Source organism: Oncorhynchus keta, chromosome 11, assembly GCF_023373465.1.
Source record: "Oncorhynchus keta strain PuntledgeMale-10-30-2019 chromosome 11, Oket_V2, whole genome shotgun sequence".
Lineage (NCBI taxonomy): Eukaryota > Metazoa > Chordata > Actinopteri > Salmoniformes > Salmonidae > Oncorhynchus > Oncorhynchus keta.
The window spans coordinates 21,501,705-21,573,793 of NC_068431.1; the positions used below are offsets into that span (position 1 = coordinate 21,501,705).

Below are 72,089 nucleotides of genomic sequence, written 5' to 3' on the forward strand. Positions count from 1 at the left end.
CAGTCCAGTTGTTTTTTTTGATAAAGAGCAAATACCTACACATGTGAAGCTTGGTTATGTAAGATACGCTGTAAGAGTTTTTGTTCCCAAACCATTGCATTGTGTAAGAAATGTAAAGGATTTGGCCATGTTTCAAGTGTGTGCAGACGGAAAGAGTATATTGAAGAACGGTGTGTTGAAGGATGACAGTGTTGTAATTGTGGTGGGGATCATGATCCAGAGTTCCTGGAGTGCCCTGTAAGGGTGAAGGAGATTGAGGTGGCAAAAGTGGTCAATCAAATCTCCTATGCTGAGGCTATTAAAATAATTGAGAAAACAAGTGATGCTAGTGAAGATAGGTAGTGGACGTACCACAGACTGTAGTAAATGTGGTGGCAGGTAGCCTAGTGGTTAGAGCACCTAGTGGTTGGAGAGCCTGGTTCCTCTCTAGGTTTCTTCCTAGTGTCATGACGTTGCCCTGTTGGTGAGGTTTATGACTCCCCTTTCCTCTCTCTGCTCTACAGATGTGACTGTTGGAAAGCCCTTTGTTAACACAGAGAGTCTGGTAACATCAAAAGGGTGGGGAACAGAACCATATTTCGGTAATCCAACCAGCTGAAAATATGCGTTGGTACTTAATGAATATGATGTCCGATCAGTTGTCGTCTGAGACATTATTACTGATGATAGGATGACAAACTGTATCTTGGAAAGTCTACACATTCTAGTTCTCAGATTCACATAGAATTGTTGTGCAATTTAAATGTTTAAATATTAAACTATTTGTGAAAAGATTAAATGTAATTTTAGCTCCTAAATGAGAGAATGGTTTTCATTAAGTAAAACCTTTGCTCACCCAAGTGAACAGACATTGGTTGCAAACTATGAAATATGCCCTTCTCTCCCACCACTACATAAGCCCCTTTACGACAATGTAATATTGTGTTCCCAAGGACGTGAGGACTGCTGTCCATACGCTCTTGCTGCTGGTGATTCTCTGATCCACCTCTACGCAGACGACACCATTCTGTATCCTTCTGGCCCCTCTTTCGACACTGTGTTAACTAACCTCCAGACGAGCACCAATGCCATATAATTCTCCTTCCGTGGCCTCCAACTGCTCTTAAATGCAAGTAAAAGTAAATGCATGCTATTCAATCGATCACTGCCCGCACCTGCCCGCCCATCCAGCATCACTACTCTGGACAGCTGACTTAGAATACGTGGACAACTACAAATACCTAGGTGTCTGGTTAGACTGTAAACTCTCCTTCCAGACTCACATTAAGCATCTCCAAACCAAAATTAAATATAGAATCAGTTTCCTATATCGCAACAAAGCATCCTTCACTCATGCTGCCAAACATACGCTCGTAAAACTGACCATCCTACCGATCCTCGACTTTGACGATGTCATCTATAAAATAGCCTCCAACACTTTACTCAACAAATTGGATGCAGTCTATCACAGTGCCATCCGTTTTGTCACCAAAGCCCCATACACTACCCACCACTGCGACCTGTATGCTCTCGTTGGCTGGCCCTCGCTTCATACTCATAACCCACTGGCTACAGGTTACCTACAAGTCTCTACTAGTAAAGCCCCGCCTTATCTCAGCTCACTGGTCACCATAGCAGCACCCACTCGTAGCGCGCTCCAGAAGGTATATCTCACTGTTAACCCCCAAAGCTAATCCCTCCTTTAGTCGCCTTTCCTTCCAGTCCTCTGCTGCCAATGACTGGAACGAACTGCAAAACTCACTGAAGCTGGAGACTCATATCTCCCTCACTAGCTTTAAGCACCAGCTGTCAGAGCAGCTCACAGATCACTGCACCTGTACATAGCCCATCTGTAAACAGCCCATCTATCTACCTCATCCCCATACTGTATTTATTTATCTTGCTCCTTTGCACCCCAGTATCTCTACTTGCACATTAATCTTCTGCACATCTACCATTCCAGTGTTTAATTGCTATATTGTATTTACTTCGCCACCATGGCTTATTTATTGCCTTACCTCCCTTATCTTACCTCATTTGCACTCACTATATATAGACTTTTTTGTTTTATTTTTTTCTACTGTTTTATTGACTGTATGTTTTGTTAATTCCATGTGTAACTCTGTGTTGTTGTATGTGTCAAATTGCTATGCTTTATCTTGGCCAAGTCACAGTTGCAAATGAGAACTTGTTCTCAACTAGCCTACCTGGTTAAATAAAGGTTAAATAAAAAATAAAAACTTGGTTCTGGCCTTTAGGGAGTTTTTCCTAGCCACCGAGCTTCTACACCTGCATTGCTTGCTGTTTGGGGTTTTAGGCTGGGTTTCTGTACAGCACTTTGAGATATCAGCTGATGTAAGAAGGGCTTTATAAATACATTTGATTTGAGCATTGGGCCAGTAACTGAAAAGTTGCTAGATCGAATCCCAGAGCTGACAAGGTAAAACATCTGTCATTCTGTCCCCTGAGCAAGGCAGTTAACCCACTGTTCCCCAGTAGGCCGTCATTAAAAATAAGAATGTGTTCTTAACTGACATGCCTACTTAAATAAATGTAAATAAATGTGTTTGATGCCAGGCAAAAGATGGATTTTGTGGCGTTCATTGCCACAGTTATAAACTGTATGGCAGAAATCTAAGAAACTGGATATTATTGTGGCTGCGGCAGAAAGGTTTTTGCGACTTGCAAGGGGCACTGGAGCTGGAAGACACAGACTCAGGTGCCCCTTGAGCCCGTTTTATTTTAGAATGTATTTTTCAGAAAAGTTGTTTGATTTCGTTTTTTTGTAGTTGTTTTGTTATATTTTTGGTAATCCTGTTTCGATCCTGTACAGTAAGTGGCGGAATGCACATTAAATTGAGAGATCGCCAATATACCATCGAAGAAGAAGAATGCTACAAACCAAAAATACTGTGTAGGCGCGTGTGGTGTCCAGGGCAATGCAAATGCTAATCTAAACAAAGATGGCGGCCTGTGTCATTCGTCGGACCTTGTTGTCCACGGTTAATAAATATAATAGAAAACACGCCATCAGTGTACTAAATGTCGATTTAAACAGTAGACAAACTCCGAATATGACGCGTTTATCATGTAGCTTGTTCAACGTCCAACAGAAACGGTTGATGTCGTCAAGGTAAGTTAGATATTAGCTAGCTAACTCGCTACGGCTGGTTGCTCACGTTTGTTAGCTAACTAATTTAGCCTGACCGACTAGCAGTTAGCTGTAACAGTTGTTACTGTCCTGCGTCTGTGCTAAAACAAAACCACCAAAAGCTGGTTATAGTACCCTTTCATTAATAACATTGTTAGCTAACTAGTTACTTGTTTTTAGTTAGCTAACGTTAGATCGGTAGGTTAACTAGTTAGCTGGTTAACGAACGCAGGTTGTTTTAACTACAGAATCTACTGCACGTCAAGTTCCCAATTACTGTCATTGCATCCTCTTTGTATCATAATAATATTAACTTCGTTAATTACAATACTGGAAACCCGACGTTGCGTGGCATTGGATTCTACTTCGGGTAGAAATTAACGTGTGAATCAGGAAGGTGTCCACTCACGACCTCTACAAGCAGCATGTTAAATACAATTATATTTTAATGTACTTTATCGGTTGTCCGCCCTTTTGGTTGTAAAAAATGTGAGACACTATATCCACAATAAAGTATAATTACGTTTCAAAGCGCTGGTTGTGTTTTCAGATTTCTATCACCTGAAGTATGTGAGGACGAAGAAAATAAATAAATTCAGGACTTGTCCGCATACTTGCCGAGCTCGTGCACGGTTTATGGTTCTTTGCATGAGTCAGGTGATAATAATCGGAATGCACTACCGGCGCCTTTTTATTGTATAATTTTACCTTTTTATTTAACTAGGCATGTCGGTTAAGAATAAATTCTTATTTAGAATGGCGGAACAGTGGGTTAACTGCCTTGTTCAGGGGCAGAACGACAGATTTTTACCTTGTCAGCTCATGGGTTTGATCTAGCAACATTTTGGTTACTGGTCCAACGCTCTAACCACTAGGCTACATATACTTCTCTGTGGATATATTGTCTCATGGCTCCTGCCAAAAGGACCAAAAACCGGTAAAAATGTAAGTGTATTCAACATTCTGGTTTGTGGAGGTCGTGAAAGGAAACTTTCCTGATTCAAATACAAATGTCTGCCAATGTCAACATAAAAAAACTAAAAACTCAAGAAAAGCGTATTGGGCCTCAAGTACCAGAATGCTAACAAAATTAGCACAAACTAATGCTGGAAACAAATGAAAACGAACAAACGAATTACAAAGGCAGGCAAATCCAGCTCATAAAGTTATACAAGCATAACTAGTAGCTACCAAATGTAATTTTCAACCAGTGTGGACATTTACAAGAAAATGTGAATGAGGGAAATTGTGTAAATGAGAAGTTGTGGTACATGCTTTTCTGAAGGAAGAGCAACATATGTACATGGAGCAGAGGGATACTTGTACTAAGCATGGAAAAATGGCAACTGTACAGAACTCATCCAGAGCTCTTTGACTTCTGTCAGAAAGCAGTTATAAGATATCTGATGGCTAACATGTAGTAAGTAGTGGATTGCATACAAGTGTAACTTCCATCACCTCATGTGCGTCGCACAACAGATTCCCGATCCATAATATAGAACGCTATGGACTCTTTTTGCTATTTACAAACAAGCACGTGTCTGGCTCAACTGTTCTGGGGAACTATGGTAAGCTTCATAATGTGACAAGTGAAATGAAGAACGCAATCTGCTTTATCTCCTAACGTTGACTGCAGGTAATAAATTAAAAAGTAGCTAAAAAATATTCAAATTTGTTAACTTCAAATAATTTTGACAGTATTGAAAAACCATCCCGTGGATTTTTCCAAATACCCCTGTATATGGTATACTAATATGCATCAAATTGTTTGCATAGACTGCTTGACAGAAATGGTAGCAGGAGGTGAATGGTGAACTTCTGTTGCACACACATCCACATTATGTTGTGTACCATTTTGCGCAATGACTGTCGGTGTGTTCAAGGTGTAAGGACCTTTGATATACCTTTTTTATAGGGTTGGGATTACGATTGGTCTAATAGTTCTGTAACTAGTATTACAGTACTAATCTCTAATCCAGCCGCCACAACACAGTCATAGACTTGTGGGCCGGATGTAACATTTGACTCTACTGTACTACCCCAGGTGTCACGTCATGTAGTCATTTTAATAGGAAAAAGCGGACCTGATGGAAACTGTCCATTGGTCCTGCGTTTCTCACCTTAGTTCTAGCCTTCCCATCAGCAATGCTGAGTGCAGGCTGAACCAATTTAGAAGACCTACTCACTGATTTCTCAGTGTAACCCGCCACACTCAATCCATAGGCAAAGCGAATGATTTGTGGGCAGACGTTAGAAAATAGGTCATACTAATCTGACTCGGCAGATAGTTGATACCTCAATATTCCATCAAATTTAGTGACCGGTCTAATAGTAAAGTAACACTAGTTACAGTACTATTTCCCTCATCACGCAGCCCCAACACAGTGATACACTGGTGGGCAGTCAAGACATTCCCTACTGTACTGACAGTGTCAAACAGAGGTCATGTCAAACGTCTCTCTCCTTGAAAAAAGAGCAGACCTAATGGGAACCCCGCCCAATAGCCCTGCATCCTTATATCAAGATCTCCCTTCAGCAACGCTGAGTAGACAAAGAGCTAGACGACATGTCTAACAGGTAGAATTTGATAAAGGGAGACGATGATGACCACGACGTCGCTGCACAAATATCCTCTACCTGTGTTCCTCTGAAAAGGACGGTAGACGCTGCTACTACACGGGTGGAGTGGGCTCTTATGCCCTGAGGCAATGGCCACCTTGCCACCTCATAAGCCGTCTCAATGCCTTCGCAAAGCCAATGAGACAGCGGTCTACCAAGTGTACTAGCACCGTGACACCCAAACAGCTGAGGCGTCGACCTAATCATCGCCGTGCTCTGCACTTAGCACGCCATGGTGCGCACCGGGCACAGGCGAAGCCTCTCTCTCTGCTCTGTGTGGAGGAGGAGAAGGCCCACAGCTTAACGGTCCTTGACCTATATGAGCTCTTGATAACCTTCGGCATTAATGCCGGATTAGGACGTAACACTGCTCTGTTCAGATCACCATTAATGGCAAGGCAGTCGGGTCTCGTCAAAAGAGCACACAAATCACTGATGCGCTTGGCCGTAGTCAAAGCAAGCAACAGTGCCGTCGTAACTTTTGCCCAAAGTAACTTGCCTGTTACTCAGGCCCAAAAGCTAGGATATGCATGTACTTGGTAACATTGGATAGAAAATACTCTGAAGTTTCTGAACTGTTAAAATAATGTCTGTGAATATAACAGTACTGATATGGCAGGCGAAAACCCGAGGACAATCCATCCAGGAAGTGGATTTTTTTTGACGTGAGTGGTTTTTCCATTGTAATTGGTAAGGGCCCAGATTGCAGTTCCTATGGCTTCCACTAGATGTCAACCGTCTTTAGACATGGTTTCAGGCTTGTTTTCTGAAAAACGACATAGAAAAATACCTTTTGGTTAGGGGACTGGGGAAGCATGCCGTACTGGATTGCGTCACTGTGCGCGCCCTTCGTTCTTTTTCCTTTCTTTTGAATACTCTGTCCGGTTTAAATATGATTGATTATTTAGATAATTGACACTTTGAGGATTAGTTATAAACATCTTTTTGACATGTTTCAATGCACTTTACCGGTACTATTAGGGTGTATTTGTCTGCATGTTTTGATCGCCTTTGAGCCAGTGGATTACTGAACAAAACGCGCCAACAAAACTGAGTTTTGGGGATATAAAGAAGGACTTTATTGAACAAAAGGACAATTTATGTTCCTGGGACCCTTGTGATTGCAACCAAATGATCTTCAAAGGTAAGTGATTTATTTTATTGCTATTTCTGACTTTCATGACAGCTCTGCTTGGTTGGAAAATGTTTGTATGCTTTTGTAAACGGGGCACTGTCCTCAAATAATCGCATGTTATGCTTTCGCCATAAAGCCTTTTTGAAATCTGACAAAGCGGCTGGATTAACAAGTTCATATTTTAACCGATGTATAACACTTGAATTTTCATGAATGTTTATTACTATTTCTGTCGTTTGAATTTGGCGCTCTGCAATTTCACCGGATGTTGTCGAGGTGGGTCGCTAGCGGCACGCCTGCGCCAAAGAGGTTATAATTAAACTTCTTTAGGGGGATTTGATTGTGGCTCGAACGGCGTCTCGCAGAGCGCCTCGAGTACCAAAGTTAAATCCCACTGGGGCAGCATGGCTCTAGGCATTGGCCTAAGTCGCTGCGTTTTCAATAGAAACCGTTTCACTAGAGGGTGACAAGACGGTGTCTCTGCCAAACCCTCATGACAAGCTGAAATCGCTGCCGTGAACACATTAATGGTGGTGGGTGAGCGCTGCTTGTCAAACATGAACTGTAGAGCGAGTTTATTTTGTGAAAAAGTCTATTGGAATCCATTCTTTACTCGACAAACATGTTGGCTCCTCAATAGCACGAAAGTGCTGTTTGAATGAATGCTTACGAGCCTGCTGCTGCCTACCACCGCTCAGCCAGACTGCTATATCAAATCATAGTCTTTATAATATAATAAGCACAAAAATACGAAACTTTGGTGATTTAATATGGTCGAATCCGGAAACTATCATTTCAAAAACAAAACGTTTATTTTAGTAAATTACGGAACTGTTTGGTATTTTATCTAACGGGTGGCATCCCTAAGTCTAAATATTCTTGTTACATTGCACAACCTTCAATGTTATGTCATAATTGCGTAAAATTTTGGAAAATTAGTTTGCAATGAGCCAGGCAGCCCAAACTGTTGCATATACCCTGACTCTGCGTGCAATGAACGCAAGAGAAATTACATTTCACCTGGTTAATATTGCCTGCTAAACTGGATTAGTAGTTATAACTAGTGATTATGATTGTTTTTTATGAGAAGTTTAATGCTAGCTAGCAATTTACCTTGGCTTCTACTGCATTCGCGTAACAGGCAGGCTATTCGTGGAGTGCAATGGTTAGAGCGTTGGACTAGTTAACTGTACGGTTGCAAGATTGGAACCCCTGAGCTGACAAGGTGAAAATCTGTAGTTCTGCACCTGAACAAGGCAGTTAACCCCACCGTTTCTAGGCTGTCATTGAAAATAAGAATGTGTTCTTAACTGACTTGCCTAGTTCAATAAAGGTATGAAAAAAGGGAAATCGGCACCCAAAAATACTCGATTTCCGATTGTTATGAAAACTTGAAATCGGCCCTATTTAATCGGTCGACCTCTAGTATAAACCAGGTCTACTGGGTAATCCACTGTGTGCTACATCTATTCAATTATGGCATTCTACGATTTGTGTTCATTTGCATCACTGTTAATTACATACTTTTATTTTGAAGGCTAACTGCAAAGTCCACTATTGTGGCTAATCCTTAATGTAGCTAGCTTCACATTAGATGGGTCCAACCACCATTCTTCAAATAAGAACTGTCTTGTGAATTAGGTTTATTTTACTCGATGACAACTATCTGCATAGTTAGTCATTTTGCTTTGTTTTTGGGGAAGAACATTTGTAACGGAACAGCTAGCTAGCTTTTTTTATGACCAGCACTGTAGATGCGCAAAACAGCAATACCAGCATCATAGCATACGTATCGTTGTGACATGAAATATGAGTGATGGTGTAATAAATATGTAAAAAATGTATGAACGCATTAAATTGATGTGCAGTCATATTCAGGTCCTGATTGGTCAACAAGCTTATTTGACACGTCAAAGGGAAAGGGGGATACCTAGTCAGTGTTATTTGACATGTCTTTTTTGACACGCAAAGACGCGTTCCAAAGCCATGAGTGTACAAAACATCAGGAACACCTGCTCTTTCCATGAGACTGACCAGGTGGAAGCTATGATCCCTTATTGATGTCACTTGTTAAATCCACTTCAATCAGCGCAGATGAAGGATTTTTCAGCCTTGCGACATGGACTGTGTTTGTGTGCCATTCGAAGGGTGAATGGGCAAGACGTGCCTTTTTGAACGTGGTATGGTAGTAGGTGCCAGGAGCACAGGTTTGTGTTAAGAACTGCGTTGCTGCCGGGTTTTTCACGCTCAACAGTTTCCCGTGTGTCTCATGAATGGTCCACCACCTAAAGGACAACCAGCCAACAACACCACTGGAAGCATTGGAGTCAACATGGGTAAGCATCCCTGTGGAATGCTTTCGACACCTTGTAGAGACCATGCCCCGATGAATTGTGGCTGTTCTGAGGGCAAAAGGGGGTGCAACTCAATATTAGGAAGGAGTTCCTAATGTTTTGTTCACTAGGTGTATGTGCAAGTCCGGTAGATAGAAAGTTTAGGCAACACTGATGAAATGAGACAATGATTGACACACTATTACAGTTTTCCACTGTTGATGGGAGCCCAAAAGTTAGGCCACACCAGTAACCTTGTCAATGCAATAAGGTGTGAGCTTCTTTGGACCAATGCCAGTACCTTGAAAGCAAGCAGTTTTTTTTTTTCTTGGATCATTGTGTCAGGGCAGCAATACACACACATACCATCTCTAGTCACCTTTAGTCTTCAGGTTTACGTAACCACTCAGAACACAAATATAAACGCAACATGTAAAGTGTTGGTTTCATGGGCTGAAATTAAAGATCTCTGAAATGTGTCTGCATCCCTGTCAGTGAGCATTTCTCCTTTGCCAATACAAACATCCACTTGACAGGTGTGGTGTTTTTTACATTTTTATTTCACCTTTATTTTACCAGGTAGGCAAGTTGAGAACAAGTTCTCATTTACAATTGCGACCTGGCCAAGATAAAGCAAAGCAGTTCGACACATACAACAACACAGAGTTACACGGAGTAAAAACAAACATACAATAGAAAAACAAGTCTATATACAATGTGAGCAAATGAGGTGAGATAAGGTAGGTAAAGGCAAAAAAAAAGGGCATGGTGGCGAATTAAATACAATATAGCAAGTAAAACACTGGAATGGTAGATTTGCAGTGGAAGAATGTGCAAAGTAGAGAGATAATGGGGTGCAAAATAAATACAGTAGGTGGAGAGGTAGTTGTTTGGGCTAAATTATAGATGGGCTATGTACAGGTGCAGTAGCCTGTGAGCTGCTCTCACAGCTGGTGCTTAAAGCTAGTGAGGGAGATAAGTGTTTCCAGTTTCAGAGATTTTTGCAGTTCGTTCCAGTCATTGGCAGCAGAGAACTGGAAGCTGGGAGGTGTTCTTATTCTCCATTGACTTTACAGTGTCCCAGGACTTTTGAGTTTGTTGCAGGAAGCACATTTCTGCTTGATAAACTAGCATTGGCTTTTCTAACTGCCTGTGTATATTGGTTTCTAGCTTCCCTGAAAAGCTGCATGTCACGGGGGCTGTTCGATGGTAATGCGGAACGCCATAGAATGTTTTTGTTGGTTAAGGGCAGTCAGGTCTGGAGAGAACTAAGGGAAAAATCTGTTCCTGGTTCTACATTTCTTGAATGGGGCATGCTTATTTAAGATGGCGAGGAAGGTATTTAAAAAAAATATCCAGGCATCCTCTACTGACGGGATGAGATCAATATCCTTCCAGGATACCCCGGCCAGGTCGATTAGAAAGGCCTGCTCGCTGAAGTGTTTCAGGGAGCGTTTGACAGTGATGAGTGGAGGTCGTTTGACCGATGACCCATTACGGATGCAGGCAATGAGGAAGTGATCGCTGAGATCTTGGTTGAAAACAGTAGAGGTGAATTTAGAGGGCAAGTTGGTTAGGATGATACCGTGTTTACGGCTTTGGGGTGGTACCTGGTAGGTTCATTGATAATTTGTGTGAGATTGAGGGCATCAAGCTTAGATTGTAGGATGGCTGGGGTGTTAATTTATGGTATTGCATGGGACGCTTGCATCCCACTTGGGAAAAATGCAGCGACGCAAATTCAAATAATGATATAAAATCAAACATTCATTAATTCACACATGTAAGATACTCAATTAAAGCTACACAACGTTGTGAATCCAGCCAACATGTCAGATTTTAAACAGCTTTTCGGAGAAAGCATTAAGAAGCTATTATCTGATGATGGCACAATGTCAATAAAGAGGGAAGCATATTTCAAACCTGCAGGCGCAACACAAAACGCTGAAATAAAATATAAAACATGCATTACCTTTGACGAGCTTCTTTTGTTGGCATTCCAATATATCCCATAAACATCACAATTGGTCCTTATTTTTTTTATTAATTCTGTTTATGTATTTTTAAACATTAATAATCGATCAAATTGTAGATGGGGCATTCTGTATTCAAAACAGCAAGTAAACAAACCATGCTCCTTTTTACGTCTTGCGCAACTCTCAATAGTGTAACGTTGTTCCAGGATGTGCTTCTTCTTCGTTGCACAAATGAATAACCTCAACCAAATTCCAAAGACTGGTGACATCCAGTGGAAGTGGTAGGAACTGAAAAATAGTTCCTATCAAATATCCCTTGGCAAAGACAACTGAGGGAGCAGTCAGAGGCAAAAAAAAAAATCTGAACAGTTAGTCCTCTGGGTTTTGCCTGCTACATAAATTCTGTTATACTCACAGACATGATTCAAACCGCTTTAGAAACCTTCGGTTTTCTATCCACATCTACTAATAATATGCATATCTTATATTCCTGGCATGAGTAGCAGGAAGTTGAAATTGGGCACGCTATTTATCCAAAAGTGAAAATGCTGCCCTCTATACCTTAAGGTTAAGCATGTTCCAGTTTAGGTCGCCTAGCAGCACGAGCTCTGAAGATAGATGGGGAGGCAATCAGTTCACATATGGTGTCCAGAGCACAGCTGGGGGCAGAGGGGGGTCTTTAGCAGACTTCTTTTTTAGAGCGATGGATTTTTAAAAGTAGAAGTTCAAATTGTTTGGGTACATACCTGGATAATAGGACAGAACTCTGCAGGCTATCTCTGCAGTAGATTGCAACAATGCTCAATTTGGCTGTTCTATCTTGTCTGAAAATGTTGTAGTTAGGGATGAAGATTTCAGGGCCTGCATTACAGTTCAAGGGCCTGCATTAAACACAGACCTGACTAAAATAATGGATTTGTAATGAGTATATCAAATTGATTTATTATACTATATGCAGCGAGTATTCCTGGAGATGCTAAATGTGTTAATTAACGGTCAATTACGGTGAGACTGGCAGTCTTTTTGCATGACAATAACCGGCTGACAAAATGTAATGTCTGCCTCAGCCCTACTTGAGTCTACTTATTTTATTGTTCTCCACTGGTCCAACTAGGTATATGATAGTGTGACAATGTCTGTTGGTTTTAGTGTCATGATCCCCTATGCAATGAACAAATCACGCCTGCAATTAAGACACTGTCAACAACTTGATCACTAATTGGCTGAGGGAGTTACATGGATAACTTTGGAAGGACAAGTCATGACACAAGTCAGTGTCTGTCTTAACTTGTTCTTCTCCTAATGTCTTGATTTGCTTTGTCCTACAGGCCAGAGGGGAAGGTGCTGGAGACAGTAGGAGTGTTTGAGGCTCCCAAACAGCAGGGGAAATATGAAACAGGACAGGTGAAAGGGTCTCCAACCACAACTCCATATTTCACTCCACATTAGAGACTAACAATTTTACATGGGGGTTCCCCAGGGATCTGCCTTAGGACCATAGCAATACAATTACAAATTATATAGCTAATTCAATTTTTATGATAAGCAAAATACTGTGCCAACCTGGCAGGGTTTTCTATTTAATCAACTGTTATACTCACTGCCAAGCTATTCCACACACAGCCTTAAGTTTGTCTGCCTCTCTCCCCAGTTATTCTTGCACAGTGTGTTTGGCTACAGAGGGATCGTGCTCTTCCCCTGGCACGCCCGCCTCTATGACCGCGACGTCATTCCTGCGACGGAGAGGTGATGACACCACCTCACACGGTCACCCATGTCTCCGCAACACCTGTCTGCTTAGCGTGCTTTCCACTGTCTGGAATACCACCCTATTCCCTATATAGAGCACTACTTTTGTAGTCCACTAGACCTATATAATGAGTAGGGTGCTATATCCGATGTAGCCATAAGAACCAAACATGTCACAGGCAGTTTGTAATGGAAATGGATTGGAGTTATGTTTTTGTTTGGAAGTGGTCTAGCTCTCGTTGATTGGTTATTCTTCATTGACACCTTTCCTCTGCTTGCTTTCTGCCCCCAGCAAGCCTACGGAACCCCCTGGGGCACACCGGTCCAAAGAGGTGAAAGGGAAAACTCACACATACTATCAGGTTCTGATAGACACCAGGGACTGTCCCCACATTGTGAGTATCTGACCAAAAGGCTGTCAACTACCTACACTGGTACTCTGACTTGGTTCTGCATTGTCTGTTTGGGCTGGGAATTGCCAGGGACCTCATGATGTGATATTATCGTTCTATATGTATTGTGACTCAATATTTTGATTTGGTGTTCCAAACATATTGCTCACTACATGTCCGCTGCAGAGAGACGAGGGAGCATGAGAAAACAAGTTTTTATCAGTCGGGTAAATTAAAGTGCTGTAAACACGTTTGCTTACTATTTAAAGAGCTAGAGAACAAGCTATATAATTTTTAAAAATACTTTCATTTTGGCCCAGGTACACCTGACTAGTGCAAACAATACTACCTATATTTTTTTTCTCTTATCGATACTTGGAATCTCAAATCAATTTCATAGCAAAATAATATTGAGATGTGACGAGATTCCCCACATCACTATTGTCTATATCACACACAGCAAAATTATGGTAACTTTCCCAAAACTCCTAGGTTTTCCACAAACCCTGGTTCTTCTGATTTTGCAACCCTAATTGTCTCCTTATAAATGGTCTGTGTCGGTCAGTCTCAAAGATCACAGACTGAGGCGGTGACGTTTCTGGCCAATCACGATGACAGCAGGGCGCTTTATGCCATTCCAGGTGAGTCAGATGTATTTTAAGTGTTGCTAATACATAGTTACTGTTGCACAAAGGAATTAATGCACTGAGCTAACTCTCGTTCTCACTCTCTCAGGGCTGGACTATGTGAGTCATGAAGACATCCTGCCCTACAACTCCACAGACCAGGTCCCCATTCAGCATGAGCTGTTTGAGCGTTTCCTCCAGTTCAATGCCTCCAAAGGTACTACAAACCAAAAGGCTTTTTGAGTGTATTCAGTCAGTTAGCCAGTAAACGTAATGCGTATGTATGAATGAGAACTTGTTGGCAGGTAAATCCCAAAATTTCAAATGTGACTGTTGCGCTGTGACACGTTCTCCAGTTCCCCCATTCATACCACGGGACACGCTGCAGGCGTGGCAGGAGAAGAACCACCCGTGGCTGGAGCTGTCGGACGTGCACCGCGAGACCACTGAGAACATCCGCGTTACTGTTATTCCCTTCTACATGGGCATGAGGGTACGCCCCACACCACACCACTTCTCTAAGGGAATAAAGAATCAGGGACATGTTTTGTGGAAGAAATTTAATGAATAGAGCTGACGTGATTCCCTTTCTAGATGTCAGAGGCATGTTGTTCTACATAACATACAGTGAGCTCCAAAAGTATTGGGACAGTTAATTTTTTGTTTTGGCTCTTCTCCAGCACTTTGAATTTGAAATGATGTGATGACTATGAGATTAAAGTGAATACTTTTTAGGGTATTTTAATCCATATCAGGTCAACTGTTTAGAAATTACAACTATTTTTGTACATAGTGCCCCCATTTTAGGGGAACAAATTAATTGGAACAAATTCACTTGTGTGTATTAAAGTAGTAACAAGTTTAGTATTTGGTCCCATATTCCTTGATTACATCAAGCTTGTGACTCTACAAACTTGTTGGCTGCATTGGTTTATTTTGGGTGTTTCAGATTATTTTGTTCCCAATAGAAGTTAATGGTACATAACATTGTCATTTTGGAGCCACCTTTATTGTAAATAAGAATACAATATTTATATGCTACCATGATTACGAATACTACTGAATGAATGATGAGTGAGAAAGACCATGTACAAAAAGGCCTGTAATTTCTTAACTGTTCACCCGATATGGATGAAAATACCCCCAAATTAAGGCTGACAGTCTGCACTTTAACCTCGACGTCATTGTATAATTTGGCGTACAGTCAAAACAACGTGTAACTGTCCCAATACTTTTAGAGCTCACTGTATTTCTATCTGGTTCCACAACTCTGCCCTGCTGAATGTGCTCCAGTCATGATTAGAACCTGTTTGTACTTTTGATTATGTATGTCATTTTCTCTGTCAGGAAGCCCAGAATTCCCACGTATATTGGGTAAGTCAAAGAAGCTGCCACTGATGACTGTAGCCTAGCGGCTGTTGTTACTGTGTGCTAGCAAACTGTCAGATATGAGGAAACAATTATATTCACTTCAGTCCATTTCATGGTGTTCTTTAGGCTAAAAACTGATATTTGTGTGTTGCTGTCATTATTTTCTAGAATCTCAATCTAGCTACAATTTTAGCCATACAAGCTAGCTTCCCATTCCCATAGAAACCGCCGATTGTGCCGACGTACCTGCATACTACTGTAGTCAGTGTGCATCCAAAATGCCATGCTATTCTTTTTGGAGTGCACTACTTTGACCAGAACCTCATGGGCCCTGGTAAAAAGTAGTGCACTACATAGGAAATAGGGTGGCATTTCAGACGCACCCAGATGGGTTTCCGTTGGCTCACTGCTCTGTGTGTGTGTGTGTGTCAGTGGCGGTACTGTATCCGTCTGGAGAACATGGGGGAGGAGGTGGTGCAACTAAGGGAGAGACACTGGAGGATCTTCAGCCTCTCAGGCACCCTGGAGACGGTCCGTGGCAGAGGAGTGGTGGGACGGGTGAGTCTCTGCTGCTTTCAATTCATCTTTCCTGATTCCTCACATCCTCTCCTTTTCAAAATCTATTGGAGAAGGTCAAAAAAAGTGTGGTGAAGACTTTTCTACCAAATGATACCCCCTCACTGTGTGTAGGAGCCAGTGTTGTCCGAAGAGCAGCCTGCCTTCCAGTACAGCAGTCACGTCTCACTGCAGGCACCCAGCGGGCACATGTGGTGAGTCTTGCAAAGAAACGCACACACTCACTGTGAAACACCTGCCCATTGTCAAAAAGTAGACACTTTGTACCAGCAGAACACGTATGGCAGAATGTCACACAAGTGGTGACCATGTTTTGTTCCTCCTGGTCCAAGTAACCTACTATGATGGCAGGGTTTATTTCCACCCTAATATGAATACTAGCCTAATCAACATACTAGACAATATGTGCCATATAGCTAACATCACGCAGAATTGTAAAATGGTTCATTAGGTGCCAAACAGAAGAAAAATGTACTGAAAGTACCTCAACTTTCACCCTATCTGGACTATGCAATGCCAGATTCCCCCAAAGTTACCCGAATTCTGCAAACCTAGTAGAGGCTAGTATGGTTGAGCTTTAGCAGCATGTAGTTCGGACTCTTGCCTTTATGGAAACTGACATTGGCTACTGCATTGTGTGTGTGTGTGTGTGTGTGTGTGTGTGTGTGAGAGAGCTATCTCTCTTTTCAATCATCCTAATATGGAATTTCAAGTATGGGTCTGAGCTCCAATGAACAAACACAGTTTGTTTGTGGTTAATATGCTCTGCAAACTTCCTCAAGTTTTCTGACTTGTGATATCGGGCAATTTATTTACCTAATTTGGCCAGGTTTGCCCACTCTGTGCCAGGTTTGTTGTATTAGTTGATGAGGGGGACTGTGTGTGTGTGTGTGTGTGTGTGTGTGTGTGTGTGTGTGTGTGTGTGTGTGTGTGTGTGTGTGTGTGTGTGTGTGTGTGTGTGTGTGTGTGTGTGTGTGTGTGTAAGTAAATTGGTATGTTTGTGTAGCATACTGTAGAAGCATGGATATTGTCAGTGGAAACAGTAGTAGTAAAATGACCCTAGTCATAGTAGAAGCTGAAGTAGGCTAATTGTAGGAGCAGTTGAAGTAGAATACTTGGGAAGCTAGTAGTAAAAAATGAGTCATAGCAGTACTACTGTAGGACTCTGGACTGGGCAGCGGCTGGGCAGGGCAGAAGGGGCTCGGACTCTGACGGTGCCTGTCGTTGTCTTTTGACCCCTGCAGGGGTTCCTATCGGCTCGAGAGGCCCAACGGCACCTTCTTCGACGTGCGCATCCCTCCCTTTTCCCTCGAAAGCAAGAAAGACGATACACCCAACGGCTTCCTGCCCGGCCCTTTCACCTCACTGGCCTGAGTCGAGCCATGCCATCCTCCAAAGTGCCCCACTGCTCCACTCACATCACCCTCTTCAAAGCCTGCCCCTGTCCTGCTCACCACCCATTCTCTTCTCCACATAGGCTGTACCACCTAATCAACAACTGTAGCCCCTCCTGCCCACACAAATGCACTAGGCTCTTGGATCGATGTCAAGACTAAGTCATTGGGAAGTGTGAATGCGACTATGCCAAACCTTGCAGAGAGCCCTGTGGAGCTAAGCATTGTGCACATACCCGGGGACTATCTTGTCTGCACTACATCTACAGTGGCACTTCAATAGTGACCTTTGCTTTGGTAGCACATGGCAGTGTGGTCAAGACAGGTGCAGTCTGTGGTTCTCTAATGAAAAGTAGTCTACCCAACATTTAGTCAGACGAGTCAATACTCTTAAATTGCTTCCTTTTCTCCTCCAGTCTCCTGCCAATTCAGTACAACTCCTATGGCTTAAAGAGCTAGGTTTCTGCCATCCTGTTTTTCACCAGTCTTATGCAGGGCAGGCTCAGCAGTGGATGAGGAAAGGAAACCATCAGACTATTCTGACTTTTGCATCTATTCCAGAATGATAAGACTTTTAGACACTTGAAACCATTAGGCCTAATACTGTTAGACTATTTTTAACTAGGCCAGTGCCGGTTTGACTGTGAAAAGGACAAACCGAGTAGAAGCTCAGGCTGAGAGGAACACAAATATGGTATTCAGTATCCTACTGAGCGACCCGTTCTGTTTTTGGATAATCTCTTTACATTTCCAATGGTACGTTAGTTTAAAAGAAAATGTTATTTGAGTCTGTGCTCTGACACGTTTCCCCAGACATTTTAAGCCCATTTCTCGCCAAGCCATAGTGAATCAATAAGTATCACTCATTGTGAATGAAACTCTATCTATTATGTTTTGTCGGTCAACAACATACTGTGTGTGTACACAAATGAAGAGCAGTTGACTGTTTGCAATGAGGAACATAAGTATAGTGTTTTATTTGAACATCATAGCACCTATAATAGTCTGTTGCTTAACATCTTCCTAAACACCGCTCATAGTAGAGACCTACTCCCAAAAAGAACCGAGGTGACTACATAATCTGTGTTTTCTACTCCCTATCAGTGCTGTACTTATCAGGACCTCAACCCTCTAACACAGAGGCAGCAAAGCTGTGACGTAGTACATGGCTACTAGTTATAATCATGCTGCTTTGTTTATCACATGAGCTGTTAAAGGGGAAGTTCAGTATTTTACAACTTAATGTTAAATGGTTCCTCACCCTGAAAGTATGCTGCATGACCCTATCGCTTCCATTTTTGGGTTGTCTGTTTAAAGAATTCAACCAGGGATTATAGTTTCTCCTGGGCCAGAGACTACTTTCAAGATCTAACATTAAGTTGTAAAATATTGTACATCCCCTTTTAATGATGGAATCCGCATTAGGGGTAACAGCCCACTGTCTGCCCCAGCACCTTTTTTTGTTTTGTTGATGAAACGGAGGTGAGGTGCGTCAAACTGTTTGTTCATTTGTAGTAACTTTTTTGTTGTAATATCTAAAATGAACGTGGCAGATTCACTATTAAGGATTCCTGCTTTAATTTGTGCTGCTATGATATGATCACAGCTGATTCACTGCTGATCAAATAGCCAGTCACTAATCATAGATGCTCAATTACTAGATTGTTCAATCAATGGCAGACATTTGAAGTTGTTGTCAATGTGTTACTGTATATCTAGTAATTTCATGGTGATTTAAGTATTCATGCTTGTCTTTTTGGCACTTTCCTGTTTCTCCAGTAAAGGCAAGGCACTGCCACACCGTGATCACAACTGAGGTCACACGTGTATATTTCTTAATGTTAATTTATACTTTAGTGTGTGTGTGTATATATAAAAATTTTATGTGACGGAATCAGTTTTGTATAGCATTAATGTGGCTGAAGTGACACTGATTAGTCAATGCATTTGAATGGAAATGTCACATTTGTGTGAATGTGACTGGCTAAATGAATCAGTGACTGGATTTGTGGACTTCAGTTTGGGAATCCTAAATAAACGCTTCTGTGAATCATTGAAATGGTTTTGTCTATCACTATGTAAGGGTACTCCCATTTTAATCTGCATGCATTAGGGGCGGACTGGGACCACAAATCGGGGATGTGAGGATGGCACTGTGGCCAAAACAGTTGATAACACTCAACTTTATAATTATTATTTTTATGTTGAATGATCAACAGCATTTTTGACTCAGGATTCACACATGGAAACATGCTTTGTTGGTACTGGCAGAATAGATCCCTTTTAGCTTTTCAGTGAGATGTTTACTGTCTAAGTCTGAAAGACTAGCCAGCATGCTGTGGCTGTGCTAGATACTGTATTTCTGTGGCTAGCGGCAACAGTGGTACAGGCTACTACAGTCTAGTACAGGGATGGGCAATTCCAGTCCTCAAGAGGGCCTGATTGGTGTCAGTTTTGTCCCAGCTAACACACCTGACTCCAATAATCACCTAATCATGATCTTCAGTTTAGAATGAAATGTGCAATCAGCTGTGTTTGCTAGCGATGGAGGAAAGTGACATCAATCAGGCCCTCGAGGACTGGAGTTACCCACCCTTGGTCTAGTACCTCAGCAAAAATGTTCATAGCACAGGGACTGAAGCCATTTCCCCTGAGTGAGTGGGCAAAAGAGAATGCTCCGCCATATCCTTGTTGAATTTAATTGTTTTTTGAAAATATATATTTTTTTCTGCGCCTGCTGATTTGGTATTTTCCGCCTTCTGCAGGGGGACTTTTACTTGCCAACGGGCTCAGGGCGGCGCCATGTTCGAGGTGGCCATCCCCTCCTTCTCACTGGAGAGCCACGGCCGTAGGGACAGCCCCTACTCCTTCCTCTTCTGAGGGAGGGGGGGAAAGAGAGAGAGAGACTGTCTGCTGGGAGAGACTGACTGCTACATAGGCTGCCAATACTGGCTCCTCTTCTTTATGGTGGAAATGGGTCCAGGCTCAGTGTCCCCCCCCCCCCCACATTTGTATTTTATCTCTTCTCCTCAGGGACTTTATTTATGCTTTCACCTTTAAGGCAATCCTTTATGCATGCAGCCAGAGGTCCGATATTAGACAAGTTACACACCTCACACTGAGGTTGTGTAAAGCTGTTAAAGACATGCGGTGGCACATTGGCGACTAAGTATTTTAATTATTTTGTACCTCACACTTTGGGCTAGATGTCTCAATGTGTAGGTCATCCCTGTATAATCAATGCACAAAATTACTGTCTTACCTCAATTAGCCATGAAATCCTGAGTTTGAAAGAGCTGATCTTTCAGAAAAACATTTTCCCCCATGTGGGCCAGCCCCCTAACAATTTGAGTTCTAGCCAATGAGGTTCAGCCCCTTGCTAATTGAGTGACTGCTAGCAAGATGCACATACAGCCGAGTGTGAGGGAGCAAAGACGACGTGCACATGGTGCCTTCAGAAAGTATTCACACCCCTTGACTTTATTTAACTAGGCAAGTCAGTTTAAAACTTAAAATGACGGCCAAACCCGGATGAAGGCTGGGCCAATTGTGCACCGCCCTATGGGACACCCAATCGCGGCCGGCTGTGATACAGCCTGGATTTGAACCAGGGACTAGTGACGTCTCTTGCCCTGAGATGCAGTGCCTTAAACCGCTGTGCCACTCAGTACAGAGATGGGGTAGTCATTTACACTGAAATTTGTTCAAAGATTTTACTGAGTGACAGTTAATTTAAAGGAAATCAGTCAATTGAAATGAATGCATTAGGCCCTAATCTATGGATTTCACATGACTGGGAATACAGATTGGTTGTGCAAACCCACAGTTCCATCAGCTGTCTGGGTGGCAGGTCTCAGATGATCCTGCTGGTGAAGAAGCCGGATGTGGAGGTCCTGGGCAGGCGTGGTTATTCATGGTCTGCGTTTGTGAGGCCAGTTGGACGTAATGCCAAATTCTCTCAAATGACGGAGGTGGCTTATGGTAGAGAAATTCTGGAAACTGGTCTGGTGGATATTCTTGCTGTCAGCATGCAAATTGCAGATGTGGCATTGTGTTGGGTGACAACTGCACATTTTAGTGTGTTATTGGCCCCAGCACAAGGTGCACCTGTGTAATGATCATGCTGCTTAATCAGCTTCTTGATGTGCAACACCAGTCAGGTGGATGGATTATCTTGGCAACGGAGAAAGGCTCACTAACCGGTATGTAAACGACATTTGAGAGAGAGATGCTTTTTCTGCATATGGAAATTATCTGGGATCTTTTATTTCAGCTCATGAAACATGGGACCAACAATTTTACATGTTGCATTTATATTTTTGTTTAGTATAAAAATTGTGTTAAGCACAGAGTGAGCCTTGTAACTTATCATGTGACTTATTAAGCACATTTTTACTCCTGAACTTATGCAGGCATAACATAACAAGGGTTGAATACTTATTCACTCAAGACATTTCAGCTTTTCATAAAAAAAATATGTAATTCCACTTTGACATTGTGTGTAGGTCAGTGACACAATCTCAATTTTATCAAAAATTCAGTCTGTAAAACAATGTGGAGAAAGTCAAGGGCTGTGACTACTTTCTGAAGACGCTGTCGTTGCTTACCTTATTATACGTTACTACTCACACTTTTTTAAATGATGTTTAGAATTTATGGTTTTCATTTAAAAGATTAATTCCACACTTTTTTTGTTTTAACACTCAAATCACTTCTACATAGCTCTGTTAACTTTCATATATGCTAGATAAATGTATTCTTTTTTTTTTTTTTTTTTTTTTAGCTTTTCAACTATTTTATTTCACTAACTACAATTTTGGACAAGATGAGCACACTTTCAATTTCTTTTCTGTTCCTTCAGTGGGCCTCCTTTACCTCTGTAACCTGCCTCTCTCACTGTGACTACTTGTGCAGTATACTCTCCAACATGTATTTTAACAGTAAAAATATATTTCTTGCTCAGTGATATTAAAGCTGGAGTTCTTAATAGTGAAACTTTCACATCTGCCTGATATTACAACAAAGTTACTGCAAACAGCCATAGACAGTGCAATAGAACACTACTTACTGTATGTAGTGCTGATTTTTAAAAAGTTATTATTACGATGCACGACTCTCCCCAGCTCTGCTTCGTCAACGAAACAATGGCCGTGGGGCGGACAGTGGTGCTGTTTCACCATACTGCGAATTCTATCTTTAAGATGGTTAAGAACCAATTGAAAGAAATCATGGGTTTGAGAACTATAGCTGTTTTAAAATTGTATGTGATGTTTGCAGCATGGGAGTGCATGTGGCTGCATCCTGTTACATGGGAAATTGCCTCTTCACTTTGAATGTCATCAGGGATAATTAATTGACTGTGCTGACAGTCTGTATTAGGTCATAGTTATCTCGGAAACTATTCGGAATCATCCGTGAGCGCTGGCCTCCGGACAACTTTTCGTACATCTGCCCACAAGAAATTAAGAAATAGTCTGAATATTTTAAAGGGACACAATGAGAAAACATGACATGATGTTATCAAGTACCCAGAGCCCTTATAAACTTAACTAGTGTTTTAAATAGACATTTGTTCTTATGACTTGGGTGATATGGGCAGTTTGACTACCCTCCTAGGTTACAGCTTGTAGGGTATGCGACTGGTATTACGAAATACAGTGGGGCAAAAAAGTATTTAGTCAGCCACCAATTGTGCAAGTTCTCCCACTTAAAAGATGGGAGAGGCCTGTAATTTTCATCATAGGTACACTTCAACTATGACAGACAAAATTAGAAAAAGATATCCAGAAAATCACATTGTAGGATTTTTTATGAATTTATTTGCAAATTATGGTGGGAAATAAGTATTTGGTCAATAACAAAAGTTTATCTCAATACTTTGTTTTATACCCTTTGTTGGCAATGACAGAGGTCAAACGTTTTCTGTAAGTCTTCACAAGGTTTTCACACACTGTTGCTGGTATTTTGGCCCATTCCTCCATGCAGATCTCCTCTAGAGCAGTGATGTTTTGGGGCTGTTGCTGGGCAATACGGACTTTCAACTCCCCCCAAAGATTTTCTATGGGGTTGAGATCTGGAGACTGGCTAGGCCACTCCATGACCTTGAAATGCTTCTTACGAAGCCACTCCTTCGTTGCCCGGGCGGTGTGTTTGGGATCATTGTCATGCTGAAAGAACCAGCCACGTTTCATATTCAATGCCTTTGCTGATGGAAGGAGGTTTTCACTCAAAATCTCACGATACATGGCCCCATTCCTTCTTTACACGGATCAGTCGTCCTGGTCCCTTTGCAGAAAAAACAGCCCCAAAGCATGATGTTTCCACCCCCATGCTTCACAGTAGGTATGTTGTTCTTTGGATTCAACTCAGCATTCTTTGTCCTATAAACACGACGAGTTGAGTTTTTACCAAAAAGTTATATTTTGGTTTCATCTGACCATATGACATTCTCCCAATCTTCTTCTGGATCAAATGCTCTCTAGCAAACTTCAGACGGCCCTGGACATGTACTGGCTTAAGCAGGGGGACATGTCTGGCACTGCAGGATTTGAGTCCCTGGCGGCGTAGTGTGTTACTGATGGTAGGCTTTGTTACCTTGGTCCCAGCTCTCTGCAGGTCATTTACTAGGTCCCCCCGTCTGGTTCTGGGATTTTTGCTCACCGTTCTTGTGATCATTGACCCCACGGGGTGAGATCTTGCGTGGAGCCCCAGATCGAGGGAGATTATCAGTGGTCTTGTATGTCTTCCATTTCCTAATAATTGCTCCCACAGTTGATTTCTTCAAACCAAGCTGCTTACCTATTGCAGATTCAGTCTTCCCAGCCTGGTGCAGGTCTACAATTTAGTTTCTGGTGTCCTTTGAGAGCTCTTTGGTCTTGGCCATAGTGGAGTTTGGAGTGTGACTGTTTGAGGTTGTGGACAGGTGTCTTTTATACGGATAGCAAGTTCAAACAGGTGCCATTAATACAGGTAACGAGTGGAGGACAGAGGAGCCTCTTAAAGAAGTTGTTACAGGTCTGTGAGAGCCAGAAATCTTGCTTGTTTGTAGGTGACCAAATACTTATTTTCTACCATAATTTGCAAATTAATTCATTAAAAATCCTACAATATTATTTTCTTCTCATTTTGTCTGTCATAGTTGAAGTGTATTTATTATGATAAATTACAGGCCTCTCATCTTTTTAAGTGGGAGAACTTGCACAATTGGTGGCTGACTAAATACTTTTTTGCCCCACTATGTCTCTATCCACAGAGACAATCTACAGTGTGTGCAGGGTGTATGGGGAGAAAGAGCCTCACCTGGTCGAACAATAGAAACTATATGTGTAAGATTACATTTAAACAACATACTTCAGTAACACTGTAGTCTCCTATAAAGATGTGAAAATATGACTTGGGTACACATGGTTTCTTCAATGGCCCCTTTTTTCGATTTATGAATGACTGTGATAACTGCCACCGGTGGTTCCACAGTGCAAGTATGGATTGGCCTTCAGTTTCATATTATCTATACTGAACAAAAATATTAACGCAACATGACTATTTCTGTATGTCTGTAGCTATCCAAATTTCTAATTTTAAAAGGCTAGTTGATCATTAGAAAACCCTTTTGCAATTGTTAGCACAGCTGAAAACTGTTGTCCTGATTACAGAAGCAATAAAACTGGCCTTATTAAGAATAGTTGAGTATCTGGAGCATCATCATTTGTGGGTTCGATTACAGGCTCAAAATGGTCAGATACAGACTTTCTTCTGAAACTCGTCAGTCTATTCTTGTTCTGAGAAATTAAGGCTATCCATGTGAGAAATTGCCAAGAAACTGAAGATCTCGTACAATGCTGTGTACTACTCCCTTCACAGAACAGCGCAAACTGTCCCTAACCAGAATAGAAAGAGGAGTGGGAGGCCCCGGTGCACAACTGAGCAATAGGACAAGTACATTAGAGTGTCTAGTTTGAGAAACGGATGCCTCAAGTCCTCAACTGGCAGCTTCATTAAAAATAGTACCCGCAAATCACCAGTCTCAACGTCAACAGTGAAGAGGTGACTCTGGGAGTTCCTCTGTCCAGTATCTGTGTTCTTTTGCCCATTTTAATCTTTTATTTTTATTGGCCAGTCTGATATATGGCTTTTTCTTTGCAACTCTGCCTAGAAGGCCAGCAATTGTTTTGTTGCGTCATCAATACACATCAATACACACAATACCCCATAATCACAATGCAAAAACAGGTTTTAGAATATTTTGAAAATGTATCAAAAATAAAAACTATAAACTGAAATACATTTACAAATGTATTCAGACCCTTTACTCAGTACTTTGTTGATGAACATTTGGCAGCGATTACAGCTTTGAGTCTTGGGTGACACTACAAGCTTGGCACACCTTTATCTGGGGAGTTTTTCTCATTCTTCTCTGCAGATCCTCAAGCTCTATCAGGTTGGATGTGGAGCATTGCTTGACAGATATTTTCAGGTCTCTCCAGAGATCAATCGGGTTCAAGTCCAGGCTCTGGCTGGGCCACTATAGGACATTCAGAGACTAGTCCTGAAGCCACTTCTGTGTTGTCCTGTGTGCTTGGGGACGTTGTCCTCTTGGATGGTGAACCTTTGCCCAAGTCTGAGGTCCTGAGCGCTCTGGAGCAGGTTTTCCTCAAGGATCTCTCTGTACTTTGCTCCGTTCACCTTTCCCTCGATCCTGACTAGTCTCCCAGTTCCTGCTGCTGAAAAACATCCCCACAGCAAGATGCTGCCACCACCATGCTTCACAGTAGGGATGGTGCCACGTTTCTTCCAGATGTGATGCTTGGCATTCAGGCCAAAGAGTTCAATCTTGGTTTCATCAGAACAGAGAATCTTGTTTCTCATGGTCTAAGAGTCCTTTAGGTTCCTTTTGGCAAATTCCAAGAGGGCTGTCATGTGCATTTTTCTGAGGAGTGGCTTCCGTCTGGCCATTCTACCATAAAGGCCTGATTGGTGGAGTGATGTAGAGATGGTTGTCCTTCTGGAAAGTTTTCCCATCGCCATAGAAGATCTCTGGAGCTCTGTCAGAGTGACCATCTTGTTCTCACCTCCCTGACCAAGGCCCTTCTCCCACAATTGCTCAGTTTGGCTGGGCAGCCAGCTCTAGGAAGAGTCTTGGTGGTTCCAAAAGCTTTCCATTTAAGAATGATGGAAGCCACTGTTTTCTTGGGGACCTTCAATGCTGCATAAATGTTTTGGTACCCTTCCCCAGATCTGCGCCTCCACACAATCCTGTCTTGGAGCTCTACGGACGATTTCTTCGACATCATGGCTTGGTTTTTGCTCTGACATGCACTGTCAACCATATAGACAGGTGTGTACCATTCCAAATCATGTTCAATCAACTGAATTCACAACAGGTGGACTCCAATGAATGGAAACAGGATGCACAAGCTCAATTTCGAGTCTCATACAAAAGGGTCTGAATACTTGTGTAAAGAAGGTATTACTGTTTTGTGTTTTTTTTTATAAATAAGCAAAATTGTCTAAACCTGTTTTCGATTTATCATTATGGGTTATTGTGTGTAGATTGAGATTTTTTTTAAATTCCATTTTAGAACAAGGCTGTAATGTAACAAAATGTGTAAAAGGGGAAGGGGTCTAAATACTTGCCACGTGCACTGTATGCAAGTTAGAGGGGATCTACAATGTCTGAGAAAGGTCATTTTGTTTGCTAATGTCAAAGTAACGAAAAGAATGGAACATATGCTTTGCTTGTTTATAGGCCTATGCATGGCTTAAGCATAAACATTATGCCAAATGTAACTGCCAATATTTTTATTCCATTTAAGTATGTATATTTTTATATGCACAGTACATTTGTTAAGAATCTGTGACTATCCTATTGGTCTGCTTGTACATTTTACCCCATTGAATTAGTTTCATTAACTCTAGCCAAGAAAGTCAGATTCTTACGAGGTCAAGTTCTCCTGATTCAGTTGGATCTCATGTAGTTTTAGAAGAATGGTCTTTGGTGACATAACAGACCAACTGTATATGAAAACATCAGGATTGTTCATATTTTCTGTACATTTGCATGTCTTAAGCATAAGAATAATAACCATATGATATAACATGGGCGCACACTCACTGGTGATGGGGGGGGTTCATGTCCCCCTCCACATTTGTCTCTCCCAGTTTTATCATTGCAATGTGATACAAGAAGAGACACTGGGTTGTGCTTTTGGACCATTCGGACGCCTCAGAACGGTCGGGTAGGCTGTTTAGTTTTCAGCCGTCTGGATTTAGGACCACGAGGACAGTGCAGAGCGGGCGGACAGGCTGTGTGAAAGGCAAAGCTTCTGGAAGGGTGGCTGGACCAGCACAGGAGAATTGATCAGAGGCAGCTGCTGTCTATATGTTGTGCACTTTGTTTTGTTAAAGCAAGCAGAGCAGAAATTGGCCACTCTTTTGTTGACTGATTATCATCAGTGATGCAGCTGGCAAGTGTTTATTCCCAGTGCTGAGCTATTCGCTAGTGTAACTAACATGTAATGTTAGCTAATGTTTCATCCCCTCTTCACTGAGATTAATACATGAGCTAGCTAGTAGCTAAATTACCTAACAGCCAGTTCAGCTCTAGCCTCTAGCTATGTCAGATAGCGATATGAGGTTATTATTACTAAAAATCTGTTTGTATGGAAATGGTTTTTATCCTTTGCTTTGTCCTGTTTCAACATACGTAAATTAACTTTGATAGCTTTCACCAGTTGATGTGCCGTTAGAGAGAGAGCTGGACAAATGTTGGCTAACGCTAGCTATTATTTTTTGCCTGAATCACACTATACCTGAATCAAACTATGAAACCAGCGGCCAAATGTTTTTTCAGTGCAATGTGAATTTATATTAGTTAGTATAGCAATGTAACGTTATTGATCTGTCAGTAGTTTCCCTAGCTAATTCCCTACTTTTCACTTTTCAAACACAGTAATTAACATCTCTACTGGCTTCACTGTCATGGTGCAGTCAGTACACAACACTATGCTCATCATGTCTAAGCAGGATCAGATGGTGACAGGTGTCCCAGCAGGGACAGACAGCCAGGGAAGACCAGTCTATTGAGCTTGTAACTTTTGCAGTATATTAACAATATCATTGAATAGAAAGAAGTCTGTATTGAAAACATATCTCAGGGGAGATATCTATTTAGGCAGTCCCTAGCTGCTTGGCTGCTCTGCTGTCCTGTGTGTTGTCACTCTGGCCTTGGCCTAACACACCTGAAACCAGTAATGAATGTTTCACTAAGATCCTAAAGCTGAGTAGGGTGTGTTTGGTTGGGGTGCTGCAGGGCGGTGGATCCAGCTATATTGTGTGCAAGTAAAAAGAGCTCAACAGTGATATTAATTATACTGAACAACATGCAACCAGATTTTTTTCAATTGAATTTATTTTGCGCAACAGACATACAAAACGCCCAATGTGGACCCAGAGGATATCACATGACAGTATTCATTATAAGTTAATCAGTCGCTAATTTATGGATTTCAAATGACTAGGCAGGTGCACAGGCATCACCCAGACCCGGCCAATCAAAGTTGTTCCCCACAAAAGGGCTTTATTACAGACAAATACAACATATTGGATTGTGTAGAAATGCAGGAAAGTAGCTTTAGATGGCCAAAAAAAGTCCTCCCCCAGACCCTCGCCAGGTTATGCCCCCCCACTTTAAAAATCAAAGTTGTGCCCCTGTGATATATCAATGGCAGCCAGCATTGGACATAAAGAGATGTGCAGAAAGATAATCAGCCTCTCTGTGGATCCTTTAACCCTTCATGTATTTTTAAAGTCAGCCATGGACAATCTCTTCAAAGAAACCCTCTAGTTGATTAAAATAAGGAGCCTATTGCTTCGGTCCTTGTTTCATTTTCACTTGTTACCTGGTAAATAACCAACAACCATGGATAACCACAAAGGGAATAAGGTAAGGAAACAGTCCATGTCAGCCAGGCGCATCTTTTTAAAGAAACACTATTTCAAGCTGTAGTTGGGTAAATAATTCATTCAAATTTCAAATGTATTTATAAAGCCCTTCTTACATCAGCTGATGTCACAAAGTGCTGTACAGAAACACTAAAACAGCAAGCAATGCAGGTGTAGAAGCACAGTGGCTAGGAAAACCACTCTAGAAAGGCCAGATCCTAGGAATAAACCTTGAGGAACCAGGCTATGAGGGGTGGCCAGTCCTCTTCTGGCTGTGCCAGGTGGAGATTATAACAGAACATGGCCAAGATGTTCAAATGTTCATAGATGACCATCATGGTCAAATTATAATAATCAGTCGTTGTCGAGGGTGCAACAGGTCAGCACCTCAGGAAAAAATGTCAGTTGGCTTTTTATAGCCGATCATTTAGAGTATCTCTACCGCACCTGCTGTCTCTAGAGAGTTGAAAACAGCAGGTCTGAAACAGGTAGCACATCCGGTGAACAGTTCAGGGTTCCATAGCCGCAGGCAGAACAGTTGAAACTGGACAGCAGCACGGCCAGGTGGACTGGGGACAGCAAGGAGTCATCAGGCCAGGTAGTCCTGAGGCATAGTCTTAGGGCTCAGGTCCTCAGAGAGAGAAAGAATTAGAGAGCATACTTAAATTCACACAGGACACCGGATAAGACAGAAGTACTCCAGATATAACAGACTGACCCTAGCCCCCCGACACAATCTACTGCAGCGTAAATACTGGAGGCTGAGATAGGAGGGGTCGGAAGACACTGTGGCCCCATCCGATGATACCCCCGGACAGGGCCAGACAGGCAGGATATAACCCCACCCATTTTGCCAAAGCACAGCCCCCACACCACTAGAGGGATATCTTCAACCACCAACTTACCATCCTGAGACAAGGCCGAGTATAGCCCACAAAGATCTCCGCCACGGCACAACCCAAGGGGGTGGCGCCAACCCAGACAGGAAGATCACTCAAGTGATGCACCCCTCCTAGGGACGGCATGGAAGAGCATCAGTAAGCCAGTGACTCAGCCCCTGTAATAGGGTTAGAGGCAGAGAATCCCAGTGGAGAGAGGGGAACCGGCCAGGCAGAGACAGCAAGGGCGGTTCGTTGCTCCAGTGCCTTTCCATTCACCTTCACACTCCTGGGCCAGACTACACTCAATCATAGGACCTACTGAAGAGATGAGTCTTCAATATTTACGTTTTATTCTGATCACAAGACAATCCAGAAAATTGCAATAAACAGCGCCAAACTCATGCAGAAAACAGAATGTTGTATTCTGGCCTGACCAATCTTTTCAAAGAAAACACCATTTAATTATCTCTATTTGAGCAAAATAAGTAGTTTTGTTGTGATTACCTGGAAATCATGGATAAATTCAGATAAAGAGCGCCAGTCGAATCAAAAAAAAAAAAAAATTGTCACATACACATGGTTAGCAGATGTTAATGTGAGTGTAGCGAAATGCTTGTGCTTCTAGTTCCGACAATGCAGTGATAACCAACAAGTAATCTAACTAACAATTCCAAAACTACTGTCTTATACACAGTGTAAGGGGATAAGGAATATGTACATAAGGATATATAAATGAGTGATGGTACAGAGCAGCATACAGTAGATGGTATCGAGTACAGTATATACATATGAGATGAGTATGTAGACAAAGTAAACAAAGTGGCATAGTTAAAGTGGCTAGTGATACATGTATTACATAAGGATGCAGTCGATGATGTAGAGTACAGTATATACATATGCATATGAGATGAATAATGTAGGGTAAGTAACATTATATAAGGTAGCATTGTTTAAAGTGGCTAGTGATATATTTACATCATTTCCCATCAATTCCCATTATTAAAGTGGCTGGAGTTGGGTCAGTGTCAATGACAGTGTGTTGGCAGCAGCCACTCAATGTTAGTGGTGGCTGTTTAACAGTCTGATGGCCTTGAGATAGAAGCTGTTTTTCAGTCTCTCGGTCCCAGCTTTGATGCACCTGTACTGACCTCGCCTTCTGGATGAGAGCGGGGTGAACAGGCAGTGGTTCGGGTGGTTGATGTCCTTGATGATCTTTATGGCCTTCCTGTAACATCGGGTGGTGTAGGTGTCCTGGAGGGCAGGTAGTTTGCCCCCGGTGATGCGTTGTGCAGACCTCACTACCCTCTGGAGAGCCTTACGGTTGAGGGCGGAGCAGTTGCCGTACCAGGCGGTGATACAGCCCGCCAGGATGCTCTCGATTGTGCATCTGTAGAAGTTTGTGAGTGCTTTTGGTGACAAGCCGAATTTCTTCAGCTTCCTGAGGTTGAAGAGGCGCTGCTGCGCCTTCTTCACGACGCTGTCAGTGTGAGTGGACCAATTCAGTTTGTCTGTGATGTGTATGCCGAGGAACTTAACTTGCTACCCTCTCCACTACTGTTCCATCGATGTGGATAGGGGGGTGTTCCCTCTGCTGTTTCCTGAAGTCCACAATCATCTCCTTAGTTTTGTTGACGTTGAGTGTGAGGTTATTTTCCTGACACCACACTCCGAGGGCCCTCACCTCCTCCCTGTAGGCCGTCTCATCGTTGTTGGTAATCAAGCCTACCACTGTTGTGTCGTCCGCAAACTTGATGATTGAGTTGGAGGCGTGCGTGGCCACGCAGTCGTGGGTGAACAGGGAGTACAGGAGAGGGCTCAGAACGCACCCTTGTGGGGCCCCCGTGTTGAGGATCAGCGGGGAGGAGATGTTGTTGCCTACCCTCACCACCTGGGGGCGGCCCGTCAGGAAGTCCAGTACCCAGTTGCACAGGGCGGGGGCGGGGTCGAGACCCAGGGTCTTGGAGGGGTACTATGGTGAGCTTGGAGGGTACTAGGGTACTATGACGAGCTTGGAGGGTACTATGGTGTTGAATGCCGAGCTGTAGTCGATGAACAGCATTCTCACATAGGTATTCCTCTTGCCCAGGTGGGTTAGGGCAGTGTGCAGTGTGGTTGAGATTGCATCGTCTGTGGACCTATTGGAGTGGGTCTAGGGTGTCAGGTAGGGTGGAGGTGATATTGTCCTTGACTAGTCTCTCAAAGCACTTCATGATGACGGAAGTGAGTGCTACGGGGCGGTAGTCGTTTAGCTCAGTTACCTTAGCTTTCTTGGGAACAGGAACAATGGTGGCCCTCTTGAAGCATGTGGGAACAGCAGACTGGTATAGGGATTGATTGAATATGTCCGTAAACACACCGGCCAGCTGGTCTGCGCATGCTCTGAGGGCGCGGCTGGGGATGCCGTCTGGGCCTGCAGCCTTGCGAGGGTTAACACGTTTAAATGTCTTACTCACCTCGGCTGCAGTGAAGGAGAGACCGCATGTTTTCGTTGCAGGCCGTGTCAGTGGCACTGTATTGTCCTCAAAGCGGGCAAAAAGTTATTTTGTCTGCCTGGGAGCAAGACATCCTGGTCCGTGACTGGGCTGGGTTTCTTCTTGTAGTCCGTGATTGACTGTAGACCCTGCCACATGCCTCTTGTGTCTGAGCCATTGAATTGAGATTCCACTTTGTCTCTGTACTGACGCTTAGCTTGTTTAATAGCCTTGCGGAGGAATAGCTGCATTGTTTATATTCGGACATGTTCCCAGACACCTTGCCCTGATTAAAAGCAGTGGTTTGCGCTTTCAGTTTCACGCGAATGCTGCCATCAATCCACAGTTTCTGGTTTGGGAATGTTTTTATCGTTGCTATGGGAACGACATCTTCAACGCACGTTCTAATGAACTCGCACACCGAATCAGCGTATTCGTCAATATTTTCATCTGACGCAATACGAAACATGTCCCAGTCCACGTGATGGAAGCAGTCTTGGAGTGTAGAGTCAGCTTGGTCTGACCAGCGTTGGACAGACCTCAGCGTGGGAGCCTCTTGTTTTAGCTTCTGCCTGTAGGCAGGGATCAGCAAAATGGAGTCGTGGTCAGCTTTTCCGAAAGGGGGCGGGGCAGGGCCTTATATGCGTCGCGGAAGTTAGAGTAACAATGATCCAAGGTTTTACCACCCCTGGTTGCGCAATCGATATGCTGATAAAATTTAGGGAGTCTTGTTTTCAGATTAGCTTTGTTAAAATCCCCAGCTACAATGAATGCAGCCTCCAGATAAATGGTTTCCAGTTTGCAAAGAGTTAAATAAAGTTCATTCAGAGCCATCGATGTGTCTGCTTGGGGGGGGATATATACGGCTGTGATTATAATCGAAGAGAATTCTCTTGGAAGATAATGCGGTCTACATTTGATTGTGAGGAATTCTAAATCAGGTGAACAGAAGGATTTGAGTTCCTGTATGTTTCCTTCATCACACCATGTCCCGTTAGTCATGAGGCATACGCCCCCGCCACTCTTCTTACCAGAGAGATGTTTGTTTCTGTCGGCGCGATGCGTGGAGAAACCCGTTGGCTGCACCGCATCGGATAGCGTCTTCCCAGTAAGCCATGTTTCCGTGAAGCAGAGAACGTTGCAGTCTGTGATGTCCCTCTGGAATGCCACCCTTGCTCGGATTTCGTCAACCTTGTTGTCAAGAGACTGGACATTGGCAAGAAGAATGCTGGGGAGTGGTGCAAGTTTTTCAGTCAGGCAGAAAAATCGGAATGTTAAGAGTAAAATACGTTTCCCTGGCTGTTGTATGGCTGTTACTTAGAAATACTATAAAAGTACATTAATAGATTACATTCAATGCAATAAACGTTCTTCCAATTTAATCGCATAGTTTACACCGCCCCACCGCGGACCTTTAACAAATAAATATCGGTGTAAAAAAGGTGTCTCGTGGTCTGTTTTGTCAACGAGCTCGTCATATACCAAACACTTGCGGTAACCAGATGATCCCAATAATTTAAGTAGTAAACGATGCCCTTCTCTGTTATGTTCTACTGCGAACTGTCTGTGACTCGATCGTTGTTGTTTCCAGCATAATTTAGCTACACAGAACCATGGCGGACCCACTGTAAAATGAGAGTCTTTTAATCGTATTAAAACGTGATCCAGTTCAACATGTCCAGCTCTACCCACTGGGGCGTGGCTCACTGGGGCGCTCTTTGAAATAAGCGCTCGTGTCTTCGTATTCCACCGGAACGAGTTCACCACACCTGCCTTAGCTTTCAGGAGTGACATTTGAATGACATCTAGTGTCAAATTGTTGAAACGGCATATTCGTCTTCTTATTTTTTTTACTTATCAATAACAACATATTTCGGTCCAGGCGAAATAGCCTGGTATTGTAATATTTAACAAGCAGCCAGCTGAGTTTTGAAGTCAGAGCATGTGAACCTTTGACTGATCAACATTTCTCGACCTTCTCAAAATGGATGGATGTGATGCCCATCATGACATTCCATACCTCAGTGGCAGCCTCTAGCGGACATGCCCCTTCGTGACAAACTACGCCCAGTTAAATCCAGGGGGATGAAGTCAACCTTTACCCCAAGATCCGCCATTTCAGCCCCTGAGTTTCAGGTTGCAAATTACTTCAGATTTAATTTAAAACGCCTTGATAAATAAATTATATAGTTCTGGTTGCAACAATTAATTCTTAAGGGGGGACAGTATTGTTTTGTGGTAGTCGGTTACATTTATATAAATCTAACGGTTTAAAGCGGTATCGATGCCGTGTCTTTTCCCGGAGCGTGTTCTTACAGTGAAACAAAGTTGTATGAGTTGAATCCTAGTTGTGGACAGGGAGAGGCAAGGGGAAGGCCTCGGAGTGGATTTGCAGTAATGGCCGGGAATTTTGATGCGGAGGATCGTGCTAGCTGGTACTGGGGAAGGTTGAGCCGACAGGAGGCGGTTTTCCTCTTGCAGGGTCAGAGACATGGCGTGTTTCTCGTCAGGGACTCTATTACCAGTCCCGGGGACTACGTGCTATCCGTTTCAGAGAACTCAAAAGTATCACATTATATAATCAACAGCATCAGCAACAACCGGCAATCTGGATCAGGTAAGATTAGATACTGTCTCATACTAGCTCGCTAACGTGGGAAAACGCCACTGACCCAGTTCTGTCGGGGGGTTGCTAGCGGTACATAACTACGTCTACGTTTAAGATAATTTAGTTCGGCTGGCTACACCAGACATAGCTAATGTTATTTTGCTAAACAAAATTGAGTATACGTTTGAAAACTGTATTACACTATGAACACTTAGTATCAGTAGCTAGCTATCATTCTTGTTACGGTCGGACTGAAGCTAGCTGTTGGAACGGAAGGCAAACTATGGCTATGCACAGAAACAAGTAACCCCCTAGTTATGTTAACTACTTGACAGTCATGTAGTTTGTCAATTAACTTAAAGTCGTGGTCTGGGCTCGCTAATGAGCTCAAATTTGAACAGTCACCGAGATTTGGAAATACAGTATTTATTTAGGGATTTTGTAGTATGTTTACCTTGCTACACATACCTGGCTGTGGTTTTTGTAACAGTAGTAATGGTGGGTTTTTAAAGGTCTTTGTTTAGTTTTGTCAGCTGCAGGCTTTCGGGTACTTTGTCTTTAGTAAGAGCCAGGTAGAAAGTGAGTGAGTGGTCGGATTGGGCTGCTCCTATGAATGAATGGACATGCTGTCACAATTGGAGGATGACTGTTCTTGAATGGTGTGTGTGGAATGCATGTGGTCCTGCCCTGTTTTAATTACACACACACACACACACACACACAGTACTTTTTTATTTGTTTAGGCTACTTCCTTTTGGAAATTTCACCATACATGTCCTAACTTGCAGGCTTTGCGAGTGTGTGACCATTAGCAAAGCTGTCAAATTTAATTGAAAACTATCGAATGAGTAGGTCTATATCTTCTGGAACAGATTGTTTTTCTTAATAAACTTGCAAAAGTTGTGACAGGGAGTGAATACATGCTGTATGTGAAGCCGTGGGAGGCTTAAACAAACTATTTCAGCTAAGTCCTTGGCTTAAGCCTAATTGTTTTGTTAGGACTCGATTGTCAGAAGAATGCTCAGCTGTAAGCCACTTTAAGTTAAAGTAGCCTCGGGGTTCCAAGAGAATTTAAAAAATAAAACTGTCATCCTCTCGCCATCCAGGTTTGGCCCCTCCACGGTTCCGCATCGGGGACCAGGAGTTTGATGCCCTGCCCGTCCTTCTGGAGTTCTACAAGATCCACTACCTGGACACCACCACGCTGATCGAGCCCATCAGCAAGGCCAAGCACACTAGCTTTGTGAGCTGTGCCGCCACCGCCCCTCCCACTGCATCGGGCAGCGCCCCGCAGGAGGCAGAGTTTGTTCGCGCCCTCTTCGACTTCCCCGGCAACGACGAGGAGGACCTGCCCTTCCGCAAGGGTGACGTGCTGCGTGTGCTGGAGAAGCCTGAGGAGCAGTGGTGGAACGCGGCTAACCAGGAGTGCCGCGCCGGCATGATCCCCGTACCCTATGTGGAGAAGTACCGACCTGCCTCGCCCACCTCGGTGGCGGGAGGGCCGGCGGGTGTTGGGGGTAGCACTACAGATGGAGCAGCACCCCAGTTGCCCCCGCCTCTGGGAGAGCCAGGCCAGTATGCCCAGCCCATGGTCAACACTCCCCTGCCCAACCTGCAGAACGGGCCCGTCTATGCCCGCGCCATTCAGAAAAGGGTGCCCAACGCCTATGACAAGACGGCCCTTGCCTTGGAGGTATTGGTTCACCCCCTTCGCCTTCCTCTGTGCCCCATGGCACTCTCTCCCTCTTTTCTGTTTCATGTCCCCTATATGTTCTCTCTGCTCAGAGAGCCAGGGTGCTGCTGCTGTAATTGCTTACTCTTTCCTGTAAGTATACACAGCCATCCATACACATGTGGGCAGGCACACTTGCATGCTTACACAGACACAATGACATTTATAATGGGTTCATGCATATAGAGAAAAGCAGACCGAGAGGAGAGTACTGTCACATGCGCTAAATACAACGATGCAAAGTAAAAAAATATATAAATTATAGTGGGGGCAGTACTATGGACGGAGCAGTGCCCCAGCTGCCCTACCTGCCTCTAGGGGAGTCGGGCCAGTATGCTCAGCCCTTTGTCAACACGCCTGGGCCCAACCTTCAGAACGGGCCATGAAATACTTGCTTACGAGCCCTTCTCAACAATGCAGTTAAAAAATAATAACACAATGAATAAATGAGGCTGGCTGGAGTCAGAGAGGTCACTGTCCTGGTTATCAAATACAGATTAGAGATGAAGAAGTGCACCCTCTCTTTCTATTTCTCTCACCTTCATCCCTCTCTGTACCGAAGACTACACTTTTCGTGCTTTTCTACTCCCCTTGTATAATTAAGTAGAGAAACAAACGGCCAAAATGAGACAAACGTCTATTAAATACCTATTAAAGGTATAGTTCAGTTCCACATAAATATGTAGTTTCGTAGAACTATCCCTTTAAGATTAGAAGCTGTTTGAAAGTTGCGAGTCGTACAGTAGAAATGGAAATGCCCAAACAAAGGTTGCCTCACAGTTCATAGCTTCCAGTTGAAGAGTCCAATTTGTCAGTATTGATAATAGAGATCGACCAATTATGATTCTTCAACTCTGATACCGATACCAATTATTGGAGGACCGAGCTCAGTTGGTAGAGCATGGCGCTTGTAACGCCAGGGTAGTGGGTTCGATTCCCGGGACCACCCATACGTAGAATGTATGCACACATGACTGTAAGTCGCTTTGGATAAAAGCGTCTTCTAAATGGCATATATTATTATTATATTATTATATATTATTAACTTAATATAATATAAAATCAATAAAAATCAATTTAGCCTCAAATAAATAATGAAACATGTTCAATTTGGTTTAAATAATGCAAAAACAAAGTGTTGGAGAAGAAAGTAAAAATGCAATATGTGCCATGAAAGAAAGCTAACGTTTAAGTTCCTTGCTCAGAACATGAGAACATATGAAAGCTGGTGGTTACTTTTAACATGAGTCTTCAATATTCCCAGGTACAAAGTTTTGGTTTGTAGTTATTATAGGACTAATTCCCTCTATACCATTTGTATTTCATATACCGTTGACTATTGGATGTTCTTATAGGCACTTTAGTATTGCCAGTGTAACAGTATAGCTTCCGTCCCTCTCCTCGCCCCTACCTGGGCTCGAACCAGGAACACATTGACAACAGCCACCCTCGAAGCATCGTTACTCATCGCTCCACAAAATCCGCGGCCCTTGCAGAGCAAGGGGAACAACTACTCCAAGTCTCAGAGCGATTGACGTTTGAAACGCTATTAGCGTGCACCCCGCTAACTAGCTAGCCATTTCTCATCGGTTACACCAGCCTAATCTCGGGAGTTGATAGACTTGAAGTCATAAACAGCTCGATGCTTGAAGCACAGCGAAGAGCTGCTGGCAAAACGCACAAAAGTGCTATTTGAATGAATGCTTACGAGCCTGCTGCTGCCTACCACCGCTCAGTCAGACTGCTATATCAAATATCAAATCATAGACTTAATTATAACATAACACACAGAAATACAAGACTTTGGTCATTAATATGGTCGAATCCGGAAACTTCAAAATAAAAGAGCCGCACACTCTAGAAGCTCAGATGCAAAAATGTAATACCAACGTTTCGACAGCCAAGCTGTCTTCAGGGTATAATCACAAACACTGCGGGATGACTCGTTTATATAGTGTCAAAAGACACAGGTGTCTGTAATCATGGCCAGGAGTGGCCTAATATCATTGGTTAATAATCAAATATTAAAATGTCATACAAAGAACAGCATACAAACAAATGGATAACATATGATCATAGATTAATTTGACTATACAAGTTTACAAACAATTACAATGGCAAAGTCACAATAATCACAAGAATGGCTTCAGATCAAAGTCTACATTGAGACCGAAGGGCGCAAGGGTCTTTAAATTAAAGATCCAGGCAGCCTCTCGTTTTAGCAATAAAGTTTTTACACCTAATGGTGCTACGATGCTCTGAGATACGTACTTTTAATTCACGCTTTGTTTTACCTACATAATTTCTACCACAAGGACAAGTTATAAGATAAATAACTGCCTTAGTGGAGCACGTAATAACACCTTTTACTGGGATTGATTTCCCTGTTTGTGGGTGTTTGAAGGATCTACATTTATAAGTGCCATTGTATTGAGCACAGCCATTACATTTGTCATTTCCATCCAGTAGGGGCGCAAATAGACGTTGTTCAGGAATATCTTGAGATGGTAAATCAGAGTTTACCAATTGGTCTCTGAGATTTCTGCCCCGCGAGAATACGACCAAGGGAAGGTCCGAAAACACATTACCGAGACTATCATCATATTTTAGGATGTGCCAATGTTTGTGAACAATTCCCTTAATTTGTTCAGAGCACTTTGAATAGCGGGTAGTTAGAACGCAATAATGCGTCTTTTTCCGAATCCGGAAACTATCATTTCGAAAACAAAACGTTTATTCTTTCAGTGAAATACGGAACTGTTCCGTATTTTATCTATCGGGTGGCATCCCTAAGTCTAAATATTGCTGTTACATTGTACAACCTTCAATGTTATGTCATAATTACGTACAATTATGGCAAATTAGTTCACAACGAGCCAGGAGGTCCAGACTGTTGCATAATACCCTGACTCTGCGTGAAATGAATGCAAGTGAAGTGACACAATTTCACCTGGTTAATATTGCCTGCTAACCTGGATTTCTTTTAGCTAAATATGCAGGTTAAAAAATATATACTTCTGTGTGTTGATTTTAAGAAAGGCATTGGTGTTTATGGTTCGGTACAGTCATGCAACGATTGTGCTTTTTTCGCAAATGCGCTTTTGTTAAATCATCCCCCGTTTGGCGAAGTTGGCTGTCTTTGTTAGGAAGAAATAGTCTTCACGCAGTTCGCAACGAGCCAGGCGGCCCAAACTGCTGCATATACCCCGACTGTTGCAAGAGAAGTGACACAATTTACCTAGTTAAAAGAAATTAATGTTAGCGGGCAATATTAACTAAATATGCAAGTTTAAAAATATATACTTGTGTATAGATTTTAAGAAAAGCATTGATGTTTATGGTTAGGTACACGTTGGAGCAACGACAGTCCTTTTTCACAAATGCGCACCACATCGATTATATGCAACGCGGGGCGGGACACGCTAGATAAACTAGTAATATCATCAACCATGTGTAGTTATAACTAGTGATTATGATTGATTGTTTTTTATAATATAAGTTTAATGCTAGCTAGCAACTTACCTTGGCTTCTTACTGCATTCGCGTAACAGGCAGGCTCCTCGTGGAGTGCAATGAGAGGCAGGTGGTTAGAGCGTTGGACTAGTTAACTCTGTAAGGTTGCAAGATTAAATCCCCGAGCTGACAAGGTAAAAATCTGTCGTTTTGCCCCTGAACAAAGCAGTTAACCTCTTTGCGCACCGATCCCTTTAGCGGGATCATTTGCAACATCCGGTGAATTGCAGAGCGCCAGATTCAAACTAAATTCCTAAAAATATTAAATTTTCATGAAATCACAAGTGCAATACACCAAAACACAGCTTAACTTGTCATAAGTCCACCCGGCGTGTCAGATTTCAAAAAGGATTTACGGTGAAAGCAAACCATGCGATTATGTGAGGACAGCTCTCTCAGCAGACAAAACATTACAAACAGCTAGCAGCAAAGTAGATTGGTCACCAAAGTCAGAAAAGCAATAAAATGAATCCCTTACCTTTGATGATCTTTGTATGTTTGCACTCACGAGACTCCCAGTTACACAATAGATGTTTGTTTTGTTTGATACAGATTATTTTTATATCCAAAAACCTCTGTTTGGTTGGCACGTTTTGTTTAGTGATCCACAGGTCACGACAGACAGACAAAAATTCCAAATAGTATATGTAAAGTTCGATGAAAAATGGCAAATGTTTTTTTATAATCAACCCTCAGGTTGTTTTTACAATAAATAATCGATAATATTTCAACTGGACTTGCTCGCGCATGCACAAGTCTGGGGACACCTAGCTACCCACTGACGCAATGTGATCATTCTCGCTCATTTTTCAGAATAAAAGCCTGAAACTGTCTAAAGACTGTTCACACCATGTGGAAGCCATAGGGAAAGGAATCTAGTTGATATCCCTTTTTATGGAGGATAGGCTTGCAATGGAAAAGAGAGATTTCAGAATAATAGCATTCCCTGGTTGGATTTTCCTCAGGTTTTCGCCTGCAATATCAGTTCTGTTATACTCACAGACAATATTATGACCGTTTTGGAAACTTTAGTGTTTTCTATCCTAATCTGCCAATTAAATGCATTTTCTAGCTTCTGGGCCTGAAAAATAGGCTGTTTACTTTGGGAACATTTTTATCCAAACATCAAAATACTGCCCCCTTGCTTCAAGAGGTTAACCCACTGTTGCTAAGTTGAAAATAAGAATGTGTTCTTAACTGACTTGCCTAGTTAAAAACAAACAAAAAAAACGTCCAAAAATACCGATTTCCGATTGTTATGAAAACTTGAAATCGGCCCTAATTAATCGGTCGACCGCTAGTTGATAAAGAGCGTTCCTGTGAAGTACCACACCTGCAGGTATAACTGTATGTCATGAAAGGAACATGGGTTTTGTCCCAAATGGCAACCTATTCCCTATTTAGTGCACTGCTTTTGGTCAAAAGTTGTGCACCATCTAAGGAATAGGCCAGGGTACAATTTTGAACCATAAAAAAAAAAAGTGAAGCAACAGAGATTATAGTGAATGAATGGGCGTGGAGTGTGTATCCCAAGTTAAAGGCATAGTAGGACTGTGCTGCTGATCTACACAATCAGGGTTCGGGTAATTCCATACCAATATTGGTCAGTCAGTGGACATACCGGTAGTTCACATTGATTTCCAATTGCAACTGTTCATGAACTGAGTGTATTTGAAATGGAAGCAACCCCAACCCTGGCCTGGGTTAGCGAAACGAAATAAAGAGTTTGGCTACTGTTGCTTGTCAGTATGGATGGGCACGTTATTATTAGAATACTTGTGAGAGTATTTATTTGAGGGGGGGGTCACAGGCCTACAATTAAAAGTTTGTCTCAATTAAATCAAATCATTTCTGACGTTGTTACACACATATGCCATGATATTTGAAATTCTTAATCTAATAAAACAAACTTTTGAATGGAGTTATGACTTATAATAAAAATACTTTTTGCCTACACAGGTTTCTTGTTGTTGGCACAACAGTCGGAGGCTGTGAAGTGAGAGGTCTCAAATTAATGCAAATTTTAAAAATTTAAGAAAAAAATTTAATTTTTTTAAAAAGTAAGTTAGCTAAATGAGAAGTAGGTTACAACGAGCAACCAAAGGTTAGGCTGCTGTTTTTAATGAATGGAGTTGGTGTAGAGGACGAGGAGTGCAGCAAAATAGCCTCAACTGGCATAGCTAGCAAGCTGGCTAGCTAATATCGGGCAATCATAGCTAGCTTCTTTACCTCAACCTAATACAGTAAAGACAGGCCCTGCCAGATGGGATGATAGATAACCTATGGCATTTACAAGTTTGTCAACTAGCAGGAGTCGGTTGTTACTCCCCCCCCCCACACCATTGGCACCTGCTGCAGCGTGCACTGTCTCTCCCGTGGTGCAGGCTGCGCAACAAAGTGTCCAAGTTTATCCCAATTGTTGTTTATTTGAATGTGAAATTATTTCAAATGCCGTTCCCTACTTGTCAGGCTGGGGTCGGGAACTCAAACGAAACAAATTTAAAACAAACCACAAGACTTGGGTGGCAGGGTAGCCTAGGTTGCAAGTTCAAATCCCTGAGCTGTCAAGGTACAAATCTGTCGTTCTGCCCCTGAACAGGCAGTTAACTCACTGTTCCTAGGCCGTCATTGAATTTGTTCTTAACTGACTTGCCTAGTTAAATAAAGGTAAAAGTGATTGCAGTAGCCGACCTAAAGTATGTAGTGAATGACAGCAGCGGAGGAATTTAATGTGAGTCGTTAGGTTAAGGGCTGTAGCCAACTAATTAGGCTAAATCATTTTAATATGGTTCAAGTGTGAATAGAGTTGATTTGATGTATTAATTCTACTACTATTATAGTTGATTGATTAGGCTGCATTAAATAACTATTGAACATCATTGAGCCCCATAGGGGCTTTTTAAGAGCCTTGTGCGGCTCCAGAGCCTCACGTTGCAGACCCCTGAAGGTCTTGCTTCTACCCAATTTGTCTCTATAGTCTAACCTGTGTGTGTTTTGTGCAGGTCGGAGACATGGTGAAAGTGACCAAGATCAACGTGAACGGCCAGTGGGAGGGCGAGTGCAAGGGCAAGCGCGGCCACTTTCCCTTTACGCATGTCCGGCTGCTGGACCACCAACACTCCGAGGACGAGAGCTGAGACACACACACACTTACACAGCCACACTCCTCACTTCACATAAGTCCAATCCATTCCTCCTCTGTGATTTTCACCTATGATCGAAAATAACACATGATATATGGACTGCAGTGGTCAGAAGTTGCAACTCATTCGCTGTTGTTGCTAATGTGTGTGAGAGAGAATGCATTTATATGAAGTTCTCACTCACACACACAGAATATAATTTACACTTCTACCCCTGTATTGAAGTCCTGATACACTACACACACACAGCAGAGTTTACGCCCCCTCTCCCATGTTTGGCATGAAATCGTCCTTTACACACGTATTTGTCCGCACACACACACATGCCCGCACACGGACCAGACGCTGGTGTATATGTGGTTTCTCTCACAGACTCATGGATCACCCTTTTGTAGTACAGGACAGTGAATCTGGGACCTAGAAGAGAAGAGTGGCCATACTGACTCCTGATTGACTCCCTCTAGTGGAGAAAGACGCTCACTGCGACTCAAACCGACCATTGCTGCACTCCACAGATAGAACAAGTTACCACAGGACACCCAGCAATGGGGCCTTAACCAAGCCCCTCTGCTACAAACCCCACACTACGAAGTCCTCTTTTTGTACGGAAATTAAATGGAAAATATTATGACACTATTACATACTAAATATTATGTTAAATGTTTTTTTGTGTGTTTCTTTTTACCCTGTGCATGATCAGACCCTCGCTGCCCTGTGTGATCACTGACTTTCTGAAATGCTATGATAACTGTGTCTTATCTGGGGAGTAAGTGGAGACATTCCTTAGGACTGTAAAGTATGGGGCCTTTGTCCAGTCCACCTCATTGTTGTGAGAGATACAATGGCCAAACAACAGCTTTGTATATAAATATACCAAGCAGATATTTGAACACTCTCTCCTCTTACTTTGGTCTGCCCCGGTCCCCTCCTTTCCCATCCTCTTGATCTCCTCCTGTCTCATTCATTTATATGATGGTCCGATCCATTTCCTCCCGGCCTCCCCCATGACAAAGACACTAGATACACCTGCTGAGTATGTGCTATTGTATACAAAGGCCTTTTTGGCAGGGGGAAATGTGTCAACATATTTAAAATGATTCAGAACCTCACATTGTCATAATCAGCACAAAGCCACGGCGTTAATCCTTTGGTCTCTCCGCTTGTTTCCCTCCCATGCGGACTGTAACAAACGCAGTACAAGTACATACACGTTTTTACATGTACTAAATTCATTTCTGCTCGCTTAGTTTCAACTGGGAGCTCCGAGTTAGGTCTGGGTTGAGTTTGGTAAAGCACAGTGTTGAAAGTGTTTTTAAGTTTTTGTAACAGAAAACAATAATTAATGTTTCTTATTGGACAGGTTCAAGTAGTTTCAAAATGTCTCTCTCCTCCCGACTGAACACAACCATAGTCATTTCCCTAGAGTCTCTCCCTTGGTGCCAATCTGTCACCCTCACCCAGTACCTACCCTCTGGGCTCAGCTATGACACACAAAGCCACTGACATGCCAGATGCATTGCAGGATGCTAAACTGTCATCATATGCAAATTACCACATTGCTAAAGGACTGGGTGAAAGGCACATAGTCACTGGCCAATCATAGAAACATGGGTGGGTGTGTGGACCAATCGTAGGCATATGGGAGCATTTTAGGCCAATCGTTGTCATTTAGGGAGAGCCTGTTGATTTGTCCTCTCTACCTCGTGTCTGAATTGTTTTAATTTGTATAGATTTTTCCCCTCAGACATATGAAAAAACCATGCTCGGTTCATCATTATTTTTGTGGAAATGTTTTTTTGTTTGTTTTAAGGAGCAATTATAGCCAAAACACTCTTTCCTTACTCCCTCAACTATATCCTGTGGTATTTTGTAAATATGTGCTGGGAATTGGCCTGCTAGGTGCACACAAGAGAGTAAGAACCCCCCCTTTCCTTCCAAGTCCATTTCTAATGAAGCTGCAAGGCTTTTTAATAATACTAAGTAAGAGTTAGACTATTAACAAGCCCTATGTAGATGTTTGTTAAAGTTTACATAGACAATATGGTTGCTCTATTGAAAGCAACACTGAGGGCAACCTGCATAACTTGCGTTGACTGCAGCGGGATTGTATTTATGAGACAATGAACAGTAATGTCTAATGGTTTTATGCTCTGTTTGTGATATAAACTGAGTTCAGTGACGGAGTAGTATGGCAAGAGGATTATTGAACTATGACTTCTACAGAAAGCACCAGTGTTGTGTTCAGTAGGGTACAATGTAGCAAAATGTTTGCAATGGGGGGAATCAGTGTTCTTATTGGTCAAGTTCAGGTAGTACCTCCCAGTTTCACTCTGTCGTAATGTTTTCTCCCTACTGAACAAGACCAGGGTCACTGCTTGAACCAACAACCCTTGTCGCCCCTGTGTAAGAATATTTCAAAGCGTTTTGTGAATTTGAAATGATGCAATCTGTAATTAGCAATGACTGAGAAAGACTTGCACAAATGAATGAATGTGACTGAAACTCAAACTGAAAATGTGACATTAAACTGCATGACAGTTCCCCATTGCACAACAATATTTTTTTATAAAGTCAATACATTGATTGGGAAGGGTGCTGTGGTCTGTATTCAGACCCCTTCACTTTTTCCACATTTTGTTACGTTATAGCCTTATTCTAAAATGATTTATTATTGTTCATCAATATACACACAATCCACAATACCCCATAATGACATGACAAGACATTTTTTTGCAAATGTATTAACAACTTTTTAAAAAACATACATTTACATAAGTATTCAGACCCTGTTGAAGCACCTTCAGCAGCAACTACAGCCTCGTGTATTCTTGGGTATGACTCTACAAGCTTGGCACATTTGTATTTGGGGAGTTTCTCCCATTCTTTGCAGATCCTCTCAAGCGCTGACAGGTTGGATGGGGAGCGTCGCTGCACAGCTATTTTCAGTTCTCTCCAGAGATGTTCGATCGGGTTCAAACTGGTTGGGCCAGTTTAGGGCATTCAGAGGCTTGGCCTGAAGCCACTCCAGCATTGTCTTGGCTGTGTGCTTAGGGTCATTGTCCTGTTGGAAGGTGAACCTTCACCTGAGTCTGAGGTCCTAAGTGCTCTGGATCGCTCTGCACTTTGCTCCGTTCATCTTTCCCTCGATCCTGACTAGTCTCCCAGACCTTGTCACTGGAAAAAAAATCCCCACTGCATAATGCTGCCACCACCATGCTTCATCGTAAGGATGGTATTGGCCAGGTGATGAGTGGTGCCTGGTTTCCTCCAGACGTGACACTTGGCATTCAGGACAAAGAGTTCAATCTTGGTTTCATTAGACCAGAGAATCTTGTTTCTCATGGTTTGGGAGTCCTTTAGGTGCCTTTTGGCAAACTCCAAGTGGGCTGTCTTTCCCATTACTGAGAAGTGGCTTCCATCTGGCCTCTCTACCATAAAGGCCTGATTGGTGGAGTGCTGCAGAAATGGAAGGTTCCCCCATCTCCACAGAGGAACTCTGGAGCTCTGTCAGTGACCATTGGGTTCTTGGTCACCTCCCTGACCAAGTCCCTTCTCCCCCGATTGCTCAGTTTTGCTGGTCGGCCAGCTCTTGGAAGAGTCTTGGTGGTTACAAACTTCTTCCATTTTTATGAATGATGAAATCAACTGTTCTTGGGGACCTTCAATTCTGCAGAATATTTTGGGTACCCTTTCCCAGATCTGTGCCATAATACAATCCTGTCTCGGCACTCTACATACAATTTAGTCGACCTCATGGCTTGGTTTTTGGTCTGACATGCACTGTCAACTGTGGGACCTTTTATATAAACTGGTGTGCCTTTCCAAATCATGTCCACCTTTGGTGAATTCAATTGATTGGACTTCAATCAAGTTGTAGAAACATCTAAAGGATGATCAATGGAAACAGGATGCACCTGAGCTCAATTTCGAGTCTCATAGCAAAGGGTCTGAATACTTATGTAAATAAGGTGCAGACAACACATTGACAATTTAAGATTAAGAACTGCCTACATTTAATGATGCATCTTTCTTCAGCCTTGTCGACAAACACACTGCTAATAATATGTTTATTAGGCCTACATATGTTAGTTACATAGCTACACTTAAGTGCACGTTTTAATGCATTATTAGAATCATCCACTTCACATTTGAATCGAGCATTGAGGGCCAGCAGTAAACAGTTTTATATTATCTATGCTGAACAAAAATATTAACGCAACAGGACTATTTCTGTCTGTAGTAAAGCACTTTTGTGGGGAAAAACTCATTCTGATTGGCTGGACCTGGCTCCCAGGTAGGTGTGCCTATGCCCTCCCAGGCACAGCCATGGCTGCGCACATGCCCACTCATGTGAAATTTATAGATTAGGGCCTAATTCATTTATTTAAATTGGCTGATTTCCTTCTATGAACTGTAACTCGGTAATATTTATTTCTACTTTGCACATTCTTCCACAGCTATTTAACAAGACAATGAGACTCATCCAGTTTGGTTTTTACGATGTACGATAAACTTAAATTGTTTATAGACCTTTATATTTTTCCCGTAAAAGCACAAATATGTGTGAAAAGGATAAGAACATTTGTCATTTTGTCATTTCGAAAATATGCCTTTGGAATTTTGTTGAACGTTAGTAGTTAACGTAAACTCACCCCATTCTGTACAAATGTGCGTAACCACAACATTCTAACGAGGCCACAAAGAAAACGAATGGGACTGTGTTGACTTCAAAATCGGGGGTGTGAACTAGGTTTCTATTCAAGCGTTGATCCACATGGTAATGGCTCTATAGTATTGAGAAATGTTGAAAAAACGGACCCTCCGTTACATCGGGACGTGTCAGGTCGTGCCCGCATAAAGCAACTATTTCTGTCTTACAATATCTTTCCACCAGGTGTAGCACTTCTCTCATCCTTTAAAAACAGGAAATGGACAGTGACGGGGGTAAGGGGGGGGGATACCTAGTCATTTTTTTTGCGTCATCATTGCATGCGATCATCATTCTCAAAGCCGTTTACTTCTAAGATCACTTTAGCACCGCCCTAAAAACCCGATTCAAATTCGACACAAACCTTCAAATATGTATGTAATGACACATTATAGAAAATATTTATAGTGTTTTATTTACATTTTAGAGGCGATAAGGTGATAAATTGGACAGATTGAGTGGGGAAAAAAGCAATTTTCCCACATGACTTCTCTCCTCACTATCGCGTATTAGTTTAGCTTCCCCACCCGCCATTTTTAAAAAGACCTGACGGGGCTCATTGCCTGCTTGAATTATGCAGAAACGGGCAGTGTTTAGGTCATGTAATTGATTCAGTTGGAAAGGAGAGAAATTGTGCTTTACCATGGAATTGACATTACAGTTGATCTGGAAGTATTACGTTTTTGGGGCTAAAATAAGGGCAATTGTAAGGACCAAGGTGATGTACGATTTTACGTTTGTAGTCTTGTCAGGGATGCATCACGCAATATTGGGACACTACACTTCACAGACAAATTTGGAAAATTAAAAATGGCCAAGTTGACATATTTTAAAGAAATGCCATAAACAGGATGGTTGTTCAGCAACAAACAAAAAAACGACGGGGCAAAACAGACAGGGTTGGCGTAGATTGTTAACATGTAAACTATTTAGTCTCCAATGTTTATTGAAAACATAAATACATTTGCACAATGAGCACTTGTTTTAAATACATCGTTACATTTCTTGGTTAGCTACAGTGGGGCAAAAAAGTATTTAGTCAGCCACCAATTGTGCAAGTTCTCCCACTTAAAAAGATGAGGGTCCTGTAATTTTCATCATAGGTACACTTCAACTATGACAGTCAAAATGAGAAAAACAAATCCAGAAAATCACATTGTAGGATTTTTTATGAATTTATTTGCAAATTATGGTGTAAAATAAGTAAAGGAGTTGGATGACAGACAGGGGTCACTGGATGTAACTCTGCCACATTTAGCCCTAATGCTAACTTGACCAGGTGGCATTGAAGAGCGTGCATAATTTTCGTTTTCAGCTAACCCATCTATTGGTTGGTGGATATAAGGTCTAAGATCTTTGATAGGCTGATGCAGAATTTGTTACAGGAAATAATCACTGCCACCTGGTCAGGTTAGCATTAGGGCTAAATGTGCCAAGTTATGTAATGGGAATAGTTAATGTAGCGTTTTATCACGTGCAATTCCGTTGACAATTTTAATTGGGTGATGACGATTTTGAGAAGGACAAAGTTTTAAATGTTCGCAAATATGGACCCCACGCGTCAGTCATCCTTGCATGTTGCATCCAGTGACCCCTGTCTGTCATCCAACTCCTTTTCATGCTTTCCTTGAAGAGAAAAGACTGTCTCTATTTCATAGAGGGTGATGATTATATTATTACTGATTTGTCTAGAGGATTATAGGCCAATCAGGTAAAGCACTTTTTGTCTGTAGACCAATTAATACTTAGATTTGAATGTGTGACTTTAAAATTGTGTCCTTTCACAAAAGTTCCTCAATGTTGAATCCCCTTAATGCATCTGCTATGTTTCCCCCATTAGCCATCATTTGAAGTTTTATTTTGATCATGCCAAATGGTGTTCATTGTCTTGTATTTTTGTACCCAATCACAATTTTCCTTTTGTGCCATCCCTATATTTTAGAAGAGGACAGGAGCAGGTGAAAAAAGAAAGATGACTGATTTATTGATTTTAAGTTGTGCCATTCTGCTATAACCATATTATTTGAAGTTCAAATTTGACCTTTTATTTTCTGTAGCATGTTAATATTCTTAGTAAATAAAAACCTATTAGCAAATGGACCCAATTTGATATCTGAATTTGTTTGTCTCCATCCAATGCCTCACAGGGATTTTTGGAAACATCTACACTACCGATCAAAAGTTTGGGGTCACTTAGAAATGTCCTTATTTTTTTAAAGAAAAGCATATTTTTTGTCCATTAATATTTAGCAGAAATACAGTGTAGACATTGTTAATGTTGTAAATTATTTTATTTTGAAATGCTGTGACCACACGCAGCATTTTGCCCAGAGTTTTAGCTTTCCCTTGGAGCTGGAGATTCACCGTGTTCAGGTGGCAGGTGATGTCAGTTAAAAAAGCCAGCTTTAATATCCACTGTGGATCATCCAGCTCTGGCTCCTCTCTCCCCTTGCTTGCAACAAATTCATGGATTTGAGGGAGGAGAGAGAGAAATCTTTCCAAAACTCTGCCACGAGACAGACATCTCACCTCATTGTGAAATATCAAGTCGCTGTATTCTGTCTGGTATTCCTCCAGCTACTTGCGGAATTGCCGGGGATTCAGAGCCCTCGCAATAAGGTTCACCACTCACATGACTTGCTGAATCACATTCTGTAAGTCAGTCTTTGAGTTTAGCCACAAGTGATTCCTGATGAATGATACAATGAAACGTAACAAATTCGTGAATATTCTCTCTCTTTCTCATCAGGTCTATGAGTCCCTTCTCCCCGTGAGTTTGGGGCACCAGATTTGACCAGTCAATATTATCAGCAAAAAAAACATGGGCTTTTAGAATATCCTCTCGTGTTTGACACTGAAGGGGCAGTAAACATAAAAGTTCCTCTCTGAATGACTCGTTTTGAGGGAAGTGGACCCAAAAACAATGTCACTTACATCAGTGCTTTCGTCAAGCGCAATATTAAAACACAGCGCCATGGATATGTCAGTAATCAGTTGCTTACCAATGTCCTTGCCGATGTCTTGTTATGGTTGAGTCTGAGAGTTGCAGTCCCTTAATTTGCTTTAAAATAACCTCCTTGTTTGTGCCGTCAGCATACAACATTTTGGCTGAGGCCAAAAAACATTATTTGACAATCTCCGCATCTGTGAAGTCCTTCTTGTTTCTTGCGAGTATCCAAGCAAGCTCATATGTTTTCTCTGCAACAGTGCTAGATCTGTCCATCATTTGTTGTTATCCTTTAAGTTGTGCTATTTTGTTGTTTCTAAGGTTGCTTTGGGACAAATATGTTTTGTCAAAGTGGGCATGGTGTGACTGGAAATGTTGCCCTACATTTGCTAGTTTAAAACAATTGACTGCCTTCTGGCAAATAAGACAAAGTGAGCTCGTCCCATCATGAAGTACAAAAAAATACTTGAATGTTAATTTCTCTTGGAACTTTGTGTTCCTCTTGAATCGACCATATCCTTAGCCACTGGAGGCACGTTAGGTAAATTAGCTATCTGCATTTCCCTGCCGCCATCTTCCTAGTTCTCCGGTGGTTGTTCGTTCATAGCTGTCACGTTGTTCTCCAGCTCTTCTCCCTCATGTTCATTGTCAATAGATTTACGTTTCTGTTTTTACAATAAATTGATCCATGTCGACCAGACTGCAAAATTAGGTAGTAGCAAACTGAAATGTATCGGTCGCTATAGCTAAGCAGTTGCGGCCTAAAAAGTTGCGGTCTAAAAGTGGACCAGCCCATCTGTCATTTGCCCAAAATGCCAGATGGCCGGTCTGCCCCTAGTTGAAGCTAGACGATTCATGTCACAAGACTGTTTTAGCCCACTTAGCTAAAGCCTATAGGGATAAGTTCAGGAAGTTAATGTAAAGGACAACACAACACGCTGCTTGCTTGACGAGTACTGCTTCCCCTGATTCAGCTCATACCTAGACTCGTATTGAGAACCTCTGCCTTGCAAACACAGGTGACCGTCCTCCTGAAGCATTCCAACCCACCATGGACTCTACAAGGGGTCGAAAGCGTTCCACAGGGATTCTGGCTCATGTTGACTATAATGCTTTCCTCAGTTGTGTCATGTTGGCTGGATGTTTTTCGGGTGGTGGACCATTCTTGATACACACAGGAAACTGGTGAGTGTGGAAAAACGCAGCAGCGTTGCAGTTCTTGACGCAAAGCAGTGCACCTGGCACCTACTACCATACCCCGTTCAACGGCACATAAATCTTGTCTTGCCCAATCACCCTCTGAATGGCACACATACACAATCCATTGTCTCAAGGCTTAAAAATCCTTCTTTTAACCTGTCTCCTCCAGTCACCTACACTGATTGAAGTGGATTTAACAAGTGACATGAATAAGGGATCATACCTTTCACCTCGATTCACCTGGTGAGTCAATGTCAAGGAAATCGCAGGTGTTCTTAATATTTTGTACACTGAGTGTAAGGTTAAAATGTGACTGACTGGGTTAAGACTGTCGCACCCTGTTGAGGTACAGCCTAGGCATTGGTCCTGTCACTTGGACTGGTCTCTTCAAGAAGCAGGTCAATGGGGTGGGGGGCAGGGTGAAGTGTAACACAGGTGGTTCGGTAACCACTCTCGTGTTATGAGTATCTTGTCTGAGTTGCATTTTCTGGTGCACAGGAGACCTAGGTTAGAACCATCGAGATATCACTGTTTCATATCTATGGTTAGAACTCCATCAGTCAAACAAACACGTCGTCAGGTCTCAGGCAAGGTTGCTCATCAAATACATGGATCACCAAATTACCTCTGTTGCACTTTCATTAAATGGGGTGCACAGATCCTTCTGCTTCTGTTTGCCTCAGAAAGTGTTGTTGTTCAGTAAGCCTGATTTCGAAGCCAGTCAGTTGTATTGGTGCCGTGATCTCTGAGTATGAGGTTTAAGGGGGGTGAAATGTAACTGAGGTGGTTTGATGAACCACGCTCTTTTGATGAGTAACCTTGCTGGAGACCTGAAGACTTCCATTAGCTTCCTGAACTCATCCCTATGGGCTTTAGATCAGTGGACAGACACAGTCTTGTGACATGCAGGAGACCTGGTTCCAACATAGTAAGTCACAAGAGCAAGATTATATAGGGATTGGTAAGGCTATCCTCCTTAGAAGGGCTATGACAGGACCATTCAACTGTACTATTATGGGGCCAAATTGTAGTTTCTGTGACACTCCCTTCTAACGTGGCCTGTGATCAGCATAGAGGAGAACAGACGGCAGTCTTTGCTTTCAGAATTGGGGTCATAATAGTTTATAGCCGAAACGGTTTGAGTGCTAGAGCCAAATTCATAGGATGAAAATAAATTCAACATGCCAATTTGGCTTCAGAAACCGCCAGAAGTTTCTGTTTCCCCCTCCTTTTCCTGGTTGGCAAAGTATCAAGATGTTGTGTCTGGTTTTGAATCTGAATTTGAAAACTGAATCTGAAGGCATCTGAGAAGTTGAAATATGAAACTTTGATAAACTTGAAATTATTATTGAAATGATAGTTTGTAAAGTTGATACACAGACAATGAATGCAATATCTACCATATTGAAACAGAATATAAACATATTTAAACTTGAATATTCAATTAAATTTAAATTGAATTTTAAAACTGAATTCAATATTCATTCAATTCAGTATCAAATCAAGAAATACAAGTTCAATTCATGCATATTTTTTTATTTATTTGTGCATTACAAATTCAAAAATATTACATCAAAATGTTGGCACTAAAATCGCTCCATACGCAGGTACAGGTGTCATCTCATCAGCTGGTATTGTTTTTCATGTGACAGGTCAAATTTGCTGCAGCATAGTCTGCATAGCTTAAAGGCTACAATAATATCTTGTTTTAAATCAGTGCACATGCGGGATGTTCTCTTAGTCGTTCCCTCAATTTCAATCAAATTCCGTTTCTGGACCTTGTAAACTGTCGAGAGAAGACCAATTATCCATATAAACTCTGGATGGCTGATGCTATGTATTGGCCATAGAGAGCATTTGAAGGTACTGGTGGCAATATTGGCTCTCTCCAGTAGGAGCACTCCCCCAGAGGAATGAATTGAATTCTACAGTATTTCATATAAATATTTCAAGGACAATATTCTATATATTTCAGTATTTTTGTTCCTCATAGTGGGGACAGTAACATTAGTCATCTTTAAAAATTATACTTCAAGGTATTAAAGCTCACATACAATTATTTAAAAGAATGCACAAGGTTTCTGTAATATAATAAACATGGCAAAAACAAATGTAGGGGTAAGAAGGTGAATGGCAAGGCACTAGAGTGACGAACCACCCTTGCTGTCTCTGCCTGGCCAACTACCCTCTCTCCACTGGGATTCTCTGCCTCTGACCCTATTACAGGGGCTGAGTCACTGGCTTGCTTGCGCTCTCCCATGCCGTCCCTAGGAGGGGTGGATCACGTCATGCCAGGCTTTTTTTTGTTATACTCGTTATATACTTGAGTGGGTTGATTCACTGATGTGATGTTCGTGTCAGGTTTTGCACCCCCTCGGGTTTCGTGTGGTGGTGGAGATCTTCGTGATCTATACTCTGCCTTATTTCAGGGTAGTAAGTTGGTGGTCTATTGATATCCCTTTGGTGGTGTGGGAACTGTGCTTTGGAAAAGTGGATGGGGTTATATACTGCCTGGTTGGCCCTATCTGGAGGTAGCTTTGGACGGGGACACAGTGTCCCCCGACCCCCTCCTGTCTCATTCTCCAGGATCCTCCAGTATCTATGCTGCAATAGTTTATGTGCCGGGGGGCTAGGGTCAGTCTGTCCTATCTGGTGTAATTGTCCTGTGTGATCTTAGGAATGCTCCCTCTAATGCTCCCATCTCTCTCTCTTGCTCGATCTCTCCAACCCCTCCCGGAGGACCTGAGCCCTAAGGACCATGCCTCAGGACTACCTGACTTGACAACTCCTGGCTGTCCCCATCCCCAGTCCACCTGGTTGTGATGCTGATCCAGTTTCTGCTGTTCTGCCTGCGGCTATGGAACCCTGACCTGTTCATCCGATGTGCTACCTTGTCCCGGACCTGCTGTTTCGACCCTCTCTCTCTCTCTCTCTACTGTACCTGCTGTCTCACCCTCTCAATGCTCTGCCATGAAAAGCATCCTCTATAAACAAAAGTGATTCATATTTGACCCTGCTGGTCATCTTTGAACATTTGAACATCTTGAGGAACAATCTGGCCTTAATAGACATGTACTCTCATAATCTCCACACCCAGAAGAGGACTGGCCAGAGCCTGGTTCCTCTCTAGTTTTCTTCCTAGGTTCCTGCCTTTCTAGGGAGTTTTTCCTAGCCATAATGCTTCTATATTTGCATTGCATCCTCTTTGGGGTTTTGGGCTGGATTTCTGTATAAGCACTTTGTGACCTTCTATGGATTCCTGTGCCACTGGGGTGGGTGGGTGAGTGGGTGGGTGGGTGGGTGGGTGAGTGGGTGGGTGTGCGTGCGTGCGTGCGTGCGTGCGTGCGTGCGTGCGTGCGTGCGTGCGTGCGTGCGTGGTAGTAGTACTAATCAAACATTTGGACACACCTACTCATTCCAGAGTTTTTCTTTATTTTTACTATTTTCTACATTGTGGAATAATAGTGAAGACATCAAAACTATGAAATAACATATATGGAATCATGTAGCAACCAAAGAAGTGTTAAACAAATCAAAATATATTCATTATTTGAGATTTTTCAAAGTAGCCACACTGCACACTCAGCTTCATGAGGTAGTCACCTGGAATGCATTTCAATTAACAGGTGTGCCTTGTTAAAAGTTAATTTGTGGAATTTCTTTCCTTCTCAATGCGTTTGAGCCAGTCAGATGTGTAGGTATGGGTGGTATACAGAAGATATCCCTATTTAGTAAAATACCAAGTCCATATTATAGCTCTCATGAGGACCGCCACAGGAAAGGAAGACCCATACTTACCTCTGCTGCAGAGTATACGTTCATTAGAGTTAGCAGACTCAGAAATTGCAGCCCAAATAAATGCTTCACAGAGTTCAAGTAACAGACACATCTCAACATCAACTGTTCAGAGGAGACTGTGTGAATCAGGCCTTCATGGTCGAATTGCTGCAAAGAAACTACTACTAAAGGACACCAATAAGAAGAAGAGACTTGCTTGGGCCAAGAAATATGAGCAACTGACATTAGACAGCAGGAAATCTGTCCTTTGGTCTGATGAGTCGAAATGTAGATTTTTGGTTCCAACCTCCGTGTCTCTGTGAAACGCAGAGTAGGTGAACGGATGATCTCCGCATGTGTGGTTCCCACCTTGAAGCATGGAGGAGGAGGTGTGATGGTGTTGGGGTGCTTTGCTGGTGACACTGTCTGTGATTTATTTAGAATTCAAGACACACTTAACCAGCATGGCTACCACAGCATTCTGAAGCGATACGCCATCCCATCTGGTTTGTGCTAAGTGGGACTATCATTTGTTTTTCAACAGGACAATGACCCAACACACCCCCAGGCCTTGGAAGGGCTATTTGACCAAGAAGGAGAGTGATGGAGTGCTGCATCAGATGACCTGGCCTCCACAATCACCCAACCTCAATGTAATTGAGATGGTTTGGAATAAGTTGGATCGCAGAGTGAAGGAAAAGCAGCCAACAAGTGTTTAGCGTATGTGGGAACTCCCTCAAGACTTTTGGAAAAGGAGACAGATGTATGGAGGGCGGAGCTAAAATGTTGGAGTGAACGGCTGTGTGTGAGAGGCTCCTGCAACTTTTTTGCAAAACACTCTACTTAACCTACTTTATGGCAGTTTTTACAACAAACGTCTCTTTCTAATACAATATTGTAACCTTCTATGTGAAAATGCCGAGTAATAAGCGACCAAAGGACAATAAATCCACATCGGAGGTGTCGTGTCTTTGGCTATGCCGGATTAAGTGATATGACATGCTATTCTATAAAATGATTTCTCTGTAATTAATATTACCTGATTAAGCTGTTATCTTCCAAATAAACTCTTAAAGACCTAGTAATCTTTTACATCAGTAGTAGTCAATATTTAATCATCACTTTATTCAGTCTCATCTGAAAGTTGTAAATTCTTGGTTAACTTCATGAACCGTGGCAGACAAGTTGAATCAGCAATACAACATTTGGTTCAATTATTTATTTACTAAATACCTAAATAATCACACAGAATGGATCATACATTGATTACAAATGATGTCATAAAGGAAGACGTCACTAGCGGACGGAACAGATATGGTTACACACCGAAAGGGGGTTGGGTTTTGAATGAAAGAGCGGGAAGACTGAGTAACAAAGGGAGAAGATATGCTATCGTAAATACAGAATCTTATGCATTCTAAATAACCGCCCATTTGGAAAAAGGAAAATGTAATAAATATTTACTCAGAGTTGCGCTTCAATAGGTTGGTCGTAGATGGAAGGCCGGGTTGCCCAGCAGGGATCTCTTGTCCTCTGAAGAATGTCTCTGGTGGTAAACTAGATACGTTGTATTTATCGTTGTGTGTGTTAGATTGAATACGTCGTCCGTCCTTTCCTAGCCCACGTTTACAGTGGATGCTGCTAACTCAATGGCTAGGAGGTATCACTTCTGGAGTGAATAAGAGTTCAAAGTTCATACCAATTGCCATACTTTTAAGCTCGTGCTATATTCTGGCTGGTATCATCATCACCTTCACATTCTAGCTGGTATAGTCGTCACCTTCACATTGAACACGATGCTAATTTCATTAGATTATTATCTGAGCCCTTTTAACGTAGGACCGTCGTCCTCATAGTTTCATATTTAAACATTTAAATTGCACAACAATCCCATGTGAATCTGTGAACTAGAATGTGTCGACTTTCTAAGATACAGTCATCCTGTCATTAGTAGTAATGTCTCAGACAACAACTGATCTGAGATCATATTCATTAAGTACCAACACATATTTTCAACTGGTTGGATTATCGAAATATGGTTCCGTTTCCCACCTTTGGATGTTACCAGACTCTCTATGTTACAAAGGCTTTACAAGAGTCAATACTATAAAGTAGAGAGAGATAAAAGGGGAAAGGTATTTATGAGGGTCATAAACCTCCCCCAACAGGCCAACTCATGACAGAGGCATACTCCCCACCAAACAACGAGACAGACATGGCATAGGCACAGGTAACACCATGACACCTTCAGAAATTACCCGGGCTCTGGGAGAACTACGTGTTGCTATAGCTGAGGATTTTAAGGTTACTATTGCTGAACTGGACACCAAAATCGAGAACACCATTCGAACGGTTGCTTCGCAGGGCCAGAATATTGTGGACCTTGAGAAAGCTTCTGAATTCAATGCTGGTAGGATCGACGAGTTAGAGAAGCTATGCACTTCCTTGCAGGATAGTGTGCAGAGGCTTTCTGTGAAAGTGGTCAACCTAGAGGGCCGATCCAGACAACATAACCGTCGCATTGTTGGTCTGGCAGAGGGGGTGGAGGCTGGCTTTCGCCCCATCGACTTCTTCACCAAGCTATTGAAGGATGCAATGGGATCCGATGTTTTGGCTTCGGATCCCTAGCTGGACCGTGCACATCACGCCCTTGTCCCAGTGCCTGGACCGGGCCAACGTCCTCGCCCAGTAATCATCTGTTGCCACAGTTTCAAGACCAAGGATCTTATCCTGCGCGAGGCTCGAATGAGGGGTAGCCTGTTACAAAAAGGACACCCCTTCCGTGTCTATGAGGATTATGCGCCTGATGTGGCAAAGCATCGTGCCGGCTACAGAGATGTTATGATCAAACTCTACAAACTCCATCTTCGCCCAGCCTTGCTCTTCCCTGCAAGACTCAGAATTACCCCTCCTTCCGGTGAGAAGATTTGGCTCTCCTCGGTTTTGTGTTAGGGTCTGCTCATGGACTGGAATCCATACTATACCATAACAGGTGAAACCTTATTAAACTGTCTCAGCAAGGGCTACTGAACACATAAGACGCTGAGCCGACCAATGGAGAGTGGTCAGAGCTCTCATTTGACTTAATTTCACTTTCATTCCGGCTGGACAACTGACCTGTCGTTGGAGATCAGAGCGATGACTGTTTGGGGGCCTTCCAGGTTTGATAATTGACACTTTCGGATGGATATACTTATATTCCCCCATTTTTTTGTTTCGTTATTTATTTTTTAATTCTTACATTATTATCCATCGCCTCCATCCGGATCGCCCTGCGCCACGCCCTCTGGGTCGCCCTCGAGGCCGGTGTCGGCTCGCTGCGGGAGCCGCGCCTCAGGGGGCGAAGGTGGCTCCCCTTCCCGTTCGGGTGGCGCTCGGCGGTTGTTGTCACTGGCCTACTAGCTGCCACTGATCTTTTCCTCCCCCTCCTTGTCTGTTTATTAGTTACACCTGTTGTTAATTAGGTTTATTAGTTGGGCTTTATTAGCCAGCCGGCCCGCCTGCTGGGTGTGCGGGATTGTTTTATGTGTACTCATTGTACACGCCTGTATGTCACGGTTGTTTCTCTGTCTCCTGCGTCTGACTCCTTCCTCCACTACACCACAGGCATTACAGTATGTGTATATTTTAAGTTAGTGTAGATTATTATTTTGGGGTATGTATATATGTGTGTATGTGTCTATGTGTGTGTATGTATACTATATGTATATATATTTTTTTGTGTGTATATGTATGTATGTGTATATATATTATGTATGTATGTATGTATGTATGTATGTGTGTGTATATATATATATATATATATATATATATATATATATATATATATATATATACAGTGGGGAGAACAAGTATTTGATACACTACAGATTTTGCAGGTTTTCCTACTTACAAAGCATGTAGAGGTCTGTAATTGTTTTAATCATATGTACACTTCAACTGTGAGAGGCGGAATCTAAAACAAAAATCCAGAAAATGACATTGTATGATTTTTAACCTCTCATGCCGGATCCGGGTTAATTGTCATCAGCAACGCTGAATAGCATAGCGCCACAGTCAAATAATATTACTAGAAACACAGCTTAGCCTTTTGTTAATCCACCTGTCATCTCAGATTTTGAAATTATGTTTTACAACGAAAGCAATAAGCGTTTGTGTAAGTTTATCGATCGCTCGACAAAACAATAAGTACACTTAGCATCAGGTAACTTGGTCACGAAAATCAGAAAAGCAATCAAATTAATCGTTTACCTTTGATGTTCTTGGGATGTTTTCACTCACGAGACTCCCAGTTAGACAACAAATGTTCCTTTTGTTCCATAAAGATATTTTTTATATCCAAATACCTCCGTTAGTTTGGTGCGTTATGCCCAGGAATCCACAGGAAAGAGCAGTCACGACAACACAGACAAAAATTCCAAATTATATCCATAATGTCCACAGAAACATGTCAGACGTTTTTTATAATCAATCCTCAGGGTGTTTTTCAAATATCTATTCGATAATATATCAACCGGGACAGTTGGCTTTTCACTAGGACCGGGAGCAACAATGGCCGCCTTTCTCTTTTGCGCTTAATTCACTCTGAGAGCCCCCACCTATCCACTTATGTGGTCGTTCACGCTCATTCTTCAAACCCAAACCCTGAAACTATGTGTGAAGACTGTTGACACCCTGAGTAAGTGATAGGAAAAGGAATCTGGTTGATATCCCTTTAAATGGAGCAATGGGAGACTATGGAACATGGAGTTTTCTAAATAGAAGCCACTTCCTGGTTTGATTTTTCTCAGGGTTTCGCCTGCAATATCAGTTCTGTTATACTCACAGACAATATTTTGACAGTTTTGGAAACTTTAGAGTGTTTTCTATCCTAATCTGTCAATTATATGCATATTCTAGCATCTGGTCCTGAGAAATAGGCCATTTACTTTGGGAACGTTATTTTCCCAAACATAAAAATAGTGCCCCCTAGCTTCAAGAGGTAATTAATTTGCATTTTATTGCACAACATAAGTATTTGATCACCTACCAAACAGTAAGAATTCCGGCTCTCACAGACTTGTATGTTTTTCCTTAAGAAGCCCTCCTGTTCTCCACTCATTATCTGTATTAACTGCACCTGTTTGAATTCGTTACCTGTATAAAAGACACCTGTCCACACACTCAATCAAACAGACTCCAACCTCTCCACAATGGCCAAGACCAGAGAGCTGTGTAAGGACATCAGGGATAAAATTGTAGACCTGCACAAGGCTGGGATGGGCTACAGGACAATAGGCAAGCAGCTTGGTGAGAAGGCAACAACTGTTGGCGCAATTATTAGAAAATGGAAGAAGTTCAAGATGACGGTCAATCACCCTCTGTCTGGGGCTCCATGCAAGATCTCACCTCGTGGGGCATCAATGATCATGTGGAACGTGAGGGATCAGCCCAGAACTACACGACAGGACCTGGTCAATGACCTGAAGAGAGCTGGGACCACAGTCTCAAAGAAAAACATTAGTAAAACACTACGCCATCTGAAGTTTGCCAATGACCATCTGGATGATCCAGAGGAGGTATGGGAGAAGGTCATGTGGTCTGATGAGACAAGAAAATCCCATTGTAGGATTTTTAATGAATTTATTTGCAAATTATGGTGGAAAATAAGTATTTGGTCACCTACAAACAAGCAAGATTTCTGGCTCTCACAGACCTGTAACTTCTTCTTTAAGAGGCTACTCTGTCCTCCACTCGTTACCTGTATTAATGGCACCTGTTTGAACTTGTTATCAGTATAAAAGACACCTGTCCACAACCTCAAACAGTCACACTCCAAACTCCACGATGGCCAAGACCAAAGAGCTGTCAAAGGACACCAGAAACAAACTTGTAGACCTGCACCAGGCTGGGAAGACTGAATCTGCAATAGGTAAGCAGCTTGGTTTGAAGAAATCAACTGTGGGAGCAATTGTTAGGAAATGGAAGATATACAAGACCACTGACAATCTCCCTCGATCTGGGGCTCCACGTAAGATCTCACCCCGTGGGGTCAAAATGATCACAAGAATGGTGAGCAAAAATCCCAGAACCACACGGGGGGACCTATTGAATGACCTGCAGAGAGCTGGGACCAAAGTAACAAAGCCTACCATCAGTAACACACTACGCCGCCAGGGACTCTAATCCTGCAGTGCCAGACGTGTCCAGGCCCGTCTGAAGTTTGCTAGAGAGCATTTTGATGATCCAGAAGAAGATTGGGTGAATGTCATATGGTCAGATGAACCAAAATATAACTTTTTGGTAAAAACTCAACTCGTCGTGTTTGGAGGACAAAGAATGCTGAGTTGCATCCAAAGAACACCATACCTACTGTGAAGCATGGGGGTGGAAACATCATGCTTTGGGGCTGTTTTTCTGCAAAGGGACCAGGACGAATGATCCGTGTAAAGGAAAGAATTAATGGGGCCAGGTATCGTGAGATTTTGAGTGAAAACCTCCTTCCATCAGCACGGGCATTGAAGATGAAACGTGACTGGGTCCTTTCAGCGTGACAATGATCCCAAACACACCGCCCGGGCGGAGTGGCTTCGTAAGAAGCATTTCAAGGTCCTGGAGTGACCTAGCCAGTCTTCAGATCTCAACCCCATAGAAAATATTTGGAGGGAGTTGAAGGTCCGTATTGCCCAGCAACAGCTCCAAAACATTACTGCTCTAGTGGAGATCTGCATGGAGGAATGGGCCAAAATACCAGCAACAGTGTGTGAAAACCTTGTGAAGACTTACAGAAAACATTTGACCTCTGTCATTGCCAACAAAGGGTATATAACAAAGTATTGATATAAACTTTTGTTATTGACCAAATACTTATTTTCCACCATAATTTGCAAATAAATTCATTAAAAATCCTACAATGGGATTTTCTGGATTTTTTTTCTCATTTTGTCTGTCATACTTAAAGTGTACCTATGATGAAAATTACAGGCCTCTCTCATCTTTTTAAGTAGGAGAACATGCACAATTGGTGGATGACTAAATACTTTTTTGCCCCACTGTATATATACAGTGCCTTGCGAAAGTATTCGCTTGAACTTTGTGACCTTTTGCCACATTTCAGGCTTCAAACATAAAGATAGAAAACTGTATTTTTTTGTGAAGAATCAACAACAAGTGGGACACAATCATGAAGTGGAATGACATTTATTGGATATTTAAAACTTTTTTAACAAATCAAAAACTGAAAAATTGGGCGTGCAAAATTATTCAGCCCCTTTACTTTCAGTGCAGCAAACTCTCTCCAGAAGTTCAGTGAGGATCTCTGAATGATCCAATGTTGACCTAAATGACTAATGATGATAAATACAATCCACCTGTGTGTAATCAAGTCTCCGTATAAATGCACCTGCACTGTGATAGTCTCAGAGGTCCGTTAAAAGCGCAGAGAGCATCATGAAGAACAAGGAACACACCAGGCAGGTCCGAGATACTGTTGTGAAGAAGTTTAAAGCCGGATTTGGATACAAAAAGATTTCCCAAGCTTTAAACATCCCAAGGAGCACTGTGCAAGTGATAATATTGAAATGGAAGGAGTATCAGACCACTGCAAATCTTCCAAGACCTGGCCGTCCCTCTAAACTTTCAGCTCATACAAGGAGAAGACTGATCAGAGATGCAGCCAAGAGGCCCATGATCACTCTGGATGAACTGCAGAGATCTACAGCTGAGGTGGGAGACTCTGTCCATAGGACAACAATCAGTCGTATATTGCACAAATCTGGCCTTTATGGAAGAGTGGCAAGAAGAAAGCCATTTCTTAAAGATATCCATAAAAAGTGTTATTTAAAGTTTGCCACAAGCCACCTGGGAGACACACCAAACATGTGGAAGAAGGTGCTCTGGTCAGATGAAACCAAAATTGAACTTTTTGGCAACAATGCAAAACGTTATGTTTGGCGTAAAAGCAACACAGCCCATCACCCTGAACACACCATCCCCACTGTCAAACATGGTGGTGGCAACATCATGGTTTGGGCCTGCTTTTCTTCAGCAGGGACAGGGAAGATGGTTAAAATTGATGGGAAGATGGATGGAGCCAAATACAGGACCATTCTGGAAGAAAACCTGATGGAGTCTGCAAAAGACCTGAGACTGGGACGGAGATTTGTCTTCCAACAAGACAATGATCCAAAACATAAAGCAAAATCTACAATGGAATGGTTCAAAAATAAACATATCCAGGTGTTAGAATGGCCAAGTCAAAATCCAGACCTGAATCCAATCGAGAATCTGTGGAAAGAACTGAAAACTGCTGTTCACAAATGCTCTCCATCCAACCTCACTGAGCTCAAGCTGTTTTTCAAGGAGGAATGGGAAAAAAATTCAGTCTCTCGATGTGCAAAACTGATAGAGACATACCCCAAGCGACTTACAGCTGTAATCGCAGCAAAAGGTGGGGCTACAAAGTATTAACTTAAAGGGGTTGAATAATTTTGCATGCCCAATTTTTCAGTTTTTGTTTTGTTAAAGAAGTTTGAAATATCCAATAAATGTCGTTCCACTTCGTGATTGTGTCCCACTTGTTGTTGATTCTTCACAAAAAAATACAGTTTTATATCTTTATGTTTGAAGCCTGAAATGTGGCAAAAGGTCGCAAAGTTCAAGGGGGCCGAATACTTTCTCAAGGCACTGTAAATATATATATAAAAATATATAGTTTGTATTTTTTGATTGGGGGGTACGTTTAATTTAGTAAAATCCTTGTTCCGATCTCCTAACCTATGTAAATGTACTGCTGTCTATGTCAGTTGCTGATGGTTTATGTTTAGACCGGCATTGCTTAGCAATATAATCTTGCGATGCTGTATCTTGCTTATATCCTCTCTGAAGTTCTGGAGACTTTAATAGACCCAGACCCGCACCTAATAATCCTGGGAGTGTCTGATTCCCTAAACTGATAAACCAACCCCCCAAAGAAGTCATCTCTTACTGTCTCATTTCAGCAAAAAAATGATCTTGCTGTTTTGGAAAAGGAGGGAACCCCCCTCCACCAAATTATGGCTCAGCGAATTGGCAAACACTGTACAATTAGAAAGAATTAGATGTATTCTGTACAATGAATTATCAACATTTGATCAAATCTGGCAGCCTTTCCTCTCTTACTTGGACCAGTCGGTGCTGTGAATTTGTATATTGTAACACACTCCAGTTGTAATATTTTAATCAACTTTTGGGCAGCATGTGCTTGCCCTGCCACCCGAGCAGGCGCGACAGGAATAGGGGGGAATAGGGGGGGATACCCTCTACCCTCTTACTTTCTACATGTCCTTGTTCTGTATGTCTTGTTTTGTAATATTTGTTTTGTACCTGGAACTTTGGGTCTTGTTGTTTCTGTCTGCTCTTTTATGTTTAGATAAGATTTGCATACTTGTCTTTTATACCTATACACCATTCTTGTGTGTGTTCCCAAAAAATATTTGAACAAAAGACTTTTGGAAAGAATCTCAGGTGAAGATGGTAGAGATGATGCCAAGAGTGTGCAAAGCTGTCATCAAAGCAAAGGGTGGCTACTTTGAAGAATCTTAAATATAAGTATATTGATTTGTTTAACATTTTTTTGGTTATGACATGATTCCATATGTGTTATTTCAAAAAGACAAACCCTTGAATGAGTAGGCGTGACCAAACAATTGACTGGTACTGTATACAGTTGAAGTCGGAAGTTTACATATACTAGGGTTGGAGTCATTAAATCTCCACAAATTTCTTTTTAACAAACTATAGTTTTGGCAAGTCGGTTAGGACATCTATTTTGTGCATGACACAATTAATTTTTCCAACAATTGTTTGCAGAGATTATTTCACTTATAATTCATTGTATCACAATTCCAGTGGGTCAGAAGTTCACATAGACTAAGTTGACTGTGCTTTAAACATCTTGGAAAACTCCAGAAAATGGTCATGGCTTTAGAAGCTTCTGATAGGCTAATTGACATCATTTGAGTCATTTGGAGGTGTATTTGTGGATGTATTTCAAGGCCTACCTTCAAACTCAGTGCCTCTTTGCTTAACATCATTGGAAAATCAAAAGAAATCAGCCAAGACCTCAGACAAAAAATTGTAGACCTCCACAAGTCTGGTTCATCCTTGGGAGCAATTTCCAAACACCTGAAGGTACCACGTTCATCTGTACAAACAATAGTAAGCAAGTATAAACACCATGGGACACGCAGCCGTCATACCGCTCAGGAAGGAGATGCGTTCTGTCTCCTAGAGATGAACGTACTTTGGTGCGAAAAGTGCAAATCAATCCCAGAACAAGAGCAAAGGACCTTGTGAAGATGCTGGAGGAAACGGGTAGAAAAGTATCTATATCCACAGTAAAACGAGTCCTATATCGACATAACCTGAAAGGCCGCTCAGCAAGGAAGAAGCCACTGCTCCAAAACCACCATAAAAAAGCCAGACTACGGTTTGCAACTGCACATGAGGACAAAGATCGTACTTTTCGGAAGAAATGTCCTCTGGTCTGATGAATCAAAAATAGAACTATTTGGCCATAATGACCATTGGAGGAAAAAGGGGGAGGCTTGCAAGCTGAAGAACACCATCCAAACCGTGAAGCACGGGGGTGGCAGTATCATGTTGTGGGGGTGCTTTGCTGCAGGAGGGACTGGTGCACTTAACATAATAGATGGCATCATGAGGCAGGAAAATTATGTGAATATATTGAAGCAACATCTCAAGACATCAGTCAGGAAGTTAAAGCTTGGTCGCAAATGGGTCTTCCAAATGGACAATGACCCCAAGCATACTTCCAAAGTTGTGGCAAAGTCAAGATATTGGAGGGGCCATCACAAAGCCCTGACCTAAATCCTATTGAAATTTTGTGGGCAGAACTGAAAAAACATGTGCGAGCAAGGAGGCCTACAAACCTGACTCAGTTACACCAGGTATGTTAGGAGGAATGGGCCAAAATTAACCCAACTTATTGTGGGAAGCTTATGGAAGGCTACCCAACATTTTACCCAACGTTTTTAAACAAATCAAAGGCAATGCTACCAAATACACTCAATTAGTATGTAAACATCTAACCCACAGGAAATGTGATGAAAGAAAGAAATTCTGAAATAAATAATTATATCTACTATTATTCTGACATTTCACATTCTTAAAATAAAGTGGTGATCCTAACTGACCTAAGACAAGGCATTTTTACTCTGATTAAATGTCAGGAAATGTGAATAACTGAGTTTAAATGTATTTGGCTCAGGTGTATTTAAAGTTCTGACTTCAACTGTATAGCTTTATAATTGTATAATAAAAGACAACACACTGACCCTTTTTTCCATCATCAGGACCACATCAGAGTGATCTAAATTGCCAGTTAGGTCATGGGGTGGAGGCATTCTGATGAGTTGGGTCTGGGGTTGTCTGTACCGAATCTGATTTTAAATAATCTGATTATAATAACATTATGGATTCCAGCAATGATAAGGAGTTGTTTGTCTGTCTGGTCAAAGGTCATGCGTCGAAATCGCTAAGCTGTTTACTTCAAAGCAGTGTGCCTATGCCTATATCACTTTATTAGAAACACGTGATCAATGAAGTCCCAAGCTTCATTTTGTCAAACCTTATTGGTTTTGGTTGAAGACAAAAAGGGCTATTCTGTGCACAGCATGTGGGACATCTTCTATAATAATTTGTCTGCTCTAATCTCTTTTCACCAGCAGGTGGCACTAGTGTACACTGTTGACCAAAGCCAACTTATTGAACCTATTTTCAACACAATTTGCTGGAAAGACTCAGCATCAGGAAGCTTCGTTTCCCCATCACTGGTCAAAGGTGTCAACCAGAGCCTAATACAAAAATGTGAATGACTGGTGTGTGAACTATACACACTACTATCATGCTGAAATTATTATATTATAACAACATATTTTTAATAGTAATATGTGTATCACATTATCTTTCAACAGATTTTTGGATTACAGTTAGACGTCATAAAGATATGTAAATTGGTACACGGTGGCGTCATGGATTGTGTTGGTGTCCCGGATGGAGTTCCGACGCCATCTTTACACCAGTGCTGCTGCTACCGGTAGCTAGAGAGTGGGGACGCTGCAGTTGCTCCACTAAGAACCGCCGACTGAGACAGACATACACAAGTTCGATCCGCTCTCCATCGACAGTCCGACCCCGAACACCATGGCAGATCGAGAGCATTTAGTATACCAGGCCAAACTCGCCGAACAAGCTGAGAGATACGATGGTAAGGGCTGAGATATACCGTCAATGCGGAGTATGCCTCAGTCTCATTCGCTTGTCCCCCCGTACTCTACTAACGGGGGGCTTCGAGGTGGGTTGAAGATGGTTTTAGTGAGAGATCGTAGTAGACAAAATGGCGGAGAAGAGGGTTTCCGAACTAGTCATTTAACGTTTAGAGAAGTGGTTTTGTTTGACTGAATAATGTTAGTTAGAAATATTGTCTAACACGTGTATGTATGACTGTGTGTTTGGGCATTCAGCGTTAGCATGTGTCATTCAGTATACGCTATAACTAGTTACTTTCTTGAAACCCGTTGGTTATTTCTGCTGGTGGTGCCGAAGTCGTTGTTGGCCCTCAATGGATATACAACTAACGTTAACTAGCTATTCTATTGTAGCTAATATTGCTAACTAGTAAACTATAGCCTGATAGCAACGTTAGATGTGGTACAATGGCTAATAACTGTTTTATAATATGCATAAAGGAGACGTTAGCTACTGTACAACTTTAGCTACCATGGTGATGAGTTACCGCAAGCTAATTTGTTAGCTAGCTAAAATAATTGGCTGATTTATGGTGAAATAGTTATTTGACAGTATAAGAAACTACAGCTTGGTTAATCTAGCTAGTTAGTTGGTCTTGACGCTAGCTAACTTTCTATCGTGTGTGTGCGCACACAGGCTGTCAAACGCAATTGCGACGACAGAGCTTTGTGGGTTGGGTTTCGGGTTTTCTGCAACACATGTAGTTAGCTGGTACACGTTGGGTAACTATCTTGTTATTAGTTTTCTATTCTAGACGCCAGTTGGCTAACTGTTGCCTTGACATGATTGGCTAAACAGTATATCAACCAGAGCCAATTAACATTAGCTACCGACCAGAACCATTTCGCTATTTAGATAGCTAACGTCAGAGCCATGTAGTTAGCTAGCTAGCTTAGCTAGCAAGCGAACATTAAACTCAACACGCTAACATTAGCTGTCAGTTTTGTATAATGTTATAGCTAGCTAGATAGCGCGATCTGCCTTATTAGCCTAACTGTGGAAAGAACGCAGTCCCTGGCAAGCCGAGTGGGTGTGGTTGTTAAAGGGATAGCTAATGGTGGCTCATTACATTTTCCCAAGCCAGTCAGTGCAACACGTTTCAGCTAGCCAGTCAGTACCTTGACAAATGAGCTGTTGTCTCATTTGTCGATTATTTTTTATTGGTAGTGCAAGTTGGATAACACGTGCTAACAGACAAATATGGTTACAATGTTACAGGCTTTGACATGGCAAGCTTGGGTTAGTTACTTGGCTTCTGGCTTACAAGGGTGTCCACATCAAATAACTGTTGTACTAATCATTCATTGGACCTTAGTGGGGTTTAAATACTTCTACAATAGAGCAACACTGTTTTAATGCTGCAGTCAAATCTAGGTAGGTAGTTATAATTTTCTGTAATATTTTGTTATCTGTCAAATTTTGTTTAATTTGAGGGACTCTGTGTTTTGAAGCTCATTTCTATATAGTTTTGCAAGACTCATGACATATTTTATGTTGGCTATATAATAGTAATAATGGATAACAAAAATAAAGTCTAGACTCAATTTCCCAAAATGTTATTCAGCTACCAAATGTTTTATGTTGATTTGAGCCCTCAATTTAATTAAACATGCTCTTTTACAGAAAGTTATTAGTTCAATTGATGGCAACATTCACACAAGTCTTACTATTTTTGACTCCAACTTTAGAAGATCATATCTCAGTTTCTGAATGTCAGAGACAAACCAGAGATTATTCCCATGTGCATCGGTCACATCTTTCTCTGGCATTTAACTGCTTCTTTCTCACCTAAAGCATTGCAGATTTGTGTTTTAGATCGGTATAAACAGAAAAAACATGAATGTAAGCACCACAGACAATTTAGGAGCACCACAAATATTTTTAAATGTGGAAAACTGTTACTGTAGGGAAAGGAGGACGAACTGCACTGATTCCAACAAATATATTGCCTAGGCTCAGAAGCCTCATGCTCGCCAGCTGGAAAACAACAGGACACATTTTCAAGGTATTAGGCTAAAACTGCTTCTCCAATAGAAATCCCAGAGCACACTTGTAGGCAATGTCATGGCGGAGTTTACTAGCTAAGCTCATGTGTAGACCCAATGACGTGTTTCTAATGGTCATCTCGCACCAAACTGCATGTACAGGAGCTCAAATCAGAGGCACTTCTTAAATATACATTTGTTGACAAATGAAAACATGTCAGTTGTCACTTTCATGAGATTGGAGTAATAACATGTTCAGCTAGTTAATACATTGGCTCATCTAGATTGTGGCTTTAGACTTTGCGAAAATGAAGAACAAAGGAAGAATTTCCCCTTCTCTCATTGACTTCTAAAACCCCGGCTTGGTCTGTTTTATTTGGTATTTAACTGTTTTCATTGATAATACGACTGTAAGTTGTAGTAGTTCTGGTAGTAGTCACTTGAAAGGAAAAACATCCATCACAAAATTAACCACTGGCAAAGCACTGCCTCTCACTGCAGGCGTTGCCTTAGTGAATGGTCCTTGCTGTCCGGGATCCTTGGGATGGCCCTGAGTTACATTCAGTTCATATAAGGCAATCAGTCAATTGAAATAAATTCATATGGATTTCACATGACTGTGAATACAGATACCGTAACGAAAAGAGGTAGGAGCTTTGATCAGAAAAACAGTATCTGTTGTGACCACCATTTGCCTAATGCAGCTCCTTTGCAATGAGTTGGTCAGGCTGTTGATTGTAGAATGTTGTCCCACTCCTCTTCAATGGCTGTGCGAATTTTGGTTGTTGGTGGGAACTGGAACATGCTGTTGTGCATGTCGATCCATAGCATCCCAAACATGCTCAATGGGTGACATGTCTGGTGAGTATGCAGGCCATGGATGAACTGGGAAATGGTCAGCTTCCAGGAATTGTATACAGATCCTTGCGACATGGGGCCGTGCATTCTCACGCTGAAACATGAGGTGATTGTAGCGGGTGAATAGCACGACAGTGGGCCTTAGGATCTCGTCATGGTATCTGTGCATTCAAATTGCCACTGATAAAATGCAATTGTGTTCATTGTCCGTAGCTTATGCCTCCCCATACAATAACCCCACTGCCACCATGGGCCAGGCACTCTCTTCACAAGGTTGACATCCACAAACTGCTTGCCCACACGACGCCATACACATGGTCTGCAGTTGTGAAGCTGGTTGGACGTATTGCCAAATTCTTTAAAATGATGGAGGCGGCTTATGGTAGAGAAATTATTGTTCAGTTCTCTGGCAACAGCTCTGGTGGACATTCCTGCAATCAGCATGCCAATTGCACGCTCCTTAAACTTGAGACTTCTGTGAAATTGTCAGGTGACAACTGCACATTTTAGTGGCCTTTATTGTCCCCAGCACAAGGTGCACTTGTGTAATAATTTTGCTGTTTAATCAGATTCTTGATATGATGCACCTGACCGGTGCATGGATTATCTTGGCAAAGGAGAAATGCTCACTATTATTTATATGTAATAATGACAATTACAATACTGAATGAAAACTTATTTTAACTTAATATAATACATCAATTTAGCCTCAAGTAATGAAACATGTTCAATTTGGT

The 72,089-nt window shown here is 42.1% G+C and overlaps 3 protein-coding genes across 5 annotated transcripts in view; all 3 read left to right on the forward strand.

Annotated features, from left to right (window-relative positions):
* Nucleotides 1–2,701: 2,701 nt before the first annotated feature.
* Nucleotides 2,702–22,263, forward strand: LOC118389910 (polymerase delta-interacting protein 2-like). 3 transcript variants are annotated; one of them, XM_035779882.2, is made up of 11 exons: nucleotides 2,702–3,112; nucleotides 12,522–12,597; nucleotides 12,845–12,939; nucleotides 13,235–13,337; nucleotides 13,900–13,975; nucleotides 14,070–14,177; nucleotides 14,317–14,453; nucleotides 15,308–15,334; nucleotides 15,764–15,889; nucleotides 16,022–16,101; nucleotides 20,067–22,263. In XM_035779882.2, exons 1-11 carry the CDS (start codon nucleotides 2,943–2,945, stop codon nucleotides 20,179–20,181), a joined length of 1,113 nt encoding a protein of 370 aa, XP_035635775.1. In that variant the 5' UTR covers nucleotides 2,702–2,942; the 3' UTR covers nucleotides 20,182–22,263. The 3 variants fall into 3 exon arrangements, with proteins under 3 accessions (XP_035635775.1, XP_035635772.1, XP_035635776.1); XM_035779879.2 differs by lacking the exon at nucleotides 20,067–22,263 and adding an exon at nucleotides 17,152–19,354 and having other exon boundaries at nucleotides 2,710–3,112; XM_035779883.2 differs by lacking the exons at nucleotides 2,702–3,112; nucleotides 20,067–22,263 and adding exons at nucleotides 3,855–4,075; nucleotides 17,152–19,354.
* Nucleotides 22,264–34,684: 12,421 nt separating this feature from the next.
* Nucleotides 34,685–50,397, forward strand: LOC118389911 (adapter molecule crk-like). The gene is made up of 3 exons (XM_035779884.2): nucleotides 34,685–35,210; nucleotides 36,308–36,894; nucleotides 43,449–50,397. The coding sequence occupies exons 1-3, from the start codon at nucleotides 34,991–34,993 to the stop codon at nucleotides 43,581–43,583; spliced, it is 942 nt and encodes a 313-aa protein (XP_035635777.1). The 5' UTR covers nucleotides 34,685–34,990; the 3' UTR covers nucleotides 43,584–50,397.
* A 17,849-nt stretch (nucleotides 50,398–68,246) lies between these two features.
* The window catches only part of LOC118389912 (14-3-3 protein epsilon), a 15,768-nt gene continuing 11,925 nt past the window's right edge, over nucleotides 68,247–72,089 (forward strand). The window contains exon 1 of the mRNA XM_035779885.2: nucleotides 68,247–68,468. Within this exon, the coding sequence (XP_035635778.1) occupies nucleotides 68,405–68,468 (64 nt within the window). The 5' untranslated portion in view covers nucleotides 68,247–68,404. The remainder of the gene's footprint in view (nucleotides 68,469–72,089) is intronic.

Excerpts from the sequence above, each read along its gene's own strand:
- LOC118389910 (XM_035779879.2), top strand. The coding sequence starts at position 2,943 with ATGGCGGCCTGTGTCATTCGTCGGACCTTGTTGTCCACGGTTAATAAA. Across the intron at positions 13,976-14,069 it reads GGCGCTTTATGCCATTCCAG|GGCTGGACTATGTGAGTCAT; the intron begins GTGAGTCAGATG and ends TCACTCTCTCAG. Across the intron at positions 14,454-15,307 it reads CCTTCTACATGGGCATGAGG|GAAGCCCAGAATTCCCACGT; the intron begins GTACGCCCCACA and ends TTTCTCTGTCAG.
- LOC118389911 (XM_035779884.2), top strand. The coding sequence starts at position 34,991 with ATGGCCGGGAATTTTGATGCGGAGGATCGTGCTAGCTGGTACTGGGGA. Across the intron at positions 35,211-36,307 it reads CAACCGGCAATCTGGATCAG|GTTTGGCCCCTCCACGGTTC; the intron begins GTAAGATTAGAT and ends CTCGCCATCCAG. Across the intron at positions 36,895-43,448 it reads AGACGGCCCTTGCCTTGGAG|GTCGGAGACATGGTGAAAGT; the intron begins GTATTGGTTCAC and ends TGTTTTGTGCAG.